The following is a 72089-nucleotide window of genomic DNA, read 5'->3' as shown; positions in this document are numbered from 1 at the left end:
TATTTCTGTCATCGTCATATAATAATATCACAGCAGTAAGGGAGGCATCAAAGTTTATGCGCAAGCAAGTTGTGCCGTAAACGCCTCGCATAAATTGTTCCCGATCGTCTAGAGCAATGACTTACAAGTAGTAGAATTAAAGAAAGAAAGAAAGAAACAAACAAAGAATGCGAATATTTACCAACCGGTAAAGTGGTCACGGAAAGAGCTGAGCGTAAACCCGATAGGGAGCCGCGGTATGGCTTCTTCAAGTGACCGCATTATTATTATTATTATTATTATTATTATTATTATTATTATTATTATTATTATTATTATTATTTGTTTCACTTCATGACGCTATGAATCGTCGAGCTGGTTAGACAAAAACCAATATCGCGGCTGCAAACAGTGCCCAAACCTAGGCCACAACAAGGAGCTTCGGGAAAGTTCCGCTGGCTTGGATCTCTCGCATAGGAGGAGAACGGGTCTTGTTTGGCGACGGCACGGCCGTATCGGTTTCACGTGTACGCGGAGCGCAGCCTTTCACGTCTATCAGCAACACGCTCGCACAGCCGGCCACAAAAGAAGCAGTGAAGGTTGTGGCGATAAACCGGGTGGGGAGACGTAAAAGGAGGAACGTTCCGCTTGAAAGCTAGGTCAACCAATCCTACGAATACGCAACTGCGCACGTCTCCACGGTGCACTTCCGTGTCCGTTAGTATCTGTCAACGTAGTCTTGCGCTTGCCCTTTCAATCATTTATATTTCTTGTCTCTCTCTCTCTTGTCTTTGCGGCTGCTTCGCGGATATCTTTTTGGCCAGTTTCTTCATTCGTCGTCGTCAGCCGGCATTTCTAATGTAACGCGCATTAACGCGAATGCTCGCGCGTTTTCCCGAGAATATCGCGATTTGCGAAATTCGCAGCGCACCACGACAGCGTGAGACGCAAGTGAGTACGACGACCCGAAAGTACTTAAAACGACAGAGAAAGAACACGACAGGTTGGCAGACGTTAACAACGGAGTCAAAGTTGAAGGATCGCAGAGACGAGCGGGACGAGAAGATGGGCGATCACAGTTACACTGTGGAAAAGCATACTAGAGTCCAGCCCGCGTGCGACTTCTCAGTTGACATAGTCGGCATTTGTGTTGTCCTACTCGATATTTTCTATTTCTGTGTCCGCGTTTTTACAGGGCTGCCTTCGCCATACCACGAACACAAAAGCGCGCGCTGCTTTATCCGCTGTCGTCTCGCGTGTTCCTTTGTTTTTCGCGTTTGGCGCAGCGTGTTTTTTTTTTTTAACGCCTCACTAACGGGTCCAAATGTTTACAACTTCTGGAGAGGTCTACTTGATTAATGAGTGGCGGGCACCCCGAATACGAAATATTGAGGCATACTGATGCAAATAATTGGAGTAATAGCGACGCCAGCTAGGCCTTCGCATTTGGTAAAATGTTATTACCAAATCGCACGAAGCGTCGATTGAACCTAGGGTACGGTAGAAATCTCGCTGCTAGTCATGAAGCACACGCTTCGAAATCGTGGGACAGACTCTCAATGCAGTTTTACTCGACAGCAGTGCGGAACTACGGGAAGACGTGTGGACAAGCATGTGTAGACGACCTTGGGTTCGCGACCCGTGCGTACGAAACGTAGGTTTCAAACAAAACACTCGGAAGGCAAAAAAAAAAAAAAAAAAAAAAAAGAGAGAGAGAGAGAGAGAGAGAGAGAGAGAGAGAGAGAGAGAGAGAGAGAGAGAGAGAGAGAGAGAGAGAGAGAGAGAGAGAGAGAGAGAGAGAGAGAGAGAGAGAACGTGGCGCGTTTACGATGCGAACCCGATTTTTCGTGCCTTTCGAGGCGAGTGTCTTAGACACTGCGTCCGGTGCGGCAGTAACACTATTCCACGGTGCAGACCTCAGGTCTTTGTATCACGTATTCCGAAACAGTTGGGCAGCGCGAAAGGAGATTTGTGGTAAGCGCGCGCGGACGCGATTATTACGTCAGTCAATAACACGAAAAGAGAAGAGTGCCAACCGATCGCATTTTCCCAGCGACGACTTATAGTACGCAACAAGAGTAGCGGCATTCTCGATAAAAAGAAGAAAGAAAGAAAGACCACATTCTCACAATGTTTCTAATGTACAGGTGGAGATAATATTAAATGAATTTTAATAAATCATAATTAAAGGGATAGTCGACTTGCATTGAGGGTGGTTAACTTTCCTCACTTCAGCCTCAAAATAACGAAATTGTGACGGCACAGGTTACATACTGTGACAACCATTCAGCGAAAATCGGCAAGTTAAATTCGAACCAACAATGTTCGGTAGCAAATGTTTATAGAAATTGTCTTTCTTATTAGTCTACCCGGTAGTCAATGCGGAAAACCAGGTCGTCTTAAAACAACTAAGAATTAAAAGACATAGTTGTTGAGAAAGAAAGAGAGGAGAATACTTTTAAATGCCATCGAATAGCGGCTTGGTGCAGTGAAAGTGCTGCATTTTGAAAGGCACAATAAAAGATATTCCAGCTGTATTGGTAAATTATGCTTTTTACGGCCGGGACACGCACAAAAAAGAAAGAAAGGAAAAAGGAAAACTCTTATCGCAATAAGAAGCCCGATAAGGTCAGTAAAGACTCAACAAACGACAGACAGGTGGCGACGCTAATTTTGAAGTTCTGGCACCAACTAACAGCGACGTAATGAATTTTGACGACGCCTTCTCGGGCTTAGTTACGTCTTCATTAATAAAGGTCGACTGTAATTTATATATAGCTGGCCCCTGACGTCACGGGCACAGCTTATCACCGTGACGGTTCTCCAATATGGAACCTAGGATGACGTCAGTGTAAGGCATCTATTGTTAAAGAGCCACAGATTGGCAGGTTTCAAAAACTTCAACTGAGCCATAACGGCACAAATATAAAAAATTTGAGATCCGTGACGTCACACTGATGTCCGGGTGCTGAGGTCTTAGCGCGAAATTCAAAAGACGGAACTTCGGCATTTATTTTCTCTTCTAGTAGTCATTTTCTCCTCCGCACGATTAATCACAACAAAGTTTTGAAAGAATGCTTCTTTATTAAAGTAGAATTTGATTTAGTGTAACTGCCTAGTTGTCATTTAAAATTATATATATAGACATGAATCTAACAGTGGAGCGACTACAGTTTTTCAAAGCTGGTGGCCACGTCGAAACGACGTCACGTACTGTCGCGCGAATAGCGGCATGTCGGAGCCTTGAGGTCACGTGGCAGTGTGCGCGGCATTCCGTGCCGCAAGAGGCCGCGGCTAATTTTGCAAATTTGTTTTACGACGATACTCTGCTTTCAGTTTCACCGCGTCTGACACTCCGAAAGAACCGAACTACGTTAAAAAAAAAAAAAGGAAAGACGCTGTTATTAACTAAGCTAATGCCTGGCGCCCAATTCCGCGTCGCCATTATTGTTTACGCCATTATTGCACGATGTAAACACGAAGAAAGAGCTGTCAAATTTTTGACGTGTGTACTTTCTTTTTCTTTTAAAAAAGAAGAAGACAAGGACACGACGACAGTGAACGTAAAGGAGAAAAAAATGTAAGAGGCGAGGGTGCGCGCAAGGAACAATTCTGGTCAAGGATAAAGCAGCGCCAAAGGAAAGAAAAACGCGCTCGGGAAAGCCTGCTTGTATTGACCGGCCGGGAAACACAGCGATGTTCCGGGTTTTTTGTTTTCCCTCTCCCTCGAACGTCCCACTCCCCGCACGCCGTGATCGAATGTGACCCGAATGCGGCGCGATGTCAGGGGCACTCGAAACCCCTCTTTGTGCGAAACAGCTGCCGCCCATTAGATGGCCGTTTGAGCCATGTGCGGTAACAGCGACATAAACCGTTGCCCGAGAAAAAAAAAGCGCACATGCGAGGTGTTGTGCTCGTTCTTCGCTTTCTTTTAAGCGTTACGGGACACACACACACACTCTCTCTTGGCGATTGCGTGTAATTATTACGGCGTCTCGTGTTTCGTCGGCACGGCCATCGCGCCAGAGAAACCCGCAATTTCAGCGCAATGAGGACAATTAGCATTCTCCGTGAATGCAACAAAGCGACGCTTCGATTTTCTGTGTCTGGGCGTCGACAGTGCGTGGGCCCCGTGATCGCCATGGTTATGAACGTCCGCGTTGACCACCTGTCACTTCATTTAAGCTTGTCAACACCGTAGTGCGACCATGCTCGCGATGCCCCCCCCCCCCCTTTTTTTTTTCCCGTAGACCTATGTTGTGTTGCGGAAGCTGCCTTGGAGTCGTGGTTCAGAAACTTTCTTTCAAATCAGCGCACAAAAATAAATAAAAGAATTGTGCAGGCCATTATCACGTAAAAATCATAAAATGTCTTTGTTGTTTTTTCATTACGAACAAATAGATAAATTGCTGCAGAAATTACGCGAATAATTATTATAGCGCGGGATTTGAAAAAAAAAGAAAAAGAAGCTTGTACGATTACTTTAGATTAGCATGAAAATGGCCAGAATTCAGGTTACCTTGAGTTCAATGGCTACGTAAGAGCACGCAAATGGCCACCTGCGTGAGAAGCCTGCTTCAACAAATGCCCACACTCGTTACCGCAGTTAACACTTCGCCAATCGGAGACGTTCACATCTACATTTTCGGAACCACTCTCTTAGCTGCATGATGTGGCGCTTGCGTCGGTTGCATATGCGTGATGGCGGAAACGGGGTAACCCATCGTCTGCGCATGTCTTCTTTTTCCACCGACTACAGCCGTCCACTCACTACTGAAACAAATGAGTTCATTAACACAACGTGTTATGTTGACTAAAATCTGTATGCATTATTGTAAAAAAATAAATACACCAGAATTGCGGACACTGTTGCTGGCTATGTCGACCTACGGCCTGCCGGGCATTAGCTGGCGTTGGCGAGCTGAACATTAGTGCCTATGCCCGTTCACAAGCACTTGGAGCAAAGGGGTGCGGCGTAACATGGCTAAAAAAATAAAGCTGTGTTGTTTATGAGAACGAAATGCTAGAAAACAAAAAGAATATATGGTGAGTTTATGATGCTCATATAATAGTCGCTGACCAAAACATAGCAAAATGTTTCGTTTTAAGAAAATAAATAAGGAAACGCACTGATCTTCCAGAATTTTCAAGAATACACAATAAAAAAGGCGTAATAATATTGGATTATAAAAACAAGAAAGCAATTTAGCGCACCCCTGTATATAAGGTGGTCATTGTGCCTCTATGCATCTATCTATGCACCCGGCATCTATCTATGCCGGGTTTCGCGTGCTTGAATCAAGGCGGGCACATCAGTTAACAGGTGCGCGAGAAGTGCCACGGGTGCCCAGTCAGCGTTCAATGTGTCGCCTTCGCGACAGACCGAGAATGGCCGGTCGCCTAAGCATCTGAGACGCAGATGTCAGTGATAGCACTGGCCACAAGATGGCGCCAACAGCGATGGAAAGAGCATATAAAACGACGAATAACCAAAACAAAAGTGAAATCCTGTACGATAATTCGAAAGACTCCGCACTACTGTTCGAAGGCAGATCGGCATGTCCGAGGACACGGGGTTTTAGAAAATTTGCCGCTGACGACTGTACGTTCGTGGCGTTCGGAAATAGCGCAGTAACTAGGAGTAATATTTAGTTAGTACGTCGCGGTATTCGTAAAGCGATCAATGAGGACGCAGTTACATTGCCTCCGGCTTAGCAGACAATATTAAAAATGTTAATGAACCTGCGGCGAAGAATACTAAAGCGTGGCTGTAGTACCTGTGGCGCGCAAGCTGGGAACATTAAGAGTAAATTTTAGAGTAACAGATTTGTACTGGGTTCGATCGTTTGTCAACACGAAGCACCAGTCTTAGTGACCGATGATAACTGCAGGAGAACGGTAAATATAAATAACTCGGTGTCACCCGCCACCACGCTGTTTCGAAGGGAACGCTCACAGTATCCATCCATCTGTCCATCCTATTTGCGTCTCCGCTGCATCGACATCTGGATTCTATTGATAGGGCTTAACGTTTCTAAACAACACACCGGCTATTAGGAACGCTGCGGTGGGGGCTCCGGATTATTTGTCCACCTGGGGCTGTTTTAACGAGTAGCCAAAACACACCCTACACGAGCACTTTTCTTTTAGCCTCCATTTAAATTTGGCCGCAGTTGTAGGGAGTCGAACCCGCGATCTCTGGCTCAACTGAACGTTATGGCTACTGTGCCACAGCTGTGGTTACCGGCATTTCGAAAATGGCAGTACGCATATGCTGACGAGCGAAAACCGTATTCTGCCCTTTCTGCAAAGATACTGCACCGCAACGTGCCCTATGTTGTGGTGAAGCGACATTTGAAGGAAAAGAAAGGCGAGGTTAGCAAATGCCAAAAGAAAGAAACCCTTTCTTTCAACGCACATATTATACCGTAGGGTTCCAAATATTACGTCTTCATCTGCACTGACTACTTGTTTTCATGCGCGTTCGTCGCTTAAATACACAGTGCTGGTTTAAAAGCCCGCTTAACCTTTCGCAAGAGCTATTTGCAAAAGCGCGTTCGCGTCATAGCCGTGTTGCTCGTGTTTCGTCACCGCATTGGAAACTTGAAAATGCAATTTGCAGGGAGAATATGTGGTGGTATTCATAACTCTACAGGAATGGTGATAACAGACACCCCAATATTCTTTTTTGAGTTGCCAAAAAATAATTATAATAAGGCTGGACTAGGAGAATGGACGTGAAGAAGAAAGAGCAGGAGGTTTACTCTCTATATATTTTTTTGTGCCTTGCGATTATTTTTGAGAAATGTTGATGTCATTTGGTCACACCGTTGTTCTTATGAGTTCGCTAAAGCTTTGTTCTGAACGTACGCGCTTGTACATTTCCTTCAGTCAACGACCGATCTGAGCTGCGAACGCGTCTGTCCCGCCCACCCGAATAAAAAATAAAAATAAATATAAATAAATAAATAATGATATATGTAATATTACATTACAAAAAACAAGAAAGCAATTTAGCGCACCCCTATATATAAGCTGGTCCTTGTGGCTCGAAGCATTAGGCTACGTGGCGATGCTTTCCGACTGCGTGGAGGCCTCTAGAGCTTCTCGTGTTTTCGGAGTGTCCTAGCAGACCAGTGCCGGTGTGTTCCTCGCTGCCGCAGGTTCGCATTCGAGCTTTTGTTGGGAGCATAGACAGTACGTGTTGAGCGTACCGCGGTAACCGATGCGCGCGCAGCCCAAGCACTGCACCAACGCACGTTCACATTTATTTTCTCGCACGGATAGGCTACTGTGTTGTGAAGAAAGTTCGAGCATTAAATGTGCCATACATGAACTCCTGCCTCGCGAATGAAGTTTGGCAAAGCAGGAACGCTAGATTGCGGTCTAAGCAAATGCTTCTTAGGAATAGTTACACGACCAACTCGTTTAGCTCGTTTGTCGCCCGCTGTCATTTGGCTGGTCGAGATCCGCCACATACTAGATGGACTCGGAAGAACTATACTTCCAGTGAAAGTGACCGCAGTATGACGCACGTATGCGAGCCCCGAAAAACGCACGCACACGACTCCCGCCTCCGCCTGCCATGTTGTAGAACATTCTCAGGCGCCTATCTATTTGACTCTATTAACTGGCAATGAAGCGTCCGTCGAGAAAGGTGCAGAGGTATTTGCAGTGCGAACGCGAGCGTCTTTAATGAGTAGAAAGTAGTAGCGCCGCAGGGGGAAGAAAGAAAAAAAGAAAGAAAAAGGAGCTGCTCGCGTGATTATTACTTTGCTTTTTGTGCACGTCCGTCGCGTAAAATATGGCAAAGCCAGAACTCGGGTGATTATTAATTTGCTCTTCTGTCCACGTCGGTCGTGTAAATTACGACAAAGCCAGAACTAAGAAGAAAGCTACTCAAAGATTTCCGCGAGGTCGTTGGAATGAGTGAAATTAGACCGAGAAAGAATCATGGCCGCAACATCAGCTATTTCCGCTCCACGTAGCAGTTTACGTTGGCTTGCGCGATGAGCCACGATTTCGCGCCTTGAGAAAGCGAGATGGCTCCACTTGAAGTGCCGATTGATTAAAAAAATATCGCCTATAGAGCGCTGAAGACGTGCTTACGTTCTTCACGCATAGTTGGACCGGCAAAGGGAAACTAGCTTCTCGCGTGTGATCAACTCTTGGACCCATTTTCATATCCGATTTCGCGCCTGTCTGCCGGTCCTATATGAATTGTTCTTAAAAATTAAATTATGGGGTTTTACGTGCCAAAACCACTTTCTGATTATGAGACACGCCGTAGTGGGGGACTCCGGAAATTTCGATCACCTGGGGTTCTTTAACGTGCACCTAAATCTAAGTACACGGGTGTTTTCGCATTTCGCCCCCATCGAAATGCGGCCGCCGTGGCCGGGACTCGATCCCGCGACCTCGTGCTCAGCAGCCCATTGTTTTTTTTTTTATCTGTCAGTATTTATAAACTTTTTTTGGTTGCGATTTTTTTTTCCTGAGTGGTTCCGGTGCCCCTGAGTTTTCACGGTTTATAAACACAGGCCCAAGGAGACTTCCGATTTCACACCTTGGGGGTAAAGTGCGCCAATCTTAGCGGGATAGAAAGAGAAATGCAACCTGCAGTGGTCAGCTGGTGCAGGATGCTAAACGTATATTTTTTACTCATCCGCTTTCACGTGAAACAAGCAAGGAAGAGTATGCGTTTGTTAAGTTCGAGATAGGAAAGCCGCCACTTTATATCCGGAGACATTAATAAAGGAAAAAAGAAAGAATGAAACCTCCAAACTCAAGTTAAGTACGAAAAAAAAAAAGAACCACGATGTTCGTTCCCCGCAACACTCACTACAAATGCATTTTATAGTTTGGGGAATTTCGACCCACTACTGGCGCAAGCACGTGTAAAAGCGCTTTATACCGTACAAAACCTTACGTTAGCTTTTCTTTGCACTCGCCGTTTGTATCTCCTCCCCCCTTTTCCCGCCGCTACATAACGCTCTCGCATAGGCGCTGAACAAATAAATAAATTAATAGACGATGCCTTAAAGGCAAGAAAAGAGATAAAGAAACAATGACAGAAGTTACCGTCACTCCGCTGCGTCTTCTATTATTCCATCTGCCTTCCTTTATTGATCGTCCTCTCCTCCCCCCACCCCCCCTTTTTTTTTTAAATCCTTCTTATGCCCAGGAGAGCTTGTTCTGGGCGCATCGTCCTATCCCTACAGCGCACGCGCTCCGTTGCCCACATCCATTAATCTCTGCACACCTTGGCGCTCTCTCGACGCAATACGACAGCTCTTCGCACGGGAGCCGGCAGAAGCTGTCGCGGCCTCTCCTCAATCCCCGTAGCGGCTGTCCCCAAGTGCCGACAACCCTTTCGCTGCCGGAACGCGAGAAAGCCGCATCCGCGCGGGCGACTGCGGAGCCAACCGAGCGGCCAGGCGCGACCGTCTCGCGACCGGGGGAACTCGGCAGCGTCGCGGGGACGTTTGTCACGGCGCCGGCGCCGCGACAACGATTCGACGGGCCGCCCGCCTCTGGAGGGAGAAAGCGGAGGCACCGAGAACGAAGGCAAGATGGAGAGAGGGGTGGGAGAGGAACGCTCCCGCCGTTTTCTTTTTTTGTTTTGTTTGTTTTCTCTTACGCGACGGCGGCCGCATCACAGCGCGGCACGAAAAAGGCACACGGAGAACGCGTATGCGCGCGTGCCCGTCGCGACGACCGGACCAGTGCCGCCGGACAAGCGTCTCGGCTCTGCTTGTTAGTATTTCGTGTTGCTCTATATTTTTTTTCTCTCCGACTGCGCTGATTTTCTGGGTGTCGGCCGAGTGCACAGACGGCGGCGGCGGCTTCTCCTTTGTACGCTTCTATTTGACTGGAAAGGCCGCGCGCCGGGGCGGCTCACATCGCGCGGGAAAATTAAGTGGAAGAATTTAGGGACGTCGAGATGAGCGCTGGGTGGAGATGGACTGAGGAAATGAAGACGCGCCAGCGATTACCAGAGTCTTGTGCACTGACTGGTCACGCACGTAGTGCGGATTCTTACGTCAGTTGCACGAGGCGGAGGAGGGGACGAGAAAAAAAAAAAAGACGTCACAAAAGACGTCACAGCGATAACCAAAAGTGAGCGGTGCGAGTTGCGTCATACTAGAGGTCGTGAGCCACGCGAGGCGAGTCAACCTCCTTTCACTTGTAACGGCTACGAAGCAAAATCTCGTTCTCTCTCGTTTTTCTCTTCACAATTTTTTTCCTTACTGCTATTTACTGGCGCCGAAGTGCGATCACTGGTTGGTCATAGCCACGTCGAGCGAGTCAAAAGAAGCACAAATCGAACTCTCCGAGAGCGTCATTGGCTCGACGATTTGACAAAAGACGCTCTGGCTAAAGTTAGCGTACGTCGCTTCGAACCCTCAACAGCGCGCCTCTCTTTGCTCTATTGACGAGGTGTTATCTTTTTCGTCGTCCCCCCGCCCTTTATTTTTTATCGGTGATCGACCGTATCCCGGAAGGACATACGAGTGCGCTTGGCGATTGATCTGAATCTCTTTTTCGTTTTTTTTTGCCAAGCTCTTTTTCTTTACGTACCCTTGATTCTTATTTTATTTATTCTCACAGCGCATTTGTTATCGCGTTTGTTTAGCCCCACTGTTTCTCTTGTCGCCGAACGTGTAAGGCAGAGAGGGGCGGGTAGGTGATAGTGCGATAGTAAGAGCAAATCATGTGATGAGGGAGGGAAGGACAGAGAGGAGATGGAGTAGAGAAAAGCCTGGGTTGTGAGAGCAGCGTGGGGAAGGGGGATGGGGGGGGGGGAGTTGGGACGGAGGGTACCGCAGTGCATGGAGCAGCGTAAGCAGAAGGCACCCAGATCGGCCCGAAAGTGTTGGTTCTATCGGCCGTGCACCGGAAACAATCCTTCTTCCTTTGTGCATGTCGTCCGTGCCCGGCCAGTGTTTCGCGACCATGGCCGGTGCCCGCCCGCGAGCTTGCGCGCGAAGTTCGCCGCCTGCTCGAGGCGTCGTTGGCCCGCGGAAGCGAATAGAGGATCTCTCAACTCCTCGATCGGAGAATCACCGGCGGAGATGACCGACGCGAGAGCTGCTCGACGCGACGTCGTTAAGAATATTGATTTCTGCTAGCCCTTGCAAAGTGGGAAGTTGAAGGTCCGAGAGGCAAAGATGGCTCTTGCACAGTGATGAGTAGACGAGGGGATGAAAAAACAACAAAAAAGAACGAACTTACAACGTTTTCTCCACGCAGCGACTCGACATTGTCGAAGCCGATGCGCATATGCGTACTATAATTTGCTCCTACAGCGCGGGAGGACAGCCTTTGAGAGCGCTTCCTAATGCCGCCGAATTTTGTACCCCGGGCTTTACGTCGTTTGTGCTCTTGTCTTTCTCGCTCATTATCCTCTCCCAGTTTGCAGGGTAAAGCTCCCAGACCTTCTACATATCTTTTCACACTTCTGTCTCTCTCTATCTGAAGATTACTAGCAGCATTTGACGCTTACCCGCAGTGCCGGAAAACGCTTCAGCCGATTTTGTTCTCCATTCCGTCTTGCGAAAAACACGCAGCATTTCGGGATTATTGGGAGCCAGCCGCGGGAAGAACTTGCGAAGCCGCGCGAACGCACACGAACCGTGCATGGCAGGCCACAGCCCGTGTGCGGGGCAATCGAGATGGCCAGAAGGCCAGCTAGTCGCGAACGGTTGATGCATGGGCGCAGCGTTCTGAGCACTACTCTGAACTAATCAATACAACATTGTACCTGTACACGGACTGTCTCAAACTGGTAGAACGCGTCTGTGCAGTAAAGTGTTGGAATTTATGCCAGAAGTATGGGGTAATACACTACTTGCTTCGCTACGAGGAGCAAGAAGCGGTCCGCGTCACATGCACGCGTGATTTTGTGTGCATGTGTGCGTGGTTTGTAAGCACACATGGGCGCGAGAAGCGAGCGCGGAAGAGACGCACGTCCTGGCGTCATCTGTTCTGCAACCAGCGCCGGTAGTGCGCAATGAACCCGCTAGAACAGCACTCGGTCACCGAACCCAGGGTCTGTGCAAAAGTAGCTGCGGCGCTCCACGTCTCGCTACTCTGTGGCTGCTGCCCCGAGGAATCACTCGTGAAGTACCTCCGTTGCAAAAAAGAAAAAAAAAAGAAGCGCGGGCGAGGGATTGAAGTCGTGCTTCGCGGGTTGCACCGTCTACCAGAAAGTGTCGCGCGTCACCAGATCGCGGAACGCGCACTGCGCATTGTAACGGAGAGTTCTCGGGCCGTGTTAGCGAGCCAACTTCCGGGTGTTCGCATGCCGTCTGCTAGCTGACGTCTGCTCCACAGCTTCCGAAACGCTTTCTCCTTTTTATTTGCGCAGGCTGTGTAGCATGCGCTAACTTGCGCGTCAGCGCAACGACGAGCTCAAAGCGAGTATTGTCGGCGCCTCCGGAAAGCGCGTCAAGCTTCAGCAAGAGCACACAAACTGGCTACAACGTAAACTCAGCGGAGAATTGCTTGAATTCTGCTTGACTAAAGAAAGGAGATTAAAGACGGCGCACTCAAAACGATAATAGTCGTCCGCATTTTCTTTCGGCGCATGCAAGAGGCCACTCCAACTCGGCGTGTGATAGTTGTCGAAGACCGTGGTGCAACTCAAGCGTATCTCGCTCGCGACGCGCTCGAGGGGGGTCCTTTTTTTTTCTCTCTAGCTTTTAAACATTTTTTTTTGCCGTCGGCCAGAGTACATTATTCATATCTTGTTCGCTCAGTGGCTCGCTCACAGACGCAAGAATGCCCTGGAAGAAAAATGGTTTCTTCACTCGGATCACCACGCGACGGCGGCAGCAGCGACGAGTAACGATGACAAAATAAAAGAATCTGGTAGATGAGAGAAGGCTATAAAAAAAAAAAAGAGGACGTCAGCTTGCGTATAGCACGAGAAGAAGAGAGAGAGAGAGAAAAAAAGAAAACACGCAGCTCATTCAAATCAAATCGGGAGAAGCGAAGTATACGCGCGTGTAAGCGTTAACAGCTTCCCTACATAGCTCTCACTCCTATCTGCTCAGACTCAGCCGTTTCGTATTTTCAGTTTAATTTAGGAGCGCGAGGGAAGTGCGGCAGCGTCAGTCTGCGCCTTGCGTACACAATGCAAATCGCCGTGTATAGTGTAAACCGACGTCTTTCACCCGTGAGACGACGAACGCGCGCAATCCACTTTGTCTCCTCAGGCTACAGCGTCTCGGACTGGCAGTGTGCCGAAAGATGCAGGGAAAAAAAAAACGGGGCACAAAGGATGAAATAAGCAACAAAAACAACAACAAAAATTGAAATAAGGCCAGGATCGGAAGCCTAGAAAAGAGATATATATATATTGTGGAGAGAGATAAAGGAGGGGAATCTCGCGGTCATGCGGCGAGACGCGCGAGGAAAAAGCATAAGACTGAAATTCGCATAGTCGGGATGCAGGCGCGAAGTCGGTTTGTCCCTGTGTCTCGAGGATGCGCGATTGGATGACAACTCTCGCAGCTATGGGGGTGCGGAGGTTTCTCTTCTCTGCACTATTCTTGTCCTCTTACGCGTGGCCTCCAATACCGCGACCGGCGGGCACCGAAAAGCTCGGACTGTCCGTCAAAACAAACTCTCTTCGCTCCTCATAAGACGCGCTTCGAACGAGAAAAAAAAAAAAAAAAACTGTAGGAAAAGAAGAAGAAAGCAGGCAGCGCAGCAGGGCGAGGTCCTCGGCCACAGCGGTCACTCGCCTCGTCGACGAGACGAGACCGCGAGGTACGTATATTTCAAAAGGACCGGGCACGCATGCTTTGTTATCACCGCAGTTTTCTTTTTTTTTTTTAGGTCGCTGTCTCGCGTCTACTGTCTCACTCTCTCGCACTCTGCCTCTCCCCGGCTCGCTCTTTTCGTTTCCTTTTATGGTTTTAACGAGCGTAAGAGTGCGAATAATAGGTGCAAACGATTGTAGGATATGCGTTTTAGTTCCCTGGGCGAGACGTCATCGACGTTAACACAGGAGATAAATATGTCATTTATCTGCTTGTGCATCCTCGAAAGAAAAGGAGGTGGGCGGTACTCGACTTTGTTGGGAGCCTTTCACTTTCACAAAAAAACAGCTACATCTTGAACATAGCCATGCAGAGCTTGTCGTTCGGTAGAAATATTTTCAGAATTACGGCGGTCCCTATGAAAGAACGAAATTACGCCTACAAAATGGCTGAAAGGTTTCTGTCACCTCACCTGCTCTTATACGTTGTGTGGCGCAATTATCTATGGGACGCGCTCCTCGTAATTTCCACTTCTGTCGTCGACAACCTTATAAATAATGTTTCAACATCGTCACCATTTCGGGGAAAAAAAAGAAAGTCAGAAGTTTATCGATGTGCCAATGGAATGATACAAGCATCAGATATCGTGTCTGGTATCTGACTACGACTGCGTCAACTCTTCAACGTGCGACGAGCACAGCTTGGTGGTCATTTACATCCGGACGGACCTCACGCAGTTTCTCCGTGCGAAGTGGCCATATGACGAGAACCAATATGCAGCCTTAGAACAGAGGGATGATCATGATGGCATAGAGGTAATGAATGAAACTGTAACGAGGCTGGCTTCAGAGGCAGCAATTGAAGTGGGAGGCAAGGCACCAAGGCAACAAGTAGGCAAGCTCTCCCAAGTAACAAAGGACCTAATAAAAAACGACAAAAAATGAAAGTGCCCAACTCAAAAGATAAGATAGAATTCGCGGAACTGTCAAAACTGATCAACAAAGCGAAAGTAAGTGATATTAGAATTTATAACGTGAGAAAGACTGAAGAAGCCGTAAAAATGGACGCAGACTGAAATCAGTGAGAAGGAAACTTGGCGTAGGACAAACCAAGATGTATGCTCTGAAAGAGAAACAGGGTAATATCATCAGCAATCTCGAAGGTATAATAAAAGCAGCGGAAGAATTCTACACTGACCTGTACAGTACCCAGAGGATTCAGGAGTACTCCATTCGAAACAATAATGAACAGCAATGAATGCTATACAGAAACTTCTTCTATAACTAGAGATGAGGTCAGAAGGGCTTTGCAAGGCATGAAATGGGGAAAAGCGGCAGGAGAGGATGGAATAACAGTCGACTTAATCAAAGATGGAGGAGACATAATGCTAGGAAAACTGGCGGCTCTCTATACGAAGTGTCTATCGACTTCAAGGGTCCCAGAAAACTGGAAGAACGCAAACATTATACTGATCAACAAAAAGGGCGACGTTAAAGAACTGAAAAATTATAGGCCCATTAGCTTACTCTCAGTATTATATAAAATGTTTACCAAAATAATCTCCAATAGATTAAGGGCAACACTGGACTTTAGTCAACCAAGGGAACAGGCTGGCTTCAGGAAAGGATACTCTACAATGGATCACATCCATGTCATTTATCAGGTTATCGAGAAATCCGCAGAGTACAATAAGCCTCTCTCTATGGCTTTCATAGATTACGAAAAAAGCATTTAATTCAGTAGAGATACCAGCAGTCATAGAGGCAGTGCGTAATCAAGGAGTACAGATCGCTTACGTAAATACGCTGGAAAATATCTACAGAGATTCCACAGCCGCCTTAATTCTACACAAGAAAAGTAGGAAGATACCTATAAAGAAAGAGGTCAGACAAGGAGAGACAATCTCTCCAATGCTATTCACTGCGTGCTTGGAAGAAGTATTCAAGTTATTAAACTGGGAAGGTTTAGGAGTAAGTATCGACGGCGAATACCTCAGCAACCTTCGGTTTGCCGATGATATTGTTCTATTCAGGAACACTGCGGACGAGTTACAACAAATGATTGAGGACCTTAACAGGGAGAGTGTAAGAGTGGGGTTGGAGATTAATATGCAGAAGACAAAGACCATGATAAATAACCGGGCAAGGGAACAAAAGTTCAAGATCGCAAGTCAGCCTCTACAGTCGGTGAAGGAGTATGTTTACCTAGGTCAATAATTCACAGGGAACCCTGATTATGAGAAGGAAATTCATAGAAGAATAAAAATGGGTTGGATCGCATACGGTAGACATCGTGAGCTCCTGACTGGGAGCTTACCGTTATCATTGAAAAGGAAAGTATACAATCAGTGAATTTAACGGTGCTGACATATGGCGCAGACTTGGAGAATGACAAAAAGCTTGAGAACAAGTTAAGGACCGCACAAAGAGCGATGGAACGAATAATACTAGGCATAACTTTAAGAGAAAGAAAGAGAGCGGTTTGGATCAGAGAGCAAACGGGTATAGACGATACTTTAATAGACAGTAAGAGAAAAAAATGGCGCTGCGCAGCTCATGTAGTGCGCAGATTACATAACCGTTGGACCATTAGGGTGACAGAATGAGTACCAAGAGAAGGGAAGCGCAGTAGAGGGCGGCAGAAGACTAGGTGATGCGACTAAATTAGGAAATTTGCGGGTGCTAGTTAGAATCGGTTGGCGCAGGACAGGGGCAATTGGAGTTGTCAGGGAGAGGCCTTCGTCCTGCAGTGCCCATAACATAGGCCGATGATGATGATGAGAAAAACGACACGCGAATCGGTCCGGCTTACGAAGCCTACAGATCTCGGTGGCGAGCTGCGGCATCGACGTGCACTACTGGACGTAGCGGCGTTCTCACTCTTGTCTCTTCTTTCTTTCCATCCTCCGACCACCCGTTCCCTGCGCAGCGTAGCAAACCGGACGCGCGTCTCTTTGACAGCCGCGCGCATTTTGTATCTCTCCTCTCTCTCTCAGTATCACGTGTGTGGTGCGTCGCGTTTTTAAATGCGGATAGTGGACTGGTGAAACTATGGCGAATCATGATACAGTGGCGCTATGCATGGCGTAAAGCTAAAAAGAAAGAAAAGAAAGTAAAAGAAAGAAAGGAAGCTTCGCAACTTCAGGTACGCATGTTTCCAAGGGCGACTAAAAAGCTCAACATTATATGTAAGTTGCGAAGAGGTGGTGTTTTTATGAATAACAGTAGTAAAGTACCACGGCACCTTGGTGGATATAGATGAAGAAAAGAAAAAGAAAAGAAAAGAAAAAGAAGAAGGAGCTAATTTCTAGCGCAAGTAATAAGGTGCTGTGAGGTGAAACGTAAATAACGATGAAATACATAACCTAGCTTGCGGGCCGACTTGGACATTCTGCACAACCGTTTACAGCATATATAAAAAAAAATTATTTGCAGCTCATTACCACAATCCTTATTCCTATCAGCGCCTAAGACAAATTGTCGCTTGCATTAAAACATCCGCAGCGTCAGAATCCTTGGCGAATTGAAAGGCGTAGACGAAAAGGCCATCTTTTTTTGTTCTCGTGCGAACGCTCCTTGTCGTGGTATGGTTGAACGAGAGGCGTTCAACGATAGCTATCAGCCAGAATCACTCACCGGTTTAAAACGTGCCCCCTGACGACAGCTTCACCTACGAATACCGCGCGTTACACAAGAGGAATCTCAAGTGCGCGAGTTCTGGTGAGCTTTTCCAAGGATCGCTAGGTCTGTGCACATGCTCTCAGCAGCACCATCGCTCGCTTTAATTGCACAGGAAGAGCCACCGCTGACCCTTCTGTACGCTGCTGCTAAAGGTGAATATTTCTTTTTAAGCCACGCATTGTCAGCCTCGAAAGCGTAATTTTATCGAGCTCACTTCTTTCCTGAGAATTAAGCCCATGTTTGGCTGATCAACACCTGCCGACTGCTGTTTGCTTTTCGCTATTAATCTCCACTTCATCATATAATTGTTGTGTCCTCCACGCTGGGAGGTTCTTGAGACATACCAAAAATAGCTCTTAGTTCCTTTTTTTGTGTGTGTGTGTGCGGATTTTTTTTTTCTGGTTGGTGTCCGACTTCTTTCTGGCTACGATGTCCGCGAGCACTGCTCCAGTATTTAATCGCGCCTGACGGGCAACAAAATGACACCTTGAATTCGCACAATAATTAAATAGGCTACCACCTCCTTTTCTCGTAGTAGTGTCCTCCCTCCGTCACTCAACTCATTAACTACGATATGGCACTTGTTCTCACCCTCAATATAAATTTCAGGCACACGGCATTAAAGAACGGAAACGAGCTGCGCACCGCAGCGAGCAGCCCGCGAGACCTTCCCTACAGACCATTACTTTGAACACTTAACCGACAAACTTTCACCGGTATAAATTAATCGCTCAACGACAACCTCCGTTGCATGTTCCGCATCCGGAGAGAGTAACCCTGCTCTACGCAGCGCGCTATCAGCGAGAGGCGAAACATGGATGGCAACGAACAGACCGAACTCTGCGAGGGATGAAGGCTGTGCTAGCGAAAGGCGCGCCGCACAGTGCGTCTGTGCTGAAGAGTCTGCAGCACGGCCACTCGTAACGTTACGCATAGGTACCACGGGCTATTTGATCTCTCGAGGTGTGAAGCACGTCACTGGACTGGACCGACAGCTCTCACGGACAAAGTGGGTGGGTTCGCAAGCGTTGCAGCGTCGGTCATCGGGTTCGCGCTTTGATCGCGCCGAGCCTGGAAGTTGGAGGCATTGAGACTCCAGGTTAGGCATTTGGGGCTGTTGGTATGGCGCATCGTAAAGGTATTCTACCATCTTTAGCAAGGACACAGACACAAGACATAAATACGTGCACACGGCGCTTGTTTTCGTAACCGCGACTTTGCTTGCCCAAACCGGCAACACTCGCCAATTGAAATGTTATTCTGCGGTCAAAATAAAGAGAGTAGAAGAAGAAGAAGAAGAAAGCACGCACTCAATCAGATGCTATCGTTATAAGCCTTGTGGCGCTCCTTTCGTTGACAAAGTCATCCCCTCGCAGATCGGCAGCGGTGGTGAAACGCCGCTTATACTGCTGGCGCATGATAGAAACAGGCTATGTACAGGGCGAGGAGACATATAATAATAGTAGTGCGCACAAGTTGAGGGAGCAGTATCGACATGGGTGCCTACATAGCGTGTACGTCCTCCTCCGCGGTGCATTGCGATCAACTCGTCGTCGACCCGCGGGGACGACGTGTTCGAGCAGCGGTCGGCAATGAATGAACTTGCGCGTATAACAACGCGGCGCAGCAACCTCGGTATACATGTAGGATGACGAGATTCCTTCACCATTGCTACTGCAAGTTGTTGGGCGACGCGGGACCAAACCAATACGCGTTGTTAACGATGGAAATGAGAGAGGCAATCTCAGCTGCCTCGGCTAGAAGAGACCGTTATTAGGTGCGGCTTCGCAGAGTGCTGTAACATCATTTCGCATAATGTTATGGAGAAAGTGACTATGTGCCGGATATCGCACTTCGCCGAGTTCTAAACAAAAGCAAGCGAACAATTGCGGAGCTCTGGCGGAAAAATCATGCAAAATAAGTTATCATGTATCCTGCAAGGGCGCAAACTCTAGGAATGAGGGCTGGTGATAGCTTAGGGCAGAATAGTGATGCGCTAGCGGCGCGTCATAAAAACTGATTAGCTACTGGAATAACTGACCCTTACAGGTCTGACGCGCCGTTTACGTCGACTCAAATAACCTCCGAAAACAGCAGAAACCCGTTTTGATATTGGTCCTTCGTGTTCCAACATTTGCGAGCAATTGGTCAAAAAAGAAGACTTAGAGCAAGAGAGAGAGAGAGAGAAAAAAAGAACAACAACAACAACGCGAACATACGTAACAGTCCTCTAAAACATGTTTTGGGCAACCCGCGCAAATACGCGCGCGGGGTCACGTAATGCGGCCCGTCTGGACCTCGTCGCGAGCACAACCTTTGGGGGACCAGGAGGGGGGCCCCGAACACACACAGCGAGCCGCACGGCGACGAGCCTGCGCGCCCTCACAACACTCACTCACAATACGGACAACAACCACCACCGCGACGGCGCGGCGAACTGTCTCGCCGCCGAGTCGTCGGCGCTCAGCGGGAGACGGCGGCATCGTCCGCCCGGACGCGACGGTAGCCACTCCACGTCGAGAGCACAGGTATGCAGCACCGCACCGAGGACAACGTATTGCGTGTTCCGGCGGTGCACTTGAAGCTGGTGGGAGGAGAGCGCAACCTGGCGGCGGAGACGACTGACTAGAAGAACGCACCGTAGCGAGCGCACCTTTCCGCCTTCTCCTGCAGAGGAAGGAGGGCGAGGAGGAGGCGACATCCGCAGCGTATCACAGAATCCGGGACACAAGGGTTCGGGGGGAGGGGGGAGCGAGCCGTCCACACCGAGGTTGATGGGGGAAGGGGGGGGGGGGGTCGTCGCGGTGGGAGGAGACGTGAAAGAATTTCTTGGAGTCCTACGCAGGCGAGCGCTACGTGCAGCCGCACTCGTCGACAATCATCTTGGGCAGGTCCGACTTGATGATGTTGTGGTCTCGGTCGAAGTAGATGAGCGACATGGGCGACAGCTTGGTGGGCGCGCAGCAGGGCGACACGGAGGCGTACGGGTTGCGCAGCCGGTACTCCTCGAGCACGTGTGCGTGGAAGTAGCGGAACATGTCGGGCGTCCGGGGCCGGCCCGCGCACTCGCCCATGCAGTAGTTGGCGAAGTAGCCCTTGGGGGCGATGATCCAATCGTCCCAGCCGAGGTCCTCGAAGCTCACGTACAGCGACTGCTTGCAGCACTGCGTCACCCCTTCGCCGCACGTGATGGTGAACCGCCGGCCGCGCCGCCGCGACACCAGTGCCTCGGTGGCCACGGCCAGGAAGGGTCGACGCCGCTGCCGCCGCTCGAACTGCGCCACCTGCGAAAGGCGGCCACGGCGCCGTTTCAGGAGTCCGTGCGCGTGGTGCGGCACCACAGCCGCTACTTCAATTCATATACATCATCATCATCATCATCATAACCATCATCATCATCATCATCATCCGATTTTTATATACACTGCAGGACGAAGGCCACACGGTTTCTACAGGGTCTCCCAGCGATATCCATATTACCTCTATCTTGCGCTAGCTTATTCCAGCTAGCACCCGAAAACTTCACAATTTCATCATCCCACTTAATTTCATCCCGTCCTCGACGGCGCTTCCCTTTCCGTGGCACCCATTCTGTAACTCTAATGGTGCACCGGTCTCCTACCCTACGCATTACATGGCCTGCCCAGCTCCATTCTTTTTTCTCATAATATCGAACTAGAATATCGGCTATACCAGTTTGCTCGCTGATCCACACCGCTCTCTTCCTGTCCCTTAGCGTTACGCCTAACATTTTCCGTTCTATCACTCATTGCGCTGTCTATAACTTGTTCTAGAGCTTCTTTGTTAACCTCCGAGTTTCTGCCCCATATGTTAGCACCGATAGAAAGCATTGATTGTACACCACTGTTGTCAACGGCTGTGGTTAATTTCCCAGTCAGGATTTGATAATGCCTGCCGTATGCACTAGAGCCCATTTTTATTCTTCTACAAGTTTCTTTCTCATGGTCAGAGTCCCCTCTAAGTAATTGGCCTATTATATAAACGTACTCCTGCGTAGACTCTATAGAGGCTGACTGGTGGTCATGAATTCTTGTTCCCTTGCCAGGCTATTGAACATTACCTTTGCCGGCTGCACATTAATATTCAACCCACTATTAAACTTTCTCGGGTAAGGTCCTCAATCATTTGATGCAATTCATACCTGGTGTTTCTGAACAGGACGATATCACCTGCAAACCGAAGGTTGTTGAGATATTCGCCGTTGATCCTCACTCCTAAGCCTCCCTAGTGTAATAGCTTGAATACTTCTAAGCACGCAGTGTATAGCATTGGAGAGATGTTTCTCGTTTCCTGAACCCTTTGTTGATAGGTAACTTTCTACTCGTTCCGAACCAAGGTAGGTGTGGAATCTTTGTAGATGTTTTCCAAGATATTCCCGTATGACTTCTGTACTCCTTGATTACGCAATGCCTCTATGACTTCTGGTATCTTTACTGAATCAAATACCTTTTCATATATTATGAAAGCCACACAGAGATATTGATTGTACTCCGCAGATTTCTCAACTACATGACTGATGACATGGACGTGATCCATTGTAGTAGAATATCCCTTCCTGAAGCCATCCTGCCAGGTGCTATACATAGCGCACGCTAAAGAGGACGAAGAGAGAGAGAGAGAGACGGACCACTAAATTTGCGCCACCTGAGATTTCCAGATGAGCGACTCTGTGACCTAGCTCACAAATATGGCCCAAGATAAGATCTCGTTGCGCGTTTCTATACGGATTGCGTCATCGAGGCAGCCACATGGCTGAAGAAATTTGTAGCGCCGCAGCATAACTCGATCCTTCGTCAATTGTGAGCTATAAAGTTTGTTCCGGTATAGCGTCTGCGACATCCAAAACCTAGTTACGTGCGACTGAACAGGGACCGTATTCTTGCTGGACGAACCAGTGGCCAGGGTGTGCCATCGTGCTGGACTGCGCGTCGCTCTACGGTGGCAGTGTTCACGAAAACGGTCGATGGAGATCGTGCTTTGGTGTCGTCACAGTGGAAGCGGTACCTTTGCAGGTTGCCTGCCTAGGGTGTCCCCACTCCCCGCCTGTATTGATGGAACCCACCGTTGACCCCAATCTCTACACCACGTGAAGAGAAACACTGCCCCTTACCGACGCAGTCAAAACGCGTCCGAAACTCTGGCAATCGCTGAACTATTATTTCGTAATTACGCACTTTCGGCACACGCACCCTAAATAAGTGGCACGGAGAGGCGTCTCTCAAGAAACCAGTCATCGCAGTAATAGCGTGACGGAACTTTGTGAAGGCGTTGCGACGGCTTCGGTCGGGGTGCGGCTCTGCACGCGTTTCGCTCGGCTGGAGTCCACGGGGAGAATCGTCGAGGCCCGTTCGCTCATGGTGACGCCAACATTCGTTCGCTCACCTGTATGCCAGCTGGTCCGCAGCCCACGCAGTCGACGAGCAGCGTGAGCTTCTTGCGAGCGTCGTGTCCGTGGTGGCCCGCCGCGGGGGCGAACCAGTGCTGGACGGCCGCGCGCAGGTCCACGCGCCTCCAGCCGTGCGAGGCGGCGCTGGCGTCCACCTCGACTGCGGCCAGCAGGTCCATGCCTCCGCTGAGCGGGGCGCTGCTGCTGTTGGACTCGGCCACCCGGAACACGTACAGGGTGGCCGTCCGGTTGCCGGCCGAGGAGGAGCCGCGGCTCCGCACGTAGAGCCACAGCGAGGCCGACACCACGCGAAGCCGGTGCGTGGGCCGGTCGGGGTTCTGGTGGAAGTCCAGCAGCACGTGGCCGTTCACCGTCAGCCCTGCGTCGCACCAGAAGCTCGCTCTCGCAAGGTCACTCTACAACAAGAACGGGAAACTTGACAATCCACACTCAAGCGACTCTATATAAAGCGCACGAGACGGACGAAGGAGGAACGGACACAAGCGCTGACTTCCAACTAAAGGTTTACTTTCAGGGTCGCCGATTCGCATGCACTACATATATGAACGCATAGCCGACAATCGCACGACACGTGTGGCACAAAGGAACAACACATAGTTCCGTATTTAGAGGCCATGTTTTATCTGTGAAATTGTTCCTCGTTATAACTTGTCTTTAATTCCTCTTTTTCTTTATCTCATTTTTGGCAAGTGCCACTTGTAGCCACCAGGTAACCGTCTCATACCTGTCCGTGCGCTACTTATGTTGCCAAATGCTTTCTTGTTTGAAGTGCTCATCATCGACTATGAGTGATTTATACCTTTTGTCTGCTCGTACTAGTTTGTAACGACCTTCTTGGTACTCTGCTCGTCTCGTAAGTTTCGAATATTATTTGCTGTTTTGTCTGATTGCACTTCGACTCCCCCTCCCCCCTCTTTTATGTAACGCTCGCAAAGGGCCTTTAAGGTAAATAAAAAGAATTCAAGAGAAACAAAGGAACAGTCGGAAATTAACGCAGCGTAAAATAAAAAGCAAGTCTTGAAGCTTTTCTAGGTCTACGCAACAGCACTGGAAAGGATCGCTTTCAGGAGGAATATGAATATGAGGAATATGAATGAGAGGACGTCATGTACTTTCGTGTACGCAAAAAAGTTGTCAGACAAAACATTTCCCTCCGAATTTTTTTTGTTTAATGTAGGAAGTGTTTGCCAGCGTCTCAACATAGCCGCGCTCGCTGCAAGACGTGATTCCCAAACGACGACGACGCGTACACCATTTAGGCCAATCACGTGAACACGCTGGTCTCCTGGCTTGAGCCTTTCCATGCCACTTGTTTCAGACACGGTGCTACACCGCTTATTCGCAAAGAAAGAGGTCCCCCAGTTACGCTCACCGACAGGGAATATATAGATGCGTGCTGCTTCAACGAGACTGTCGCAGCTCACTGAAGAGTGACCAGAAGAGTGACCACCGGTGACCAGTCGAGTTCACGACATGAAGATACTTTCACAGTTAATCATTTTCTGTTATTTAGTAACAGCTAGGTACGGTAAATAGGCGCTGTCTTGGTTATCCTATCTGATGCACCGGACGGACTTATCTGCCTTCATATTCTGTACACAGCTTCTTAGCAGAACGGGGAATTGGGTTGGTTGATATTGACTGGACCTGCTGTACACTGTATAGCGCGGTAGGCGTGACACAAGGCGATGTGTTACCTTCGTCTCGTGCCACGTGTATCACGCTACACTACATCACGTTCAGTGGATACCAGTTGTACCGAGTTGCATTTTGGTTGTCTAGCTGTTACTTCCGTTTTGCGTCACATCCATCGCGCCGTGCACTACGTCACGCCCACTCTAGTGTCCACCGACGCGCAGCTTACGCGCAGAGTCCAACTTCCTGCCGATGAAGTAGAGTTCGGTCGCCGAACGCCACGCGTAATTACTTCGAAGTCCGCCTCCTCCCGCTGCGTTCCCGTTTCTCGGATGGATAGAAACGGCGGCCGCCGTCTGCGGCCACGAGGCCGCAACATCGAGCGCCTTAAACTCCCAAGTCGCGTCCCTCAGTAACCGACTGCAAGTTTCCCTTCCAGCTGCAGGCAGACAGGTGCGGCCTTTCGGCCTCAACAATGACCGTGGCTCGGCCGAGCGTGCGTCGGCCAACGTTGCTTTGCCCGGGGCCAACACCCTTTCCCTCTTCTCCTGCGGCGCGCCTCTTTGCATTCACAGACGAGCGACGGGCATCCCAACGTCTCGTTATATGCGGCCTCAAAACAGCGCCAAGAGCGCGGGACCGTCTCTTGAAGAATTAAAAAAAAAAGGTCCGAATAAATGCGAGAAAGAGTCTCGCAGCCCACCAGCCAGTGCATTCAATCTCCTAATGGACTAAACATTTTCGCGGAGAAAGTAGCAAGAAGAAGAAGAAGAAGCACAACAACAACGAGAGGACCGAGCGAGAAACGACGACCGATATGCCGACGCGTGGTGTCCATTTGTCTGACTCGCGAGTCCCCGTTTTTCTGCGCTTGCTCCCGTTTTCGGCCGCGTTGTGCCGGCTTTGCCGCCGTCTCAGACTCCGCGAAGCGAGCGGCTCGTCTATTTTTGCCTCTTCTCATGTACTTTGCCCTTTCATTCTTTTCTTCCCTTCATTACTTTTTTTTGCTCTTGGGCCTGTCTTGACGCAACGCTGCCCCCCCCCCCCCCCCCCCCGTTTTCCCCACGTCCCTCCTTTTCTTAGTACATATCTACTCTACGCCGGCGATATTGAAAACATATCCCTCGGATTCATTCCTCCTTCCCTTTCAAAGCACCGATATTCCATGAGCGCCAAAAGAATCCGACCTTTCGTACATCGCGAATACTACACCCCGTACGACAGGTCGCGTCCTGCTTTCAAGTCGCCGTATCTCTCGCTCGAAATACGGGCGCGGCCAAGTATAGGCCTCCGAAGAAGCTCCTTTTTGAAACGCATTGTGCTCCAGCTATCTCAAGGTCTCGCTGACAAACGTGCTTCGGTTCGGCAAAATGACTTTCATGGAAAGTAGGGCTCCCGCTTCCCCGCCTACCCATTTTCCCGTAGTCTTCTTCTATCTACGCATTCGTTTTCTTTCTTTCTTTTTTAGTTGACTGAAATATCGCAGGAGTTGCGAAATGTGTAGGCTCATCAAGTTGCTTCCCGCGTGTACAAGTTACCGGTTAACGTTGCAGTCTCAATTCTGTAATCGCCATCACTGACGAAGATCAGACTTTCCCAGAACGCCAACGGTATAGCAGCAGAACAGCAGAAGCGAAGGCTGCGGCTAGACACCAGACGAGGGCGATGTAACCAACACCGACCTAGACCACCGCGCATCGATGGAGTCCTACGCCTGCAAAGATGCAGACGGCTAGCTTTGACGAAGGCTAATAAAAAGGAGAGAGAAAGAGGTAGGGATAGATAGATAGATAGATAGATAGATAGATAGATAGATAGATAGATAGATAGATAGATAGATAGATAGATAGATAGATAGATAGATAGATAGATAGATAGATAGATAGATAGATAGATAGATAGATAGATAGATAGATAGATGAAATGCAGACATATTAGTAGAACTAGTACCTCTCCGGTTGGCTACTCTGCATTGAGGGAGGGGAGGAGGGAAATAGCAGAAAAAGACCAGAAGAGGAGATATGAAAGAAATTTCTACGCTCAAATTCGCTGAAGATGCTTTGCGACGAGTAGTCCCATACAGTCCCGATACATATAAACACACCAGTGCTTAACTCCGGCTGACGTCGGCTGCGACCAAGGCGCATGGATTCTATTTTCCGTAAAGGTTCACTCACACTATAGGCCTACCCGGCACCGATTTCGGTCTGCCGACAGTCGGCAGACCGAAATCGGTGTCGGGTAGGCCTATAGTGTGAGTGAGCCTTAGGAAGACGATTGTCGTGTTTGCCGAGCGCGTCGCAGAGCGCCTGTCCTTTGTGCACCAAACCAAGAACATTTACAAAGAGTGCGCGTAATCGTCCCCTTCGCGCCCACAAACTTCACGTTCGGGACTTCTGGCCATTACGGTGATAATAAAAGAACATTTCACGAAGAAACAAGCGAGACTTGGTCTTGGAATGGGACTCGCCATTCTTTTGTTTTTTGCTGTTTGGTGTTCTATCGCACATGTGTACTTGTCAGGGCTTGCTCTTCGTGCCCGTGGCGTCGCCCACGAGAGATGCCTTTCCCGCAGATACCTCGATGCCTGGTGGGTGGACGCGCCTGGGTTGCATGAGCCAGCAATGACGACGAAAGCGCTTTTCGAATAGGTCAGTGTTATCCGATCTGTACCGATCAGTCACCCGCAAGAAATAGATGCCCTCGTGACCTGGTTCCCCATCACCCACGCTCCTCGCTATGCCGCACATGCATGGGCGCTGACTAAGGGGGAGGAAGGGGGGGAAGGGGGAGCACCAGAGACCTTCTCCCCTCCCCCAACATTCCCGTGCCCCGATGTGTCGTAAGAGTAGAATAAAATGAAAAACTATTATACAGACAAAAAAAAAAAAAATAGTGAATCGGCAAAGAAGGCGTGGTGGTTCTGGACCCACAGGGGCACCGGACCATGTCGAGATAGTTGCGATGAAGTTCGAGAGTGGAATCAAAAGCGTTCTTTCACCTATCAGCCGAGAGTTACATAGCTTGCCTGCGCTAAAGGATACAGTTGAAAGCATGGAACAGGCCGTACAGTATACATATGGCACGAAAGTTTGATGAGTTTGAAAATACCACTAACCGACAAGACGGTGAAACCAAAGGCCTAAAGGGGAAAGATTGTGGACTGGGCGCGGAAGGATGACGCTAACGATGAGACGCGTTCACAAGATTGTGTTTGTCTCATTTTATTGCAAAAACGCGTAGAAATGGCAGAGCAGGGGAAGCGTGGATCGCACCAGAACTGTGCCGATAAAATGAAAACAAAAGAGTAACTGCGCAGAAAATTTCTTAATACACGTTCTTCCGATGACTGGGTTATCCTTACGCAGTACCGCAATAAGTTGAACAAAAAACTACGGTGACCGAGAACACAGTATCGTTTTTATTTTTTCTTGTCTAGATGTGCCGCACAGTCGCCACGACCTATTGTTGTCCTGGCTTGACAAGTTACTACATCGCGATAATTTTCTCACTTAGCGACTAAACTTGCTGGTTGAGGGCAAAGAGCTATCGGGGATTGAATTGGCTGAAACATTTAACGACTATTATACCTGACGCAATTGATTATGTTCTCGATCAGGCTGATAGCTCTATATTTCTAGGAACAAATACATCGCCATAAGTTGTATGTGTTATCCAAAATTTGAAAATGAACCTTAGCAGTGACAGTTAGGACTCCAGATAACGCCTTTTAAATATTTAGCTAATATTATGGCTCCAGTACTCGCAGATATTTTTAACACTTCTATAACGAATTGAATTTTTCATAGAAAAAGAAACTAGCACGAATAACCGTTGTTTAGAAAAAGGAAGGTTGAAATGACATATGAAATTGTAGAACAGCGTCCATTCCACCAACCTTCTCAACGATTTCTGAAAAAAAAAATCGCAGAGTTGGCTTTCCACATTTATTGATAGGCACAAAATACTTACTGCTGATAAGTATTGATTTACTAAAAATAAGTCAGCGGAGTAAACGTTGCTGGAGCAAAAACAATATATTCTTCAGCAGTTCGAAAATAAGTTCTTTGTAATGGGTACTTTAGCTGACTTTCCACATGCCTTCGATCTTGTCAACTGTGATATCTTGCGTGAGAAAATTCAATTATATGGCATTCGAGGTCAGGTTTTAGAATTATTAAAACCGTAGCTAACTAACAGAAAGGAAATTGCTCAAATAGCTAACTCAATTTATAAAGTTGAACCAGTTTCTTGTGGGGTGCTTCAATGTAGCGTTTTGAGGCCTCTATTATTTACATAATAACTTCGCAATATTATACACTTATACTAATTCCAAAGCAAAATTCATTATCTATGCGGATGATACCATAATATTTTTTTTTCTGGAACAGATGTCGATGAGTTAGTAACGCTGTGTGATGAAACAATGCGGTTACGAAAGCGCTGATCGAACTCGAACTACACGCAGATTAAATAAAGAGAAGCTAAAATAGCAATATTCAGAAAAAAAAAACTAATTAGTCCCTCCACACCAAGCAATTGCTCTCACCTCTCCTAATATTGAAATTGTTCACAGCTTTATAGTCTCTTGGAGTATATTTTCGTCTAATATGAATCCCGGAGAACGACGCGAGCCACTTCGTAACAAAACTAGCTCGAATCACGGGCACAGTAGGTCGTTTCCGATATCGACCAACTCCAAGAAGAAAACTACTTGTGCATACCTCACTGTTCTATTCTTGTCTAAATTACTGTCAACGCGTACGGGGCACATTGAATTCTGGGATCCTGCGCGCTAAAACCTCGATTTGATTTTGAGGTAGGCCGTATCGAAGGGGGGGGGAGTGGGGGGTGTCTCCGGATTACTTTTGACCACCAGGGGATCTTTAACGTGCCCTAACTGCACGGGGCACGGGCACTTTTACATTTCGCCGGAAAGTTATGAGGGAGTTTTACGAACGGCGCAGGATTAAGCCCTCCATTCTAGTAGAACTGTAACTGTCATTGAGACGAAATTACAGCCAACGCGCAGGCGGATTTAAATGTTTGTGCGTTATTTACAGCTTTAAAAAATAAGTTTGTTAATTGCTCGAATGCGTTATAGGGCTGTTAGCCGCTATGTTTCCGAATGTTCCGAGAGGACCATGCGACACACCGCGTTTGCACGTGATGAAAATTGGCGTCGTACGCAATGTGGAGCGAAGCGTTAACGTTTCCGGATCAATAAGGCGATTTGCAAAGAATTACTGAATCCTCGTTTTCTCCATATTTTTAGGCGTTACCTGAGGCGCCTGCGGTGTCCTTGATGAACTAAATGAGTGACTTTGTTCGTATTACATCGGTATAAGGGGAAAATTATGGGTGATGTGTAGGAAAAAGTTGTGCGTTGTTCAATTACAGTGTAGAATTTAGCCCGCCTGCCTGGGAAATATATAAGCTGTGGAGATCAAATTTGACGGATGGGGAACATTATGGCTGATGTGCGTGCGAAGTTAGAAGTGCGTGGGTTTTGGTGCAACTCTGGCTAAAAGTATTCTAAGCAAGCATAAGAACAGCCGTGTGGGTTGGTTGCGGTAACAGGATGAAACAGCGACAAAAGGCGAACGCAAAAAGAAGGAGCAAAAGGTGAACGAGTGGGTCGAAAGCGTTATGTATGTGGGCCACAAAGAAAACGTGAGAGTCGCATGCGGGCAACGCTTTGAAGTGTGTGGCTTAATTACAAGCACCTGAACTTGTAATGCAACTGCTCGAAAGAAGCAGCTTCGGTGGTGATTAGGCAGTGATCCCGTAAAGTGGAACGGGTCTGCTGTCTTTTTCTGACTTGTGGAAAAACCTGCAGACTTGCACGATTCATACGGTGGAGTGGCTCTCAAGGACGTGCGAAATGGACGTGAATGGTACGTGCCTCGACGTCACTGCTTCTATTTCGAGTAGGCAACGCTAACGGCTCTCGAGGTAACTGTTTAAATATTTATATTTAAGCAGTTATTTTAGCCAACAAACAAAGACACCAAGGTCAACATAATGGAAATTGCTTGCACCTAATAATTGAATTAAAGAAATGATAAATTAATGATAACTAAAGTGGATGAGAAAACTACCTGCCGCAGGTGGGGACCCATCCCGCGCCTTCGCATTACACGTGCGCTGCTCCACCAATTGAGCTACCATATATATATATCGTGCGCTACGCTATACGAAGAAAGCTTTAGGGCGAAAACCCGCAATCGCGACTCGCTCGTCTGGGGAGACGTATCGCGATCGCGAGGAAAAAAAAAAAAAAAAAAAGGGTGCCCTCGCGCTAGCCGTCGTCTCACACTAGAGATTCATACGAGAAAGCGTTTTTAGGGACCGTCATGACCGGCGCGTCTCCGCCGTACAGGCGAACGCTGCTTCTTAAGCAGCCTGCAGGCAAAACGTAGTACGTGCGCTGCCGGCGACTTCGAAATGACGCGCTCGGCGAGACCTTGGTTCACACAGGGACGGTAATCGCTCGCGAGCAGCCATGCGTCAACGACCTGAGCACGAGCACGTGGTCTCTACACTCTCATGAACCCGTCCCTCCCTGCGTTTTCTGTTAAAAAAAAAAAAAAGGAAAAGAAATTTTTCTCTTTATTTTCGTCCAGCGCCGAGCGACTCGTCGTATTACTAAACTTTGTCCGCGCAATCTCGTCGCATCAAAAGCAAGCATGAAGAGCATTTTTTCTCGTATTTTTTTTTTGAAAGGCGAAAATCAAGATGCTATGAGGCGCGCAGTCTATGGATATGTCACAGTGCAACGCCACCGTCCTAGAACGTATATGCACAAAATGTGCGAAAAAAACTTCTTGTATGACGGATGCTGCATCTGGGAGACGAGGGCTTCCTTTTCCACTTCAAGTTTTCTTCTGGTATCTTCTTCTCCCGCTTTCCGAAGAGCACAATACTGGAAGTCTGGGCGCGCCCGCTTCTTCATTTATTTCAAAAAGAAAAAGAAAGAGGGGGTGGGAGGACAGGGCCGCAGAGGGAGGGGGGCGTATTCTTTGCCCAAATCTGAAGATGTGGGATGGTCGCGAAGTGAAATGGCAAGGTTTAATAGCGGCGACAACGCAGCAAGTAGAATGGAAGAAAACGAGATAACGTTGGCGGCTTAGATGCGCAAGATGCCCGCATCAGTTGTTGCCCGTGCGGATGGGGTACATCCGCCTATTTGCGCCTTCCGGTCTGGCTCACGCATGACGGCTTACGTTTCTCTCTTTCTTTATCGTCAATTTTATTTTAGCGCAACCGTCATAATACTTTCTTATATGTAAACGTGGAACCAAAGTGAACAGAGACACTAATGATGTTCCGCAATGCAGACAGAAAAAAAGAAAGAAGAGAAAACTCCTTTCCCACGCGCCTGCAAGACCCTGAATAGATTTCGCAGACTCCCTCCAGACGGAATAATTTTACTTCTCTTCTTGCTACGTCTGGACCAAAGTTTACTAGCAAGGATCATTTGTATGGGTTCTCCCCAGGCAAGCCGGTTTTGGGGATAATGAGCAAAGGGAAGCAACGAGCAAATGGCAGGGAAAAGGCACGAAAGGAAGGGTGGTCAACGTCTGCTCCCCTCGTCTCCCGTGGTGCGTCACGTGATCGAGAGGAAGTACCCAATCACGAAGTTTTAGGAAAACTAAGGGGGAAAATGCTCATTCAGTCTACACTCCGGTAAGTTAGTTCTTCAGAAACTCCATTCGCATTTCTTTTGAGGGAAAGTTGTTTTTAAAGCAGATTTTACGAAGGACAAGCTTCCGATTTTGAATTTCGCGCCAGAACAGCGGCACCATTGACGCAGGGGCTAGCTGGAAGTGGGTCAATGGGAAGCCGCGGAAGAAGGGGGGGGGGGTAGGATAGAGGTAAAGGTAGTTAAGTGTAGAAAGACGTCACAAATCGTTGTACTTCTTGTGAGATCAGCTATAAACTGCTTACGGGGAAGAAGAACATGCAAAAGACCGAAAACGCCCGCGCAAACCGCCACTGCTACGGCGTCAGCATGGCGTCAGCGTGACGCCACCCACTTCACGGCGTTCTTGCCTGTTTTGGCCCTTTTAGGTACGCGAGTGTTATCACCTCAATCACGTTGTCGGCATGGTGTGAACCGAAAACATCCCGCACAAAATTTCCCTATAGTCGCCAGGGCGACTTCGGTCATTAGTGCGAGAGCATTTGAACGACTAGTCTGAAGACTCGTTATTATTATCATCATCACATGCAACACAGCCTCATGAACACGTCATTGTAATCAGGCTCATCCTCATTGTGATCACTGTCATAATTACCATGGCACATAAGACTATCATCACGGGCATTATAGCGGAAAGTCATCGCAGTTGTTCTGATTTGATTGATTGATTGAAAACTTTATTGTTCCACCGAGCTGGGGTGCCCGCCTCTTAACCTACACGTAGGTAGGGGGGGAGGACGAAGCAGTCTCCGCGCGTTGAGGACGGTGAGTCTTCACGGCCTCAACGGCCAGGCGGATTGCTCGACGCTGGTCGTCTTCAGCCTCGCTCTGGAGCAAGGCCTCCCAGCCTTCTCTACTGTCAATGTTTTCCTTGGCCCCTGGGGAGCCAGCACACTCCCATATTATATGGTCTAGCATACCTTTTTGCTTACAAATTTTGCAGAGGGCGTCGTTATAGTCCCTCGTCTGTGTTAAGTAGATCCAATGTGGTGATGTATAATTGTTTCCCTGGAGGCGTCGCCAAATGCGAGCGTCCTCCAGAGAGAGAGACCGATGCGGAGGCGGAAAGATTCTTCTTTCGGCTTTGTAGTGATCGACAGTTTCCCTGTACGAGATCATGCTATCTTTTATCCCTGGAACTGGCTGCTCTAGAGTTGCCCGGTGGTAGAGTGCTCGGGCGAGCTCGTGAGCGGATTCGTTGCCTGGGACTTCTTCATGGGCCGGTACCCAAATAAAAGTTGTCTCTCCTGGGAGGGTTTTTGAGTAGAATGTGGAGGGCTTCTTCCGAGGTTCTCCCTTTGTTAAAATTTCGTATAGCTAATTTGTTATCGCATAATATTACTCCCGCTTTTGTACCCGCACAAGCGAGCGCTACTGCAACCTCCTCGGCTGTACAGGCGTCCCTCGTGCACGTGGAGCACGCCATCTTAACGAACCCGTCGCCATCAACCACCGTCGATACCGCAGCCCCGACTCTGCCGCAAGCGGCGTCCACGTACGCTACGTTATGCACCGGTGTGTTTTTAAGTTTATTTACTAGAGCCTTAGCCCTGTGACCTCTCCTCTCTTTGTTGTAGATAGGATGCATATTTTTAGGTAGGGGGGGGGGGGGGGCGATTTGGAAGCGTTTACGCACGTCCAACGGAATGTCTTTCTTGTCAGTTGGGGCACCCCTGTCGCATTGAATTCCTACCCATTCCATGATTTTTCACCCTGTTTTAGACTGGCCTAATCTTTCCAACTGAGACACTCATACTGCCTCAGTGAGTTCAACTAGCGTGTTGTGAACCCCCATTTTGAGGAGGAGGTCTGTCGAGGTCGAGTCTGGGAGCCCTAGGGCTCTCTTAACGCTCTTCCTAATGATCGCATCTATTTTATCCTTTTCTTCTCGTTTAAACACAAGATACGGTGTGGCATACGCTATACGGCTGGTAATGAAGGCCTGCATGAGTCTGAGGAGGCGGTTCTCTTTGAGGCCCCTGCCTTTGAGTGAAATTCTCCTAAAGATCCCCGTGACCTGCGCCGCGTATCCTTCTAGCTTTTTTATTGTCGTGAGGTTGCATCCATTTCTCTGGATATACATGCCCAGAATTCTTATTTCCTCCACCTTGGGAGCCTCATTCCCGTTTACGAAAACAGTGATGGGCCTGCTGCTCCCAGTGTGTTCCCTTTGATGTTTTGGCTCAATGATTAACAGCTCCGATTTCTGTGGCGAGCACGCCAAGCCTCTGCTGGCCGCATACTCTTCCACCATATGCGCCGCTATCTGTAGTTTAAGTTCGATGGCTGCGTCACTCCCACTGTTAACCTAGATGTTGATATCATCCGCGTACATGCTAAATTTAATCGATTTAATCTTATTGAGTTCCGCCGGGAGACCCCTCATCGCTATGTTGAATAGGAATTTCTGGATGTAAAATACCCTCCCATCACACTTGGGAGCAAGGGAACCCCGCAAGGGTCGGTGCGCAGTTGTTCTGACGTATGCAATAGGTGCACGTCATAATGATGATGATGATGATGATGATAAGGCTGCACTGATGGTGAACGCTAATGGCGCCCTTCTTGAAGCGGCGGGGTCCCGTCCTCATCTCTTCCCTAATTTTTTTCCACCGATAATACTCCTATCGTCGCTTCCTAATCATCACTTATGGCAAGTTAATGCACCCACCAGCTTTGAACCCCAGCGCTTAGATGGAGATTCCCTAGGGCTGTTTTACAGCGTTGTGGCGCCACCTAGGGACTCTCTTATCATCGTACAGAGGTCACAAGCCCATATTCAATAGAGTAGGTGAGGGTAGGAAAATCGATGCTCTCACATTAAAAAAAATTGTATTTGCCGATGTTGGTAGAAAGGGTAGCGGGGGCGCCTCCGTCTACGGACACCCGAACTATTAAGTGGCACGAGGTAAGCTATCACCGTTCCCTGTTCCCTATCCTGCGTTCGTCCGAAGGGCTCAGCAAGTCCGATACTGTTTAGCTTCTGTAATCTGGAAAGAAACAATGCACTTGAGCATGACGTGGCTGGTCACTCGACTAAAGGAGAGGAGTGCCGAAAAAGGAAACAAGTCTCACACGCGAAAAGGGACGTAGTTACCTTGAGAGCGAAATAGAGAGAGCGAGAGGTAGAAAGGTTTGTAGAAAGGCATAACGGTTAACCAGTAGTAGTTTTCATGGGATACAAAGATACCTTGGTTTGGGCGAGTTGGTTACTTGGTAGGTTAGGTTAGGATATATATATATATATATCTATATATATATATATATATATATATATATATATCGACACACGTGTCGGCAAACACGTGTGTCGGCACGTGTTTGCCGACACAACTTTATTGAGAAAAGTAAAGAAAAAAAACCAAGCGCGAAATAGTTCTTTATAATAGCTCTTTATAAGGAAGGCAGATATGTGCGTGAGCTGTCCGTCTTTGGCGTTGCAGGAAAAAAAGACGTCACCTTTCTTTCAAGATATCTAGGAACGTAAACTGATTTACCGTGCGATCGTACATATGAACTGTATGGTGTAGGCGGCTCGCACCGCGAGGAATCGTATTGGTGCGGCCGACCGAGCGTCATCGGCTACTGGACGCGGCGGCGAGGCCCGAAAGACAATCCTAGCTGCCGAACCAGGCGATACGTAGATGCAGAGCCTATACGTTGGGGGCTCATATACATTCTGGGGCATACGTAATAACAAAGAAGCATACTTATGCGCGCACAATTCAACCGGAACTGCCTCTGGTTAACCTCCCTGCCTTTCTATGCATCCTTTCCTCTCTCTCTCTCTCTCTCTCTTTCTCTCTCCGAAAAAGAAAAAGCGTGCTATCAGCTGCTGTTTTGTTGTATGTGTACCAGTATGCAGCCGACAGTGGCTGCTTTCAAAAGTCGGGTGGGGGACAAATGGTCTGCTCTGCCCCTCCCCCATTCTCCACCGGTAGATACGGCTATGAACACATCCACGTCGCTATAGCACGGTGATCTTCGCGTGGAGGTTTAGCATTAGCGCGTAATGTGCGCGTCTGACTGCGCTTAATCGCGAACGTGTGGCTGTCGACGCACTGGGCAGGGATTCTGGAAAGGAACTCGCAAGAGATGGCATTCTTTGTGTTTTTCAGAAGAACTGAAGCAATAATTCAAAGAAGTCGCGATGTAGATTAGAATCCATCCTCCGTGAAAGATAAAGGTAGTGTGTAACCAACACCAGAAGCAATAATAAATAACTATATAAATCGCAAAACGAAATGATATCGCCAGTTGTGGTAGCGTCCTAAAATGTCCGGCTCGCCCCCCCCCCCCCCCATCCCGCAATAAATAAATGAATAAATAAACAAATGAAACAAAACAGAAAATAAAAGAAAGAAAGAAAGGAACGCAGACGGGCTGAAAAATGGCGTATTCAAACAGTGAAGATGCTTTACAAGATTAAGCGCCAAGCGAGGTACACGCCATCACCCAATCGACTCTACTACGTACACCAGGCCGCGCTTGGCTTCCCGGTTCGCTGAAGCCCAAAAGCGGAAGCTCATACATCCCTATTTACACCATCGTATCACGGGTGAAATTGAATCAAAGGCGCAGACCGCTTTCGCACTATGCCGTTGATCTCTACGCTCCCCAACCGCGCTACGCCGTCTTTGCTTTTTTTCTTTTTTCGTCCGTCTGGCCGGCATTTCTCCCCCCCTCGCCAGCACTGGTTTCGGGAGTCACTAATAAGCGGAAGGACCTTGAAGGGGACCGCCAGTCGACCGCCAGAGTCACGAATTCTCCTTCGCCGCCGACGCCATTTGTCCCGCTGCCACGCACCCGAGTCTGGCACGGCAGCAGGGCTCCGCGCCACGCTGCTCCTCTCTTGTGCCGCGGCTGCCGACGTCCGGCAAAGCCAGCCGTCGAGACAAGCGGGCCAGATCGAAGGACACTCGCGCGGCAGCGTTTAGTCGTAAAAGTGCGCTGGCCTGACCGTCGCGTTGTGACAGTGCGCGGAGAGGGAGGGCGTGCCCCCACACGGCGCTCTCTCCCGTCTCTCTCTCTCCTCCGCCAGACATCTCTGCGCTGCAAGAAATATGCGCGCCAGCGCGCGATGTCTTCACTGCCGGCGGGAGAGAGAAGTGTGGTGGAGGCTCCCCACCACCCCCAACAGAAAGGAGAGAATGAACAAACGTAGCGCAAAGAAAAGAAGGAAGGAAAGAAGAAAGCTTGTCGGCCGTCCGCGGACCAGACGAGACGCGGCCGTGCGCTGCTGCAGGCATTAAGTAAATGCACCGCTCCCCCCCCATGACGCGCGCGTCCATGAGATCTTCGTACAAGGCCTGGGGCGGCTGGCCGGCCAGCCAGCCCCCGACGCTCCGATCGTTTTATAGGAGGAGGAGGGGGGGGGGGGGGGGGGGGGGGGAGTCGTCATCATTGGGAAAGATTTTTATTTTACGGTGTCACCCTCTAGCTTCCGTCGCGACGCGAGACGAAGAAAATGCGAAAGGAAGGCGGGTTCCTCTGTTCGGTTTCGTTGCCGTCTCATCTTCCGTTGCGCGCCCTTCGTTCTCCAACGTGCGCACAACAAGTTGTCCCCCCCTCAAGTCCTTCAGACACGGAGGAGTAGTACATGTCCCGTCGCGGGTTGACAGCTTATGACTGCGCCGCCTCCCAGCTCAGCTCCTTGCGATGGCGTCACATGGCCCCACTCTGCGACATGCTTACGTGAGTTAGTGGAAATGAACGCGAGAAACGGGGCAATGCTGTCTCGCTTCCAATATTTTCTTCATCTGCGAGCCGCGCCTAGTGGGCATGTTCCTCTAATATTATCGCTTTTTTTATTATCATTATTTTCAATGGTTGCATTCTTACGAAACACGGTTTCAGGCAGCAATAGCGGCGGAAAGATTTTTTTTCGTGGCGCATTTACACGAACCTAAAAAAAAAAAAAAGGCGAATTGCCGCAAAAGCGATACGATGAGCTGGAGGCATTCTCGGTTGAAAACGATCGTAATTCGTTCTTCCACGACTGCCGCGAGGTTTTATTTGGCAATGGCCAAAGGCCGAATGTGCGCTATATTGGACGCCTTAAAAATCGTGGAGCTCATTATTTTACGCACTTCATCGCGCTAGTGTTTCTGTTCTCCTGCGGTCACGAAAGAGAACGAATAATTTGCATTAACTTTGTAGCCGAGCAAATATAGTTAGATGCAGTACTGTCTCCTCAAGCAAAGGGCGGAACCATTTCGAAGTATCTCGTCTATAGCGCCCAGAGGAAATAAAGGAATCTATCTCAGTAATAATATATGTATGTAACCTAACAAATCCTGTTGCTGGGCTAGTTGGCGCTTAGGTACCATGGCGTAGCCGACGTGTAGAATATCGACACGAACTAAAGAAAAAGGCGTTTGTTCGTGTGCGTATTTCTCGCGCCGGCTATACCGTCGGATGTATACTATATAGCGAACGTCATAGCGGTTTCGGCTAGCTGTTGTATACAAGACTACGCTGAAAGAAAAAGCGAGGATTTCGAAATGTTGTTCGCGTTGCTTCGGGTAAGAAACTCTCACGTTAGGTCGCCTATAGCCCGATAACCAGTTCATCTTGTAATGCACTCAGCAGTATTGCTGACAAACCACTAAAGAACGAAAGGACGCGCTCCAGGCAAGAATTTTCCTTGATGTGGAACTGCGTTTTTGTTAACAGAATTGGCCCCTGTAGGGTAAAATGAAAGTTTTGTCGCGATTAGTGCGAGTTCAATGAGTCTTGTTCGCTTGTTTACTATCCTTAATTAACATTTGTGTGCAGCTTCACTAATCACGTAAGGGTAAGCAGACAGACCACCATTGCTCGAGCCAGCTATTCTTAGTTTCCGAAAAAAAAAAGATTAATCTGCTCACCTGACCGGACATGGCTATAGCATACACTGGTTTATATTTCTGCTTGGTTCTGTCACGTGGTGCCTGGTGTCGTGCCGCTTCTCGTGTGTTCTAAGCGTCTCTATGTAGCGTGGTTATTTGTAGCTTTATGATAGTTTACAACCGCATCGCAGCATTTTAACTCTAAGGCACTACCTGAAAACTACAACAGGAGAGTACAAAATGCTCCCACAAGGGAGTAAGCTATTCAACATTTTTTTTTTTCTTTTTCTGGCGCTTTGCTCAGCGCACTGCTGCGTACTCGGCTGCGCCAGTGTATGCTTCGAAAGCCGGCAAGCACCCGAGCATCGGAGAGGAGCGCAGTATAGTTTAAACCAGAACGCTTAGGTGACAGATCGCTCTCGAAAGAAGGGATCTTGGAGCATTGGCCGAAATACTCTTGCATGCAAAGCGCCACGAAAGCTTCATGAAACACCGTTTGAACGCGACTGGACTGTGTGACTGCCTGTTCCTGTCAGTGGAAAATTCCTCTGCGATTGTGTTCACGCTGACTTACTGTATTTTCTTTCTTTTCTTGTTTGTTTCTTTCCTCCTTACCAAAGTGTAGGATAGTAAACTGGGCACGTACTTGGTTAACCTTCCTGCTTTTCCTTCTTCGTCTCTCTTTCTTTTGAAAGCCATAAGCTTTCTTTCACAGCTCAAAGCATCAATGTTCGAAGGACTTAGGCCACGGAAACATTTCGCCCAACGATGGCCTGAGACCACCGGCATTCCGTACCATTTTTCCTTGTCCAGCCATGTTTTACACTGTGCCCAACGGCTAACTTTTCGACTTGAACGAGCTCTGCACTGTCAACGCTCTGTTGAAATACTGCGTATCTTCATGTACGCTACCCGCTGCCCGCAATGGCGCCGTAAAGTCGCCTCCTCCGACAGACTCTGCGGCGTCTGCTATTGCCTGCATGCACGCAAGCGGAGATTGTGAAACTTCTTTACTTTCTTTTTGCAATACTGATTTCCTAACAGCGCATAAACCGCAGTTGAAATATGAAGACCCGCTACCGATGATAAATGTAAGCTTATTTACCCCTTCAGCCCCGTTATAGTCGGTAATATATGTTTTATGCATATCTTGCGTCATACAAGCTCTTGGTTGTACTCAACACTGCACCGGCCCCTTTACAATCTCCCTTTAGGTTTCTTATTTCTTTTACTGATTGAAAAAAAATATTTCGTTCTGATAATCCGTCACTGCCTTTTCGACGCGGTTATATTGCAAAAATAGGCACGCGTTACGTTTTCCAGTTCTTTCTTATAGCCTAAATACCATTGGTCGCAAGCAAGAAAAGTTTCCTACTGTTCACCGAGACATGCCTGCACATGAGACGGAAAGACATAGAGAACGATTTATGCGCAAAACTGCATGCACGTCGTTACGAGATATTGCAGACAATCGCACCGCACGTTATTGTTTTTTTCCGGGCGAGTGTCTGCCTCTCTTTGACTAAGTTTTGCTTCACAGAACAGGAAGGCAATGGAGAGAGTGGGAACAATGAAACGAGTAACAAATGCAGCGTGCCCGCTTTATTGATGCGCAGTAAAGGTCTCGCTTTTTAAGATGTGCGACGTGTGTCGCTTTGATAAAACTCATTCATCTAGAGTTCACGCATGATGCGTTTGCTAGCAACGCGAACATCTGAAAGGCGCGTGGAAGATCTTAATTTGCATATATGTATAACGTGTGCTACACAGGCAAAATTATTTTAACAGCTTAACTCTTAAGTACTGCAATACTTTATTTTTATTAAATTAAATTATGAGGTTTTACGTGCCAAAACCACTTTCTGATTATGAGGCACGCCGTAGTGGACTTAAATCTAAGCACACGGGCGTTTTCGCCCCCATCGATATGCGGCCGCCGTGGCCGGGATTCGATCCCGCGACCTCGTGCTCAGCAGCCCAACACCATAGCCACTGAGCAACCACGGCGGGTAACATTTTCTTTTTATTTTCGCGTTTTGCACGCAACTAGCAAAGTGCAGTGGCAGCTCTGAGAAGAGATACACAGAAAAAAAAGAAGTGGCTACGAAACGCAGTTGGACCAGTTACGTTCACTTAAAAGCGCAGCATATCTATAATAGCCACGTACAAGGAAGTTCCAGAGTGCGAGCATTTATCTAATCTATGTCTGGATTGCGCTACAAGCACACTGCGTATGCGCCGATGAATCACGTAGTAGATGAAGCCTCGCGAGCCAGGGCATTGAACCCGACTTTTAATGGCATCTGACGCCCCGCGCCTCCCGTCATTTCCTCTCACCGTGCGACTACTTCAAGGCGGCCACGACTTCTCACAAAACGGGTTAAGACAAGAAGAAGAAAAAGAAGCGTTGGATTCATGACTTGAGTATCAAAGTACCCGTGGACGACGCAATCGTCAGAACCAGCTCGTCTAGCGTATACACCTCAGCATTGTTGTTTAAAGCTCGACGATACCTTGTTTTCCCTTTTTCGCGCCTGTCGGGTGATGTAACACTTCGTCGGGCCGCGTCCGCGTTGTGATGCAACGGAAAAGATCCAGCTTAAAAGCTCGCGGGAAATCGGGCAGGCTTCCGCGATATTATTTTGGCTCTAGATCCATTTGACACGACAGCAGCAGTCCCTAGCAGATGTATGAACGTTGATTCTTGGCGCGTAGTGGCACATGTCCACTCCGGGGTGTCGACCGGGAATCGGGTAGCTCAACATAAAATAGGAAATATAAAGTAAGTAAGACGAAAGGTGGAGAACTGGTAAGTGATAATCCAAAGAAACAGGCTAGAAAGTGAAACATAATCGAAAATGAAGGAATAGGTAAAATTACAACATAAAAATAAAAAGCAGAACTAAACTGGGCAGAATAAAGAAAGATAAATAATAAGGTCATTGTTTAAGAAACAAATCGCACTGAACGCATGGTACGAAATCTCACGGTACGAAGCACGTCGTCGCGTGCGGCCGAGCAAGTGGCCATTGCCTTGGCCCTCCTGGACGACAAACATGTCAATATATTCAGCGACTCCAGGGCAGCCATCCGCGCCTTCAGCGTTGGCGCCGTGTGTAAGGAAGCCTGTCGCATCCTCGACGGCAAAAGCATCGCCACCCACACCCTCACGTGGTTCCCCGCTCACATGGGATCCATCATGGGAGGCCCCACAAACCTCAACGAGCTGGCCCACTCCAAGGCGCGAGGTCTCGCTTTCCGCGACCATGGAGAACTCCAACGCCGGTCCGCAGTGGTGGAGAACAGAGATCAACCGACCACATACAATGAAATTGCGCAGCACTTTTATCTCGGCAGGAGAGACTTTCCCCTTCCACACAAGAAGTTAAATACAGCACAGGCACTGACCCTCAGATTATTGCAAACAGGCTCGTATCCAAGCCCGGCTTTATTCCACAAAATTTATCCCGACACCTATGCCACTAGTTCTTGCAGGCACTGCAATGACATCGCTAGCCTAGACCATATGCTCTGGCGTTGCCCCTCGTTACCAGGCACAGAACAAATCAATGAGGACAAGTGGCTCTCCGCTATCAAGAGCCCCGATGCCGGGGCGCAACTATGGGCTGTCCAGAGGGCCCACAATGCGGCGGTCGGGCATGGCCTGTCTGTCCCAACGTGGGAGCGGCCCGCAGCGCGCTGAGTCGCGTACCTCAGGACGTTCATTAAAGTTTTGCATCCATCCATCCATTCTATGATCTCATCTTCTTAGCAAAAAGAAGAAATTGATGAGGGTACCAGAGTAGCGCTGCGTAAATACATACTTAAATGTGGTATGCGACAGCGTATTAATGACAGCTACACATGGACATGCACATTTCGCTTAGAGTCCTCGAAAAAAAAAAAAAGATTGTTTTCGCTTACCTATGCACTGTTATTGCTCAAATTTCAAAGAAAGGTCGCATTTTATAATCTACGTCATTCAATGTAACAATTGGTTCAGTTAAATGCGCGGTTTTAAGAAACAAATGCAAAGTTGCTTTCGCTTATGGGGATGCAAGCTTCTGCGGAGACGGCGCTGGCATACATTTCAGAAAGTAGATCAAAACGAGAACGAGGTAAAAGCGGGAGCCAACATTTCGACAAGTGGACTTGTCTTTCTCAAGGCGACATATGCTTTCCTCGGCACACTGTATATGGGTAGAGTTCTAAAGGGAAGCGGGGGTAAGGCGGGTGGGGCGCCAACGACCGAAGGTGTGTTAGCGGCGAGGGTGTAGAATTCAGGATGAAGAAGTACTGTGCACAAGGCACTTTTTCAGTGAAATGTCACTGAAAAACCTGCCACACACACACACACACACACACACACACACACACACACACACACACACACACACACACACACACAGACTTAATAATATTTGGGGTTTTACGTGCCAAAACCACTTTCTGATTATGAGGCACGCCGTAGTGGAGGACTCCGGAAATTTTGACCACCTGGGGTTCTTTAACGTGCACCTAAATCTAAGCACACGGGTGTTTTCGCATTTCGCCCCCATCGAAATGCGGCCGCCATGGCCGGGATTCGATCCCGCGACCTCGTGCTCAGCAGCCCAACACCATAGCCACTGAGCAACCACGGCGGGTTACACACAGACTTAAACATATATATATATATATATATATATATACTCCAAAAAAGGCTAAGTTGTCGTCAAGTGCCCACGAACTCGCTAAACTTAGCGATTTGCTCGCTAAGCTACCAAGAGCGGGGCTAGGCAGTAAGGCTAGACTGAAGAGCCGCTACAGCAAAATCGGCGCCGGGAGGGCAGAGGTGAGTAACAAGACGTCGTTTGGCTATATACCGTGGGCAGCAAACACGAAATGATAAAGCCACAGAACACGGACCCGTAGCGGCACGCGGCAAGAAACTTCTTTCGAAACGAGCCGCATTTGGCGAAGGATCGATCGAAAGAACGAGCCGGCACCACATCCCATAGAGCGAGGGTTAAGCGGCTGCTAAGTTGGCGCTTGTCGAAACCGCGCGACACGTCAACCTACATCGAATGAAAGTGAGTCAACGAAAGCGAGAGGAGCAACCCTAGAGCACTTTTCTATCGGATGTCCTTTTTTTTTACCAACGCTTCGTGGGCTGATGCAATAGAAGCACCTATGCCTCCTTTTTTAATTTTCTAATATTTCTTCTTTAAAGGCGAAGCTTTCTTTGTCTCCTTTTCCGGGTTTGGTGTGGTTGCTTGGCTTATGGGTCGGTCGCATTACTACCGGATATATTTGTGGATATAAATACAAAAGTTATGCGAAAGGACCCGCGAAGAGGCTTATCTAAGCGTTGCATGTTGACCAAGTATCCCCACCTTTGTTCTGCCTAACTAAAGAAAAGAACCTACATAAGAGTTGGTCACATAACGCCGGTCCACAGGTATCTCTAAAGAACACCGATCTGTAAAGTGGAATGGTGAATTATGTTTAACGTATTCCTTGATTTCCATTATTTCACTTTGTGAACCGCGCAGTATGTGGCATTGGGTTTGCGCCTGTTCTGGGCCAGTCCTCCGGAATGCGAATGTGCTCCGACGACTCCTGCACGAAACCTCTCAAACAAGACAAGAGCAAACCAAATCGGTCTTTGTATAGCATCAAATGGACATCACCAATCATCAAAGCTTCCCTTTACATAAATTCCAACATGTGTGTCCAATCTGCATGTTTCTTTACTTTTTTTTTCTTTCTCGGAAGTGTGGTTCTTACATCCAAATTGTGCATATAATTATATACGTGCGAGGTCTCTACCGATAACTTTTCCATCGTTCAGCTTAGGCCTTGTCGGTACGACATTAACACTTTTGTGCCTGCTGTCTGTTCTTGAAGTTATCGCGCCGAGCAACAGAAAAGATGTATCTACCGATAAATAGCGTGTAGTTAAGCTATCATTTATACTGATATTGCTTAAAGTACAAAGGACGAACGTAAACATGAGCATAATATGATCTAGGACAAACGCCGGAAAGCAGGGCACAAGGCACTATGCGCTGTACTGTCCAGAGAGAGAGAGAGAGAGAGAGAGAGAGAGAGAGAGAGACCTTTAATGAAAGGCAGAGATTTTAGCCGGCGTACAGACATCGCTGACGTGGTACTCTGCGTGGGGAAGGGAATTCGGGATAGAGAAAGAGAGAGGCACAAAAAAATGAAAAAGGTAAAAAAAAGAGTGGCTATGCTGAGTTTTCTGACTCATGGGCAACAGCGTGCTACTGTCCAGAACTTGTCCTGTGTCCAGTATTCTGCTTGTGCTTACATCCGTCTTACGCTGTAAGCAACACGAATGTTGGACAACTCTCTCAGCCAGGAAACTGTGTACTCGCGCAGGCGGAGACCGATAATGCAGAAGCGTCTATTCGTTGATGGGCTTAACGCTTGAATGTAACGCTTAGGCTATGAAAAGGGACGCGTGCAGGTGTGGCGCGCTGTGTTGGTCGCATGAAGAAAAAAAAAAACAGAGAAGCATAAATAGCTTGTTCAAGAGGCGCGATTTAGAAGCCAGCGACGAAACTATACCTACATGAAAGAGCTAATAAAACGAAAACAGAAGATATTTACGATATTTCAAAGAGCATTGCGCTACTGATAAGCCAGATCAGGATGTCTGAGAGCACGATGTTGCGGGAGAAAATTTGCCCATGACGAGTGTACATGCGTATCGCGTGAAAATAACGCATAAGCCATAGAGCATGATTTTGTCAGCTTGTCGCTGTTATCCGTTTAGAAGTATAAGTGGTAACGTGTAGCAGCCCTCTCTGCAATTTTTGTGCATTCAGAACTATACGTCGAGGAAGAATTGATGAATCTGCCGTGGAGAATAAAATAAGATAGAGCTTTTTTTTGTGGACGTTGGTGCCCTTTAGTGGCAGGACAAGCTCTTCGCAGGGCAGACAAAACTAAAAGCCCGAAACACACTGAATAACAGTAAATAACACTGAAGGCAGTATAGTGAAAAACTGCGAAGTTCGGTGGTATTGGTGGCATAAAATCGGAGAGAGAGAGAGAGAGAGAGAGAGAGAGAGAGAGAGAGAGAGAGAGAGAGAGAGAGAGAGAGAGAGAGCAGGACGTAACGTAAACGACGGACGTCGAGCGTTTCCTAACACCGCGACCGTACGGTGTTGTAGTATCGAGAGATTGCGTGGGTGAATGCCGGCGTGACCGGCGCGAGCGCGGGGAGTGGCGCGACGTTATTCCTGTTCGTCACTTCCTTTTTATTTATTTTCTGGACACTCGCGTCAAGATATTTTTTTTTTTACTGTTCCTTTTATACCAGGGCGTCGGGATAAAAGCCGAGATTGGATGGCAGACGCTAATGTAAAAGTGTTCCACGTAGCACCAAACACCGCTTCCGCCTTTGACTTCCTGAAGCTGCTTGACCTTGGCGGAAGCGGGCCATCCTCTACGTGGCCCCCAACGTTTCCTCGCATATGGAAACACTCGAGGGCAGAAAAAGAAAAAGAGAGATATATGAAAAAGATACGTCTGGACTGCTCGGCTGATAGATTGCGCAATAGTGGGAAGGGGGCGTCGACGATTGTGTTTTCTTGGGCTCAGCGGCAGCGTGGGCCGACAGCCATACGAGCAACCAGAAGGAAGAGCAGCCGAAGTAATACAAAGTGATATGCGCAAGTTGTGCCGCAAACGAAGTTATGCATGAAGTGGGCGCGGCACGTTACTAATCTGTTCTGGTATTCGCTTGCTCAGCACAAGTCTGCCGCCCAACGCAAATCCCCGCTGCGTAGGCGATGCGTTTACGTCAGAGGCGAACCCAGCTGCCCAATCTTATCAGAGCGTATTCTGTGTGGTATTGCTGTAACTCTCTTCCGCATAGCCACGTTCATTTCGCCGTCTCCAACAGCGTGGTTGGTTTGTTCGTTTGCGTTGCGTTCGGGGCGCGCCGAGCTCTTTACCCGCATCTGCGCATAGCTAATGTCAGGATGCGCAGCTTCGAGCAAATATTTCACTGCTTTTCTAGAAACGTGGGACCCCGAGTGAACAACCTCTTCGCCAAGCACGTAGTGACGACACTGTGCTTGCGCCCCGAATTTATTATTCGTTTGCAGTGCACAAAAATACTTTAAAGTGTGGGCACTCGTACAAAGCGCAGCGCAACTCCAGTATGTAGTCGTTATCATAATTTACGTGACCCTGAAACGCCCTATAAATATTACTGCCATAAGAGGGAGTAAAGAGCATTATTGAACAATAGTGTAGTGATAGGGGTACCAAAACAAAATGCAAGGGGGAAAAATATATACAAGGGGGAAAAATACAAGGGGCAATGAAAACGTATTACAGAGTAAAAATCTAGTACACTAGCTAACATTTAAAGTGGTTATTAACCAATTTCTATATCTCTGCGAGGTTGCGCTCCTTAGCAGTGCTATTAGTCTTTTAATCGCCTGTGGCAGCAGGTAGAAATGACTGATTAAAATAATTTGTTTCACAACCTAGACGCTCTATACTGAGGGAACTATAAAAAGCCGTCGGGATGTCCGCCTCGGACGCGTGTGATGTTTCGAACATATAATTCGGATAACTAAGAATTAAAAAGGAAAAGCGCCTCAGAAATTTCCTTCAAGCACTTGTGGCGAGTTAGTCGGTTACGATTGCATGGCCGCAGATGTGGTAAGTGCGCCTGTCGTGGATACCGTTAGTGCATAGGCTGCTTGCCGTTTACTCGTTGACGTGCTGAAAAAAAGAAAAGAAAACAAAAACGAGAGAGAGAGAGAGAGAGAGAGAGAGCAAGGGTTGAACTGTGTAGACGCTTCCGCAATGTTTCGTATGGATACCCAATATGCACCTCCGAAATATTGTTAATCCACGTTTTCGGGAACGTTATTCTTTTGCTGTAAAACTGCGAAATATACACGCCACATGACCGCATGACCTGTTTCATGCCTGACACTACCGGGTGCCTATAGGAAGCCATCGCTGCTAATCAGTACTCGAAAATAGCGTCAAGGCACGCAAATAAACATCCGTTCAGCTCCGCGCCTGGGTCGTTTTTCTACGAGCAGTGGCAAACGCCTCGCGCTTAAACAATTAATTTCACCTTACGAACATAGCAAGAGCCCTCGATGAGGTTAGTTGGTGCGAATGGAGCAGAAATCGCGAGAAATCCTGCCAAACAAAACAGTGGCACCCGAAATTCGGCTGCAAGTCGAAGGTCACGTTTGGCAGAGGGGTCTCAACAAAGGCGATAGCGAAAAAACTCATCTAAAGCACCCTACGAATAGCTGACATATAAATTTCAGCCTCATTTATTCATCTTCTTAGGCCACGCTACCGAAATACCACCCACTAGGTACGTTTAACGGGATATCCTTGAAATTCAGTTGAGCGTTCTGTCGTGCGGTGTACATAAATAGACGACCTTTTGTTAGTGTTCAACTGGTGGCGCCGTAGAAGTTGCTTGGACGTTGCTAACGTTGCTACAACGACGACCGTATTCGCCCACAGCCGTCGACATGTGGGTACTCGTGCTCGTCTGAGCGGCCAAATTCGCCTGTGGCACCGTTAATGTCTCCTTGAAGATCGACACTGGTGAAATTATATAGCAGTAGCAGGCGACGTGCTTCCTGTCCACACTCGAGCAAACGAGCACCTTACTTTACGGAGGAGCTGTCGACTTCGACAACCATCTAGGTATGATTTCCGCAGCCATTTAGACGTAACTTGTCTAATGTCATTTAAAGAACATCCAGCAACTCCTTCTGAGTTGGAGTTGGAGCACTGTACGCACCGAATATTTCGGCCCGGGCCCGCCCTTTAAAGCCCGCGCCCGCGAGTCTAAGCCCAAGCCCAGCCCGGTTCCGTGGCTTCATGACCAGGCTAGACCGGGCCTGCCCGAAGAACTCAGCGCAAATGCCTAAAAAAAAATGTTAATTAGGTGATGTCTCCAAAAGACATTACATTAGAACTTCAGTAAGAAAAAAGCATTGTTAGAAACCTCTTTTTTTTTTTTCTCCTTCAATAGAACACGTGCAGAGCTAACATGAAATGGCTGACCGAAGCAAAGGCTGGGCTAAAAATAAATTATGGCAAGGCATCTTATTTAAAACTCGCGTACACTTTATGTTGTAAACGCCGACGAATAAACACACTTGCAAAAAGAAAAAAAAGGTGAAAGTTTCACCCGAAGGCGAAGCACTGACATCGATAACGAGTTTAAGCGTAGCGCTCTAGCTCCTCGCACGGCGTTTTAACAAGTGCGCGGAGGTTGCACGGCGCCACGCAGCCCGTGAGGCAGCTGCTGCAGCGCAGCGAAGGCACGCCGCAAGGCTGGCGCGATGAAGAATGTCGGCAACGGCATTAAATGGCGTCGCACCCGTAGATGGCGCGCGAGATGAGATCGAAGGAAAACTGTCGGCATTTGGCTACGCTATGTACATTTAGCTCGACAGTTTATACTGCCCTGCCCGCCGAGACCAGTGCGTATGCACCGAGGTCTGACGAGTAGCACACAGCTGCTCAGCAGAAGCGCTGACGTGTGTACCCACCACGCTCGTGCCAGCAGCGGAAGCTAGAACGTTGCAGCCGACTGAGGCAGAGTCGATTGAGCGTTAGCGCGAGGGTGATCGATCCTGCTATACAGCGCGGAAACAAGGCGGGATGACTTCTATAGCCCGGTCTCGTATGCTCGGCGCGAAGGTGACTCGGCGCGACTTGGGTCTTCGACGCCCTTAGCAGTTAAACACCCACACCGGGTATATATATATATATATATATATATATATATATACACATCCGTTCTAACCGTGCACGCGTGGGCCACGAATGCGCGTCGATGCCGTTACAGCATGACGACGGCGGCGGCGGCGCAAACCCGTCTCGAGGGTGTCCGAATTGCTATCGCAATAAAGATGGCTCTATTAAATATATTTTACAGCAAGAAAAAAAGTGTAAGAGAGAGAGAGAGCAAGGAGAGGAAAGGCAGGCAGGTCAACCAGACGAGCGCTCGGTTTGCTACCCTACGCTGGGGGGTAAGGAAAAGGGGAACCGAAAGAGGAAAAGAGGGAGAGAGTGAGCACTGAGGTGAAAAACAGCTAAAAGTTCAAACGCGCGTTTTCTAACTTGGGCGCGAAAATCATTTCCCGAAATTGATAATTGGCGCGAAATCCGGGGCGCGCCAAGAATATTGCGACTGCGGTTGAGGCGGAAGCCATATAGAGCAGAGATAGTTCACGCACTTTCAGCGCTTAAGGGGAAACCGGAGAACCGAGAGTAAGAAAAGACAACAGGACAGGGACCAGCACGGGGCCGGCGTCCTGCCCTTAAGCGCTGGGAATGCGTGAAATGCCGTATATATGTCGATACTGCAGTGACCATAAAGCAATTGTGATTGTGGTGTAATAAATTAAGGACGGCGAAATGACACGATTAAAATAACATAATCGTATCTATCATGAGAAGCCAACAAACACTGACACCAAGGACAACATAGGGGAAATTACTTGTGCTTAATAAATGGAATGAAGAAACGATAAGTTAATGGAAATTAAAGTGGATGAAAAAACAACTTGCCGCAGGTGGGAACCAAACCCACAACCTTCGCATTGTTGGCTTCTCATGATATGACTAATAAAAATCGGGACCCTTGGTTAACCCCCTTTCTTCTCGTTTATAATCGTATCTAGAGCGGTAAAATCGTGCAATCGCAAAAGCGTAACAGACAGATCTTATCAAGGGTTGCCATTAGTATAATGTTTTTTTTTCTTTCGTGAGAACAAAGTTTGTTTTCGTAGAAACAAAAAGGACTCAAAGAAAGATGAATGAGAAGAGTTTTTATTTTGTTTGATAAGGTGATCAGGAGCCTAGAGCAAAAGTTAGGTAATTATCTGAAGATATACGGCAAGATGACTTAATAATGCAACGCAATAACTTCTGTGATTCCGTGCGTCGGCGAACTGAGAGTGGTTGTAAGCTTAGGGATGAAAGGGCTGTATAAGGTGAAAAATCCCTACCGTACCTATGGCATATGAAGCAGATCGCTTTCCTCTGGATGGCCTGATTTTGATTAATGGCGCACTGTTTGTGCGGATTCCAGACGGGAGAAGCATATTCTAGTATAGGCCGGATTAGGCATTTATACATCAGTAGTTTAGTATCCCTTGGGGCTGTGGTCAATGTGCGGCGCAGATAGCCTAACGTTTTCAATTCATTTGAAGTTTTAAATATATGTGCTTCGACCAAGACATACTGGGTGTGAAAACGAGACCAAGGTATTTATATTCACTAACGCTCTGAATTGGAGCATTATTAACTTTGTAAGTAAAAGCAGAAGGCGTCGTTTTATTAGTGAAAGTCATAACAACTGTTTTACGGATGTTAATTGTTATTTTCCAGGTAGCGCACCAAGAGCTAAAATTAGAAAACGATTTTTGAAGCTGTAAATGGTCAGTCATGAAATCAGGAAATTTTATTATATAATACACAGTCATCAGCATACAAACGTATATTTGAGGTTGTGATGAGGCAAATCATTTATAAAGCTCAAGAAAAGCAACGGACCCAGCACGAAACCTTGCGGCACTCCTGAGGGCACCTCTGTCACCCTGGAATTAGCTCTGTTAAAGGACACAAATTGAGATCGGTCGGAAAGAAAACTAGAAATCTAGCTGAGAACGCGGGGATTATTAAGGATGGCGTCAAGTTTATACATCAATTTCGAATGAATCACTGTATCAAATGCCTTTGAAAAGTCAATGAAGATTGCGTCAATTTGGTTGCCCGTGTCGAGGTTAATACAAATGTCATCTGTAAGTTCATTTAGCTGTGTTAATGTGCTAAACCCGCGTCTGAAGCCGTGCTGGACATTAATTAGTAATTTATATGACTCAAGGTATTCCATAATTTGTTTGTAAATAATGTGCTCTAACATTTTACACGAATCAGAGGTTATAGAAATTGATCTATAATTAGATAAAACGTTTTTGTCACCGGTCTTGAATAAAGGAAGAACTTGAGCCATTTTCCAGGATGAGGGTACTTTAGAGGATGTGAGGGACTTGCGAAATATGACAGTGAGGCAGGGACAGGTACATAATGAGTACCGTACCAAAAACAAGTTGGGAATGCCGTATGGTCCAGCAGACTTCTTAATATCGATAATTATAATATACTAATATCAATTGAACTAATATCAATATTAAGTTCAACACACCTTCTTCGGTAATGTTAATGTCATTGATGGATACGTCTCTACGAGCAATGGCGTCTGGTTGGATGATGTTGTTGTCACGAGTTAAAACGGACTGGAAATACTCATGAAATACGTTTAGTATATGAAATGGATCATTGATAGAATCATTGTTAATCACCATAGAAGTAGCCGCCGTATCACGTGGCAAAACAGACGACCAAAACTTACGCGGGTTGGTTTTTAGTAGGTCTTGCAGCTGCACACGGAAGAAGAAATCCTTAGCGCAGTTAAGTTTCAGTCTAAGCCCCTGTTTTGCTTTAATGAAACTCATCATGGCTGCCTGATTGTTTGAGCGCCTCTTAAACGTTAGTCTATTTACACGACGTGTCAGATGTAATATATCTCGCGTCATCCAGGGAATTTTCACATTTTTCTTCTTTGTTTTGAAAGAAATAAAATACTGAATACTTTTTTTAACCAAGCATACAAGATAAGTTACCAATGCGTTAACATCACAAGTACAACTTAGTGGAGCAAATTCTTCAAAACCATCAGACAGAGTGTCTATTATTGAAACATCATCAGCGCGATTGAAATCAGGAAATGTAGAGGAAACAAAATTCTGCTTACTGACCGATAAATTTAAGGAGACAAGAATGGCCTGGTGATCAGAAATTCCCTCAATGACATCACTTCTTTGCAACATTGTTAGAACTAACGGAAACCAAATCGAGCAGAGCACCGCATCGTGTAGGTTTATTCTGGACGAGGTTGAATAAAAGAGAAAAGGCAGCTAGTTCTCTGTTTATGTAAGTCTCTTTCACAAGTGTTAAAGTGGGCCAATGAATGCCGGTGCATTAAAATCACCCATGCAAAGATGTTACCCCTGTTTAGCTGCTGCTCGTTAATATAGTGACTAAGAGTTAGAACGTGGTCTACCGAGGAACTTGGTGGACGGTAAACGACGCCTATCACGACATGTGCTTTGTCTAGACCAAGTTTACACCAGATTGATTCTATGTCACCTGGTGGTGACAATCGTGAAAACTTGACATCCGACCGAAAAAGCGACACAACGCCGCCACCTTTGAGTGACGCCGATCTGTGCGTACCGCAGCGTAGCCAAGAGGAGTGAACTCAGAGTCTAGTATATCATCGTGCAGCCAAGTCTCTGTGATACCAACCACATGAGGGGAGTGTGCAGAAGTTAAAGACAAAAAGTATCCGAACTTGTTAGTTATGCTCCTGGCATTGAGGTTTAAAATTGAAAGGTTACAATTGGAATTGCGAGGCAGTCAGTCAGAAGAAGTGGAACGTGGTGACTCAGAAGGTTTAGCTGCAGCCGACGAATTGGGTGGTGTTGACCGAGATGTTCTGTTAACGAAAGATTTCGGGTCTCTGATAAGGGCATTGGACGCACCATCCCAACTGTAGCGCACTTTGTCGATAAAAGCGTGATCATAGCGTAGCTTGACAACAGAGCCCTGTCTTCGAAAAAGTGCTGAGGCGTCCCAAATTTTTTTCCGGACTGCACGAACGCTGGCTGAAAAACTATAATAATAATAATAATAATAATAATAATAATAATAATAATAATAATAATAATAATAATAATAATAATAATAATAATAATAATAATAATAATAATAATAATTATTATTATTATTATTATTACTATTATTATTATTATTAGTAGTAGTAGTAGTAGCACAAGTAGTAGTAGTAGGAGGAGTAGTACGAATGTTTATGAAAATAATATAAACGTGAAACCAAACTTAGAGAAATAAAAGCAGGCTAGCAGCTGTTCTTCCTGAAAGGTACAACAAATACAAATACAAAAATCAAGAAGAGGTAAACACCTATATAAAAGAAGTTATTAAAAAGAAACAGACTGCTGAGCACAACACATAGCAAGTTTTCAACAAAACCCTTTTATGAGGTCATTCTAACGCCAGAGCGACTCATTTTATAAAAACTTATGGCGGTGAGCAGAGGCACCGAATACACCTGCTGCACGCAACTGCGGAACCCACTCGGAGGTGCTTCTTTGTAGTCGACAGCGGGAACCTCCGAGCGCTCTGTCTTCTGTGCAATGAAGCTTGGCCGACGGCTGGTCAAGAAAGAAGGGGGCAGGGAGGTCGGGGAGAGAAAGCATGAAGGAAGGAAGGAAAGAATAAAGATTGAAAGGGAGAAAAAGAATAGCGGAAGGGACGCCGTCCCAGTGCGCCACTGGAGCGGAAAGCAGACGGCCTCGATCGGTTTCGTTGTGCTTGTGTGATGTGCCTGTCGTCTGGGCTGACGGGAGCTTGATCGTCGCGAAAGAGGCCGTCAGCGTGGCTGCGACGCGCTGTGTAACGGCCTGAAGACGAGACGCCGGTATAACACGAGACACTCACGTCGTTTGCCAACAAAGGTCCCGCGCTGAAGAGTTCCGCGCGCTTGTCCGCAGGAATTGTGGCCGAGAAAAACATTCTCCTGCGACGACCTGCCCTAAGAAGGCCGTTCCGCTAAGCTGTCTGTCATCAGTTTAGTGATGCAAATCTGGTGGCGTCTTAGGTGAAATTTGAAGCAATATGCAGCTTTAAGGCGCCAATATTAGCTTCAAAACGAAGAGAAACAGGCGCGATACAGGTTTGCAGTAAAGTGGAACCGGAAGTCTTCTGCGAACGCGCATTGAAATTTGCTGTTAAGTAAATGTTTAAATGTGTATTAAGTCTCGACGTAAACATTGTTTAGGTTGAAATTAATGCACGTTAATAGCGTTTTACTTATATATGTATTGTATTAACTGGGGACGTCTTATTTGTCATTGAAGTGATATTTACTTTGTTGCTCTCCGATTTGATTAGAGAAGTACGTGAGAATAACATAGCGTATGATGTATTTTAGCCTGTTCGATGGAACCGTAGTTGTATAGTTCAGCGCATTTGTCATCCGCCTCGCTCAACCTCATCCGCCCGTCTCTTGCGCCGTTTGTATACAATGTGAGATTGCAAACAGAGACAACATTTTAGGCGCATTTACTCTGCGACCGAGTCACATTGTCAAGAGGTACAGCAGAAATTCATTAAGGCGTAGATTACAGAGGTACTTTCTTTATGCATACTAAGTGCAAGTTTATCAGCTGCTGGTGCGAGCAGCCGATATTAAAGTGGTATGAAAAATTTCGTTTTACTAAACATTGCTTCAATGCTATCTGGAAGAAAAATATAGATTAATCTTTCTGCCCTAAAGTACTGACAACATAGGGTGGAACTCTTATTTTGACGCCCTACTTGATCGCTAAAATTTGTAACCAAGGTTCCTGTCTGAACAGGTCTAATCTCACTCCCCGCGAACCATTTCGCGGTTACAGGAAGTCCTCACTCCTTTAGGTTTTAATGACTGCTGAACTTGTAAGGATCTAGATGACATGGCTCGGTAAGCAGAGAGGAAGGCGTTTACGTGCGATGCATGCGACGTTCTTGACTCCCTTTTCATCAAACCACTCGACTGACAATTAAAACTTGTTATTTGTATTACCACGGAAGCTTCACTTTATGCTATCTACCACTATAGCTGGAAAGAAGAGCTAAGCCACTTTGCATCCCGTGATTATTAGACAATTTCTGCGCTCCTTGCGTCCGATAGCAGGGCAACACGACACATCTTGCAACAGTCTTTCGAATTCGTTAGTCTCCTCTTCCTGCATCTGGGCTTGGTCAGACTTCTTCGGCTGCTAAACAAAGTTCTCTCGACACTAACGCAATGCTGTGCCCAAAAAGGGTGAAAAAAAGAGAAAACGAGTGAGAGAGACCTAATCGCAAAACAACAATTTATTAATGTCCCAGGTTACGTAAAGGTGATCACAACGTTTGTCGTACTCCAACAAAATTGAGCAAGCGTATTATATACACGCGGGATCTTCATTCTCCGCATTCTTGAAGCGTATAGCTATTACGTCGCGGCTTCCGCTTTGTTGCGTCGCACAGCCTCAATGATTTGTGCGCTGACCGACACTTCCGAAGTCGTGCTGCGCCTTGGCCCATGATGAAAGCGCTGTGTCGCCCCTCCCCCCCCCCCCTCCCCTTCTCGTCTCCCGGCAGTGGAACGGTGTCTGTTTGTCACCAATCGTGGTGCAAGACACCGCGCTGCCGTCTGTTAGCCGTCGTGTACCCATTCTTCGTACCCGTTGCGCGCGATACTTCGAAAGAAATCATTCTTGACCAACTTGGTGTTAAGTTACTGAACGAGGGTGTTGTTGACGAGGGTTAGCTGTTACGTATCGGAGTCGAAACAGCGCGAAAGCACAGGGCAGGGAAAGTGCATGGTGTTCGTGGTTGGTCTTCCTTCCTTTCTCCGTGCGCTTGCGCAGTTTCGGTCCCGCTTGATGCTGAGGTTTGCTGTACGCTATTCTACCTGACTCAGGACGAAATACAACAAATGATTGATGACCTTAACCGAGAAAGTGTAAGAGCGGAGTTGAAGATTAATATGAAGAAGACAAATAAAGATAACCTTCAATAGCATGGCAAGGGAACAAGAATTCAGGTTCGCCAGTCATTCTCTGGAGTCTGTACCGGGGTACGTTTCTCTAGACCAATTACTCACAGGGGGTCCTAATCACGAGGTGGAAATTTACAGAATAAAAATGGGTCGGAGTGCATACGGCAGGTATTCCCAAATCCTGACTGGGAGCTTACCACTGTCATTGAAAAGAAAAGTGCACCATCATTGCATTCTAATGGTGCTAACATACGAGGCGGCAACTTGGCGGTTAACAAAGAAGCTCGTGACCAAGTTAAGGACCACGCAAAGAGCGATGGAACAAAAAACGTTAAGTGTAACGTTAAGAGACAGAAAGCGGTGTGGATCAGAGATCAAACGTGGATAGCGGATATTCTAGTTGACCTTAATAGAAAAAATGATGCAGCTGGGCAGGCCATGTAGCGCGAAGGGTAGGTAACCGGTGGACAATTAGAGTTACAGAATGGGTGCCAAGGAAAGGGAAGCGCAGTCGACGAGGAAATTAGGAAATCTTGCAGGCGCAAGTGGCAATCAGCTAGCGCAAGACAGGGGTAATCGGAGGTCGCAGGGAGAGGCCTCCGTCCTGCAGTGGACGTAAAAATAGGCTGACGATGATGCTTATTATTCTACTTTACGCAACGTAAGCAACGCGAAACCGTGAAAGAGCCGAGGCGATGCTTGCGTGTTTCTCTGTTTAGAGTTGCATACGTGATTGCATCGAGTGGAATAGTGTATAGCAGACATTTTCGTGTGAAGCATGTTTCATATGCTATCGTTACCTGCCTGCGTTGTGGCTCAGTTGATGTGGTGCATTCTGCCGCAGAGCACGAGGTAGCGGGCTCGATACCCGGCCTCGGCAACCGCATTCCGATGCAGGCGGTGTACGCAAGAATGCTCATGTACCTGGCTTTTTGGTGCGCACGAAACAACCCTACAGGTGGGTGAACTTGATCCGGATCCTCCCGATAATACTATACGCCGTCTCTCGCACCCCGCGAGTTCTTTGGGGCGCTATAACTCGTAATTCAATTGAACTTCTCGATCACGTGATCGCAGGCTGTGTTTTTCGCCGGCCGTTGGCTTGCTACTTAATCAAGAGGCGCCGGCTTTCCGAACTCGGACCAGTGCATCGAGGGGAAGGGGGGAAAGGTCGCGGCAGCCATTAATGCCGCCCTGCCCCAGATTGAACGGTGCGGTGCGCGCCCAAGCGCTTAGTGGCGCCAACCTCTCTTCCCCGTTGTCCCCGCTTTTCCCGATCGGGAGTCTGGGGTCGTTTCTGCGCCCCTTCTTCGATCTCTCTGGCCCTCGCTTTCGGCGGCACGTGGTGTAAAGTGACAGGCGACCTGCGTCTGCAGACAATTTCGCGTTCTCTTGCCAGCAGTGTGGTGCCTTACGTTGTCTCGTTTTCTTTCCAGCTTGTTCTCTCGTACCCGGAGGTAATCAGCTATTTGCGGTGCACCGCGGATCGTAGGAGTGTAACATTGGACATCACAGACAGGACGTCTCGTGGTAGCATCTGTGATAGCATCTCGTGGTAGCATCTCGTGGTAGCATGTGACAGGACGTCTCGTGGTAGCATCTACGACGGCTTTTAAAGCGGAGAGAGGCCTCGAGTTGACCATATCGCATTGCGCCCGAAGCCATGCAGATGTGCAGTGAAGGAGAGAGGAAGTGGACGGTGGGAGAGGGCCATGGTAAAAGACTGGTGGCGTAAAGACAGAAAAATAGAATGCAAAAAAAAAGTTTACTTTGGAGGCGAATGAAATACCGTAAAATCCGATTACTTGTGAATACGAACCGCAGATTTGCTTCCTATACTGCGCAGAGAATAGACGCCGTAGAAATGTAATAACGGGCTTTGTGATATCAGCCCCCACCAGGGGGGATGCTCGTAAAATTCATTCATCCAATCTATATACGTGGTACTACACTCACATATGACACACGTGTAACCTATAATTTTCTGTCCCTGTGGCCGGATCTACACTCTCAGAAATGCTTACTGCTGTGGCGCTGCCATCTTCAGTATTGCCACCGAAGGCGACGAAGTGAAGTGAGCACGTGGACTAATATTAGAATGAATGCATGAAACGCGTATTGACTGAAAAAGTAGGCTAGGATCTCGTCCTCGCCCGCCCGTGGAGGGTGGTCTTCTTAGACCAGAAAGCCTCTGGTGCGTGCTGCTTTAGCTTCAACCGGGTTAACCAGAGTTCTTTGATCCTCCAGGCTCCCGCCAGCGAGCAGCTCCTCCCAATTTTGAGCGAGGTCGCCTTCGGTTCTCGTGGCTGGTTACGTTGGTTGTTCGCTTAATTGCTCGGGTCATGTGAGCTTCAGGCGAAGGATCTTTTGCTGAGCCTTCATACTTGTACGTCGGACTCGTGGCAAGAGTCTTGCAAGGACATTCAATGATGAGGCGCGTAAGAGTGCCGGGCATGCTGCAGTGAGGACAAAATTAGGGATATTGCGTCGGAAAGATGCATCGCATGAAGATTCCATGTGCGTAGGTGCGGGTTTGTGTTAGAATAATTATTTCTCTTATACTAAGTCCTGTCGCCCGATTCTTCGTCTATCCCCCTTAATGGGTGCGCGTTATATATATATATATATATATATCTGTGTGTGTGTGTGTGTGTGTGTGTGTGTGTGTAAGGATCATCATCATATCATGGAAGTTCTCGTGGGATCACAAACGCGTTATCAGTAGGAACTACATCAAGAAATACGATGTGCCTTCTATTTGTCGTCCCCGACTGTCCAGGATTGCGAGGGAGCGGCTCTCAATCAACAAACGTTAGCGTACGTAGCTCTGCGTGTCGGGCAGTCGCGGGAAATCCCGGAGTGCCAAACCCGAGAGAATCCTAACATCAGTGGTCAAGCGATCTCCGTCTACCCCAACGCGCTTTACGGTGTACTTTCTTCTTTTCTTTCTTTCTCTTTTTTCAGCAGCGCCGTGTTGAAGCTAAAGTTGACGGTTCCAGGCAATGCAATCATACTGCCAACTGAGCCAAGACTAAAGGAGAAACTAGTCTCCTGGATGGTTCTTGTCGTGACAGCAGCAGTGACTCACACAGTATAGTCACACAATGTACCGGGTACTTTCGGGCCAGGAACGCTACGCTCTTCCGTGTCGTTGCCCCGAGGCAAAGACAGGACGCACGACACTGCGGAGAGGAAAAAGTGCGCGGCGATCATGAGTACTGTACTTCTGTGGCACAGAACGACGTAGTGCTTTTTTAATGCTGGTTATAGGACTGACGTTAACGTCTCGCCTCCAACGCCGCAGTCGCACAACGTTACGGCCAGATACGTAACACAGAATCAGCGCTTCCTCGTGGGTCGCCGGAAAAGTGCATTCGCGGCGTGTACGTTGCAAGCACGCCTGCAATGCTCGGGATTTATTTCAAGCTACCCGTGCGCTGACGTCATCGAGAGCGCCAGCGCGCACTCGTCTTTCGCCTTCGGGGAGTGGCGCAGTCGTTAAAGGCATTTTTTTATTAGCGCCAACACATTGTGCCGAATACTTGTGAGGCTACTCACAATTCGGAGAGGTCGAAGGCCTCGTAACATGAGACCGAGGAGTGCACGTATCCCTGTATGGGCAGGACGTGAGGCTCTGTTCACTCGACGTTTAACCATTCTTGCATGCTGGGCGTGTACGTATCGTATGCGTGTAACTTGTGTGACGTCAACGCCTGGAGCTGTTTAGCGTGGCAAGGTCCTTCCTACAGCTGCAGATGCGACCTCTCTTACCTGCGCGTAGTCTTGGGCTACGTGCGTGTCTCACTGGATGCAGTGAGAAGAGAAAACAACAACAGCAACAACAATCATAAGCGATTGTGCTATGCCTTCTCCAAGCCTGGTACAAGAGAGAGGGAAGAGAGGAAATGCAGGGGGGTTAACTAAACTTTGTCCGACTTGCTACCATACAAGAGGGGAGAGGAGATTGAAAGAGAGAGAGAATACAAGGTTCCCGATCAAACACGTGTACACAACCGACAAAGCGCAGTATGTTGCCTTCAGATGCAGTAGAAGAACTCAGGCCGCTTTCTAGGCTAACGAACTGCGAAGCCAGCCTCGAAATGCAGTGTCATAATACATGATGTAAACGACATTATTATCATGCGAAAAAAGAGGAAGCAATTCTATTCTGACGCTTTGGCTTGAGGAATAAACACTCGAAGTGAATATAAGACCGCTTCTGTCACCTCAATCCTTGGTTTAGGAATTTGCACAGTAAAAAAAAAAAGTTATGGTTGGATTAAACATTTACTGTGACTTATAGTCGGACGGCACAATCGTGTACGATATCAATCACAACAATCGTGAGTGAAGGGAAACGGCAATCAAACGTTGTGGAAAAGCCAGCGACGAAAGTTGCCAATATTTGCAACATTATAAAATAAATCAGATCAAGTCAAATTTAAGGGAAAAGAAAGCAGACTTGTTGGCAGTAAGAAGCATATGTCGAGTACAAATGCTGCAGGCCAAACATTTCGCTAACGATGATTTTATTCTGCTTCTGTTTCAACTCGAGGCGATATTTATTTTTAATGAATGGCAGTCGTCACACTGTTGCTATACAGTCATGCTTAGACTTAAAGTAGAGCGCACGCATTTTAAGCAACTGTTCAAGGCATTCAACAGTTCGGGAGAGCATGTTAAGAACAGAGCGAACATTACTCTTGACACGGAAGAAGTTCTGCATCCACAACTTCTGATGTCGCGCATCTCAGCAAAATAAAGTGATGCGGTGTAGCTCGCCAATGTGATTTTTTTTTTTTTTTGCTCATTGAGCGCGCAAATACGTATAACTGACTCACGCGGTATTTTGGAGTTTTTGACCAACCTTTTTCAGTGTAAGATAGAATAACATTGGCCAAGGACCTAAATAGAAAATCAGACATCCGAATTATTCAAGTATAATAATGAATCGTACTAAGGTGCCGGCCTGGTGGGGGTAATTTTCAGCCAACAGATATTCAAACCGCTTTAGCAATCGTGGATTTTTGTTGCTCACTTTTTCTTTCGGGAACTCTAGATTACCGTCCGAAAACGTCATTTATATTTATTTTGGGCTGGTTAGAAATTGTTACAATGTCAACTGCCTAAGAAACACTTGTGATCGCTGCCGCCTTTACACATTAGCTTACATACGGATCAACTTATGGGGCTCGACGTTCCGGAACTGCAAAGTCCGTTATCAGGGACGCCGTATAGTTGCAAGGGCCTGCGCCCAAAGCGCAGTAGGTAAGCCCCCATCGGAATGCGGTCGCTGCAGTCGGGATTCGAACCCGCAACCTCGTGCTCGGCAGTAGAATAACATTGCCACTAAGCTACATTAGAAATGGTCATACATGTACATGCACTCCGTGACATGCGGAATAACAAAAAAAGAAGAAAAGAACCCTCAAAGCTTGCAGTTTATCTCGCAATATTTGTTTCCTTTTTTTTTTTGCTTCATTTTTTTTTCTCGGGTAGATCTAAAGGGGTGGTGCACTCAATGACTGAAGTTCAAACAAATGCGCCTACGGAAAAGAGCTAGTATTGGCTCAGGTCTGATAGAAAGCTCCGGATTAAAAGCAAAAACGAATCATCGCACTCGCATTACGTTGTTATCAATGCGCTCGACAATTGGGACCCGCACGTTTTCGCCTCCCAAAAAACCAACCACAGCGTCGCTCCTGAATTGCGACGCTGACCCACAAACGAGTGCCTTTACAGTGACGTTAAGTAATCGAAAAGACGTGGCTACTGTTGACGTGCAAAGAAAGAAAGAAAGAAAGAAAGAAAAAGAAAGAAAGAAAGACCGCAACAAATAATGCGGCGCGCAAAAAAGCTCGATATAGCGCGGACACAATCTCGGTCTGCCATTCCACCATTACACAGTGAGCGGGGCTGAAAGAGTTCGTTTGTGCGCAGAAAAAGAACGTTGAAAAAAGATAGAGAGAGAAAAAGAAAGAGAAAGAGAACAAGAGAAGGAAAACAAAAGTGGACAGAAGCGACCAAAGAAGCGAACGAATGTCGAAACAACTGCGCGTGAGAACGAGGTGCTTCTGAGACGACGACGACTGGGACGACCTTGGTCTCACAAAAGGAGGCCGCCGTTTGAACATTGCGTCACCGCGTGAACCACCGGGAGCGGCTCCGGACGCAAAAGTGCTCGTACACGAGCGCGTTAGTAGTATACAGGGCAAAGTACAGACGGTACGCGGAAAGCGCGCATCTCACAAAGCGTGAGATGCGCACTTTCCGCGCATCTCACGCTTTGTGAGATGCGCGGAAATCGCAACCAACCACACACACGTGCGCACTGTCTCTCTTCTTGTAGCAAATATTGCGCCCTCATAAACTAAACGCTCGTATTTATAAAAAAAAGTTCAAGCTGCTCGCTTGAAGGCGAGATCAGCGTCGATGTTATCCGAAAACCTGCAGGAGCAGTGAACTGCAGACAGCAGACGGTCAACAACAGCAGACGTGGGTAAACGGCGCTCTGTCCGCAGAGGCACGTGCTAACGTGAAGGTGACGCAAGCGTAATTACTCGACGTTTCCCTCCACTGTCAACTTCCTTAAATAAAAAAAAAGAAAAGAAAAAGCTTGTTATACACGCCTCTGGACTAGATTTACCGTGCCTAGCATATCCTAAGCACAGCGGTCCTCTTCCGTCTGTTTCCTGCTTTTGATGTCGTGGCCTCACACATTTCAGCGGCGTTTTAGAAGTTTCTGCGCCTTGTTTAATCGCTTTTTCCTTTACTTCTTCTCGAGAAGAGAATTTTCTCGCGAAGAAAACTGGAAGACTTCTGGCAAACGGACATTATCGGTAGCAGTTCTCCTCTCTGACTGCCACAGATCAGCTTACGTACCGTAACAGATTTAATTTATGAGCTCTATCACGGGCCCGCATGTACTACTGTTCGGGCACAAATTTTGCGGGCAAGAATATCAGCGACAATCACATTAATAGTCTTCCAACATGCACGATTTTCTCATCTTTCTTACAAGAACACTATTACTCGCGGTGTATACAGATTGCTCGGCGGTTGAGGTTGCCGTGAGAAGAAAGAGAAGGAGTTGTCACACTGAGCTGTCTGGCCGATTGTTTGCAGTGGCAATCATGCCGTGGTGTGGAAAGGGGAGGCGAAGGCCAGAGGGCGAGAGAGGGTGACAGTTGACCGCCCCTGAGGCCCTAACTTTCGAGAAGACACTGGGATCACGTGCGGAACACCGGAGCTATCTTGCTATTCTTTTACCGCTGCGGTGGCATTACACTCCCAAAAGACAGAGAGAGCAGACGATCTTAAGAAATCTAATGCAGGACCTTCTTTCTTGCCCCTCTTGCTCATGATTTGCCAAACATGGTGGAAAGAATAAGCAAGAAAAAAAAGTGGAAGAAGACGGATGACAACAGGGGAACCCTGCAAACAGGAAGCCCACGCGTAAAGGATGTACTTCGGTGGCGCAATTCGGTGTGAACGCTGACGCGGGCTACCTCCTGCCTGAAACGAAAGTCTGTCATCAGATAGCTCCATTGAATATCATAGCGACACCTCCGTCTGGAATGCTTCCTTCTTAGCTTCCTGTTCTTCTGCATTCGTCACATCAGCACCCATTTTCACCCTCAACAAGCAAAACATTATCCTTGCATTATATCTCTTCGATTTCTTTCTCTCTGTCTTTTTTTCCAGAACTTCCAGGTTAATCGAACCGAAGACTTCAGCTAACCGCGTGTCGTACAGACCGACTCGAATCGACTCATGTCCACCTTGTTACTCACGGTGTTAGCGGCGATAGCGGTAGTGTTTTAAGATACAAGCAGTACCTGCTCTACTTGCCAAGCTTCCACAAAGTTTGCGGCTTCATCGCAGGTCGAGAAAACCCGTATTTTTGAGGAACATAAGGAATAGGCCTATCATTTCGCGTCTATAGATTCCCGGAGAAACCTTATCGAAAAATAAATGATACCAAAGAAAAAAAAAAAAGAAAGAAATGGCGTTGTCGGCTTTTTCCTTCGTGACCCAAGGAGCCACGTTCTCCTTGATAGAAGCTTAAGAGGCGGTCCCGAAGAAAAAAGCTGCAACATCTCCTCCAACCTCCCAACTTTGTGCACGGCGTTAAGGCACATAATGATTTAGATATTTCACGTAATCGCATCAAGTGCCCTTAGGCTGTAATTTGTTTCTTTCATGCCATAATGCTTACAGTGGCTTACCCCCCTGTCTTTCCCGACCTTTATTTCTCTCTCTCTCTCTCTTTCACGTCGCAGTTTCTCCTCACTCACCTAAAACTGCGCTGCCAGAGATACCGAATTCGAGGACAAGCGTCGCCCATGTCTCCATTGAAAGGTTGTGTTGTCCTGTAGTCGCCGCGAGGTCGACCCCGCACGCTTGCCTGTGTGACCAGGCTACGCGGAATTGGTGCGATGCAAATTGAGCGGAAGCCGCAGTCCATACGGAAAGAAATTCCGCAGCGGCGAATCTATTGCTCGCATGCCTTCCGCACCGAGGCCCAACCTCCAGCGTAGTCGCCATCGCTTCATTTCACCTCGCGGTACCTCTCGGCCGCGAAACGATGTTATCGGAGAGGCCGCGTCGTAGTACCAGATTCCTGGAGGCCAGTAAATCGCTTGCGATAACTCGCTCCATGTATAACACGACGACAAGCCTGTCGGCGTGGGAGCTTCCCGAAATGGCAGGAGACGATACGCTTTCGCCGCCTCGAAATCTCGACGAGGCAGTTGCTCTGCTCGCCGACGACACATCTTTCATGGCAAACTCGCAGAAGTATGAATGAAAATAAGACATGCGGGAGGGAAGGGAGTGCCATGCTTATAGAAAAGCACTCGGAAATCAAGCGGAGCTCGGTGTTTTCCCGGATCTCTCGTAACACCGAGATACGGCGCGATGTTGAGTCGTTCCATGCGCAGGCATGTATGGAACTCGACTGCTCGCACTTGACTATGTCAAAAGTGGCTAGTGGTCACCATTGCTGATCGCACGTTAAACGCAATTTCGCGAGAAGGCCTACCGATCATAACTAAAAAGCAAAAAAAAAAAACGTGTCAGCCAAAGTCGACGCGAGAAAAGACAAGGTCGACCTACGTGGCATATTTATTTAGATGTACGGAAATTGGGGGCATCAAAGATAATACAATTCTGCGTGATTGCGTATTGTTGCATCATTTGAATTTTTTTTTAATTCGTTCCGTTGTCAGGCCTTACATTTTTTTCTTGGACTCTCTTTTTCTTTTATTCATGTCAGCTTCTTCGATTCCGTTTTGTTTTTTTACGTGAATATACTTCGACGTTGTCTGTTGCGTCGCCGATCCCGGAGAAAGTGCAATCGTGCAATGTTGTTAACATCCGACTACATTAACGCTAATTACGCCCGCGCCGTTAATTTTACCTATTGTGCTACTAATTTTTCGCTTCTTGTTTCGGTGAGGCACCTACATGACGTAAATACCTTGTTTTCGAGGTCTTTTAAAAGATCTAGAGATTGTCGACTGAATTTGTTTGACGGCAAAGCGCGCGACAGCTGAAAAAGTGCGCCCTAGCTTTATGGCATATTATAAACACTGCAAAGACAAACGGGCTAGCACTTGCTTCTGAAAGAGACACCGCGCCCACTTTATTGGGGGGGGAGTTACGAGGAGGAAGAGGCACCGCAACTTGTCATATCACACGCATCGTGTGAGCACTGCGAATGTGAGTCTAGTGCTGCAGTTTGTGAAAAATTTAGAGTACAGTTTCATGAAGCCTAGCGTAGAAAGCTGCTGCACGTACTCTCGGAAATAATAAGAAATCATCGAATCCAGTTCGAGAAAGATCGGGTTGACGGAGCTTGTTCAGCAACACAGAGAGACAGCTGCGTAAGTGTAACATTTCCCACAGACACAGCCCTCGAGGTGCGCTACGCTCTCCCCAAATTTTATTGCGCTTAAATCTTAAACGCTTTTCGCAAGACATTTTCGTAGTTATTCTGCGGGACGTCCTTCACGGGACGTTCTCTACTGTGTCTATTGCACATCAATAACAGCTTCGTTGTGAAACTACGCCCAGCCAGGCCCTCAGAAAGCTTAGAGCTTGAAGTGGGAAACCTCATCGCGGCTTAAATCAGGACAACACGGTCGGTACTATTCTCTACAAAGGCTTTCAAAAGAGAGAGAGAGAAAGAAAATGTGGGAGGAGGGGCGCTCGCGTGTCATCTGAAAAGCAGCGGTCTAAGACTCAGCTGTTGAAAACACGTCGTCCCGCAACTTCTAGGCTTTCCGTCTTCGGGAACCAATAAACCTAACGTTCTTCCGATGACAGCTCGTGTAAGTACAGAAACGTACTCAGTCCAGGTCGTCAACACCAGTGGCAGTTACTATACATCTCGTACGTGATGCCTCGACTAATCAGATCGAGATCGGTGCTTTGAGGAAACCCAATGACGAGACAGGCGTAGCGGAGCTCTGTATCCTTTCTCCTGCGCATCGCACAGCTATCGCCGCGACCTGCACAGAAAGACATGTATACGGACGCCATCCGCTGCTACAGCGTGACTTTTGTATCACGCGTCATTATGGAGTGCACGCGTCAGCGAACTTCTACGATGCCTCTAGGAGAGCATCGTAGAAGTTAAGGATGCTTACGTGTCAGGCGATCATCTCGACACTCATTTGAAAAAGGTTCACGGGTCGGAAGTGCCTTTCTTGCTGTTCATATAGCACAAGGAGGAGCGGTTTGCGAAAGAAGTTGGCCGCGCTCGAAATAAAATCAATGGGGAAGAGGAGGAGAGCAAGTATTCCGAGATATGTCACGACTATTATACCAGACACTGCACGCCTTCCTCGGTGCACTGCTAGAAGCAGCGTTATCGGAAGTTCGCCCCAACAGAACTCCTCTATATTATTTCGAAAGGCAAACCAGCGCTGATGCATTAGAGGGAGTCAATGGCACTAGCGGTACACTCGTCTCGTCTCCGTTTGTACGTCAACCGCATTATACATAACCCGCTTTCATTAAACCGAGCATAATTCTCCTAGTACCGGGGACGTTAAGAAGCGCAGGAAGGGGAGTAGGGCGGGTGAGGCGGATAAAAGAAAGAAGATTCCGTGCGGGGAACGGCAAACAGCATTCGTCGGGAAGACGGACGGAATTTATCGGCGAGCGGCTCAATTTGCCAACGAGAGACCGGATCGAGCGACTGCACGCAATACTCGGCGCGCGAAGTAATAATTACGCAGCGCCGCAGAAGAAAGAAGCCCAGGCCCGCCGAGGGCTGGACGCAGTAAGGTATATAATGGGAGAAGGAACTCCACCAGGGGTGTGGTGTTGCGTTTGGGGGCGTCTGCGCGTGCGTGCGTGTGTGTGTGTCTGGAAGTGAGACGGTTCGTCCCTTCCGAATGTCGTCCTCAGAATTTGCCCGCGTCTTCTCTCTCTCTCTCTCTCTATCTTCCCTCTCCTTGAAGCCAGCACTCTTTCCTCGTCTCGTCGTCGAGATGCGTTCATCTCTCTCTCTCTCTGTTTCTCTACTGCTCTTTTATGTATTACCCACAACTTCGAGATTTGTATTAACGACGGCTCGCCCTCCATCGCTTCCCATCGCCCGCCGCTCTGCTCGCTCCGACTGCTCTTCTCAGACCCCCTCCTTCCCCCCTCCTCGCCCCATCCCCCCCTTCGATCTTGTGTAAATGTCCCGATTGCTACGCGGAGGCCGTCGCGCCTGCTCTTTCGAAACTTGGCGCGAAACATAAATCTCTGCCGCAGGCCCGCCGCGGCCTTAAGAGGGCCTTCGGACACTTGTCGTCTGAGGCGTACTCGTCTACGGAGCATGAAAAGGAGCTCTCGCACGTACGCGAGAGCTCTAGCACTGTCAAATCTGCGTGACAAAATGTGCCGCCTCACCCCCCCACCCCTCCCTTCCCAAACCTCTACCCCCCTTCCCGGCCAGCTTGGCTGCCCGTGACCGTGTTTGGGTGACTTTGAAAGGAACGGGGCGGTGCGCTAGAGGGTCAGTCTCGCCCTGTCTGTGCGTATCCGTGTACATGCTGTCTGTGCACGCGAGCTCGCAGGCCTCTCCGTGAAGACACAGTTTCGTTGTGAGCTGTAGGGCGTGCGCGCGCGCGCGCGTAGACGCATAAATCTCGGTTACCCAAGAATGGAGACGCGTCTCCTCTGCTGACCGTGCCAATTTCTATTGCGTTACGCGTGCTAGCAGTGTGGGGTTCCAAGGCAAGCCATTTCTCCTCCGAGACGTTTTTCGGAACCATGCATAATCAGCTTCGGAAGCGTGTCGCGTCTACTGGGATTCCAGAAGAAAATGCGTCTTTCCCCTCTGTCTTCCGTAAATCTCTCTCTCTCCCTCTCTCTCTCTTAGACGAAGAACTCATAGTTCCAGACGCAGGCCTACAGCTCTGCCCCCCCTCTCTTTCCTCGCAAAAAAAAAAGCTAGAAAAGCAAATGAGAAAGCGTGTCACATGCCTCAAAGAAAGGAATAAAAAAGGCGAGCCTCCGTACACAATTTAACATGCTCAGAAAGCGAGTCACAGACTTGCAGGCACAGTAAAAAATCCGGTGCCTTCCCTTTGTCGGCCAGTGGTCCACTTCTTGACCGACTCTTGTGTACAAGATTTTTTTTTAGGGAGGATGGAGGCGTATTTCATTTTTCTTCATGCACAATCGCCGAAGAAAGTGCCCTAGACGTTCTTTATTTTTATTATTATTCTTGTTTTTCACGCCTCAGCAGACGGGCTGTAGACAGAGTGACGCCGTCCACCTCCTCAATTTTCTCGTTTTCGTTGTCCTGCATGACCAACGACGTTTGCTGCAGCGGCGCCAGATTAAATGAAGCGTACTGTTGCCGGATCCTCGTAGCACTGCTTCGACGCCGGTTAACTTCCCATACGGAAGCCACACTCAAAGCGCCATATTGTTAGACGCCCATAGCAAGCTGCCGCAGCGCCCTTTTTTTTTTCCTATTTTCTTTTTAATTTTCCTCCAACGTCAATTTTCGCTCTTTTGCTTCGACCTACACTGGTGGGCATAGTTTATCACTCAAATAGCTTCTTCTACGGTGATTATATCACGAAGTCTTCGTGAAGAAGACCAGTTAAATCTCTACCCTTTCACAAAGCACAGCCCCCCTCCCTCCCTCCCTCTCGAAATGACGATGCATAGATGTTCTATTTAATGATAGCAGGAACTGGATGGACTGGCCTACTCAAGACGAACCAGAATAACTTTTCTGTAGCTTTGCGTTATGTACGGTACCATACGAAAACAAGAACAATGAAGAAGAAGAATATGTAGAGAATACCATTATGTTACTTATTACAAGACCGTTTATTCAGTTTAGCTATATATATATATACGGTCGTTGCAACAGATGCCTCACAGTGTGGAAAAAAATCAGGAATTGGAATTTTAGCTCCTGCTCAGAATCAGAATTCCGGACTACTTATCCTTATCTCTGGCTGGATTTGTAGCTGCGGTGTTAGCCTTACGTAAACTAAATTCATCAATATCGACGGTAGTCATAATAACGGATTCTTTATCTTTATATACATCGCTCACAACAAATAGTGGTACTAACCTTTTACGTACACTTCATTTTCTAGTGCTTGCCCACATAAACTTAATTACATTACTTTGGGTGTCAGGTCATAATGGATTATACGCGAAGGAAATGGCTGACAGTCTTACGAAAGCGGCCCTCAATGGCCCTGTACTATCATTACTTCCTACATCAGCATACCTAACTACTACTAGATTCAGAAGATATGCAATCACTCAAGTTCGTGGACCCAGCGATAGCACATATTTCAGATTATCGACACCTCCTATTCCCTTCCCACAAAAAATTCCTTTCACACCAAAAAATGCTGCAGTAATTTTTACCTGATTACGCTGTCAAATACCAGTATTAAACTTTTATCGTCACAGGGCTGGTCTGGCACCCTGCCCACTGTGCCCATTCTGTGCAGTAAATGAGACCACAGATCCTTTCTTTTTTCTTATTCTGCCGCCGTTTTTCTTCTTTAAGGAAAAACATTTTAGAACCAACGTTCAGACAACTTGGTATAAATGTTTCCATTCTAAATATTCTTTCTTTAGGAGCACGCTCTCTTGGAAACTACTACAGGGATGTTTGCACAGCCGTGGAGAAATGCATAGTTGTTTCAAGGCGATTCTCTTAAACTCTTCAAGCATTATTTTTATCCATTTCCTTTTACCACTTTTACCAATTTTTTTGTATTAACAGAACCTTCCTAATGCCATCCAAATCTTGGCCAATCCCCTGCAGTGGCTAAGCGCCATTGTAGAAGGATGCCTTGTCTTATCCTATCCTCCCCAGACCTGTGCGGCTTTGCAGAATCATAACTCAATTACAAGCGAACCTCTTTGTGCAACTAGCCCCCTCCTCCATCCTCGCCGCCACCCCCGTCTGCCATCAATTACCCTACCCCGCAAGTTTCCCTAACTAGAAATTTCTATATTTTTTCGCAGTGCACAAAACTAACTTACAGAATCTTACCTTCGGCGCATGCGATGTCCACGGTGCTCAGATAGTCAAGCGCAGGCGTATGTAATTCTGTGTTTTGACCTTTGTTCTGCCATTAAGCAGGCTGTTAACTGTTGACAGACAATTTCGGCAGGCGGTGGCAGTACATACAACGCTCATAAAAATTCAGTGCATGGTGCTACATAAACCTACGATTACAGTCAAATATCGTTCATAGCGAACGTTTGTTTAACCATACATATAGGCGAAATAAAGAAACAAATATTTAGGAATGCAGAGTCGTCTATATCAGATGCCAATACCATAAACAATACACCCGTACGTTTTTTTTTTGTATTTTAAAGGCTGGACTCTTCAGTTCCTCTACTCAATTAAGTCCGCATTGCTCTCTCTTCGCCCAAAGCAACGGTGGTTCGACGTAGTATACACAGAACCCTCCGGAGTTCCGCATAGCGATAGCTGTGACTGTCGTCATCGCCGGGCGAGAAGCTTTTAATTCGCGCTAACAAACTGCGCTCATTAACATTAGGCAACTCGTGCTTCACGCCGCTGGGTGGCGCCTGGCACACACGGCCTCCCGAAACGGTCAGACGAACGGCCTCCGCGAACGGCCGACCACGTGTAACAATTACCACGTGACGCTGCTGGGAGGAAACGTAAAAAACGCCGCTCCCCGCTCGGCGACTAATAAATCAGCAGTGGCGCGCCTGTTTTGGCTATGATCGCGCGCGCGTTTCGGGCAGTCACGTGGACGGAACGAAGAGCGCAAATTCTGCGCGAGAGGCCAGACCGCAGGTGCCCCCGGGGGCGATTTTGCAACGACCTTGTCTCTTGGCGCTTTGAACGCGCTCCG

General features: G+C 47.7%; 1 protein-coding gene across 1 annotated transcript; it reads right to left on the bottom strand.

Moving 5' to 3' along the window:
* Positions 1-17547: 17547 nt before the first annotated feature.
* On the bottom strand, positions 17548-39077 carry Actbeta (inhibin subunit beta). Its single transcript, XM_055076500.2, has 3 exons — positions 39066-39077; positions 22832-23251; positions 17548-20712 (listed from the first exon to the last, which is right to left on the bottom strand). The coding sequence occupies exons 1-3, from the start codon at positions 39075-39077 to the stop codon at positions 20281-20283; spliced, it is 864 nt and encodes a 287-aa protein (XP_054932475.1). The 3' UTR covers positions 17548-20280.
* Positions 39078-72089: the final 33012 nt, after the last annotated feature.

The sequence above is a fragment of the Dermacentor andersoni genome, chromosome 2, assembly GCF_023375885.2.
Source record: "Dermacentor andersoni chromosome 2, qqDerAnde1_hic_scaffold, whole genome shotgun sequence".
Classification (NCBI taxonomy): Eukaryota; Metazoa; Arthropoda; class Arachnida; order Ixodida; family Ixodidae; genus Dermacentor; species Dermacentor andersoni.
The sequence above is the reverse complement of the archived record's forward strand: the minus strand, read 5'-3'. Positions and strand labels throughout refer to the sequence as shown.

Coding starts and splice junctions, on each gene's coding strand:
- Actbeta (XM_055076500.2), bottom strand. Junction 20,713..22,831: donor GCGGACCAGCTGGCATACAG/GTGAGCGAACGA, acceptor CGCCTTTCGCAG/GTGGCGCAGTTCGAGCGGCG.